The 71873-nt window shown below is 41.5% G+C and overlaps 2 protein-coding genes and 1 pseudogene across 3 annotated transcripts; 2 read left to right on the top strand and 1 right to left on the bottom strand.

The window, feature by feature from the left end:
* Positions 1 to 19789: 19789 nt before the first annotated feature.
* On the bottom strand, positions 19790 to 40624 carry LOC108532507 (translation initiation factor IF-2-like). The gene is made up of 2 exons (XM_017876602.1): positions 40251 to 40624; positions 19790 to 19862 (listed from the first exon to the last, which is right to left on the bottom strand). The coding sequence occupies exons 1-2, from the start codon at positions 40622 to 40624 to the stop codon at positions 19805 to 19807; spliced, it is 432 nt and encodes a 143-aa protein (XP_017732091.1). The 3' UTR covers positions 19790 to 19804.
* LOC108532470 (chromobox protein homolog 3 pseudogene) lies at positions 23467 to 24030 on the top strand (annotated as a pseudogene). The gene has a single exon (XR_001886461.1). The product of XR_001886461.1 is annotated as a chromobox protein homolog 3 pseudogene (transcript).
* CCNG2 (cyclin G2) lies at positions 40553 to 53180 on the top strand. Its single transcript, XM_017876537.1, has 8 exons — positions 40553 to 41010; positions 41595 to 41732; positions 42464 to 42601; positions 43829 to 44091; positions 44611 to 44689; positions 44774 to 44872; positions 47462 to 47667; positions 48996 to 53180. Exons 1-8 carry the CDS (start codon positions 40891 to 40893, stop codon positions 49117 to 49119), a joined length of 1167 nt encoding a protein of 388 aa, XP_017732026.1. The 5' UTR covers positions 40553 to 40890; the 3' UTR covers positions 49120 to 53180.
* Positions 53181 to 71873: the final 18693 nt, after the last annotated feature.

Genomic DNA, 71873 nt, shown 5'->3' with positions numbered 1-71873 from the left:
TTACAATTTAGGGGTCATGCAGCCTCTGGCTCCAAGAGTCTGAACCTCCCCAAATTGCTCCTGGGGATAATACCACTATTTTAAAACCTAAGATCAATGCTTGAGATATTTTGCAGACCCTGCACTTCATGGATCAGCTGACACCACCCAGACTGGTAAACTGGCCCAACGAGTTCTGCCATCACACCCAGGAATAAAAGACATTAAGAAAACCTAACTTAGACCCACTATGATTCCATCTCCGACCTGATCAATCAGCACTCCCTGCTTCCCAAGCCCCTACCTGCCAAACTATCTTTAAAAACTCTGATCCCCAAATGCTCAGGGAGACTGATTTGAGGAATAATAAAAAACAGCTGGCTCTGTGTGAATTACTATTTTACCATTGCAATTCTCCTGTCTTGATAAATTGGCTCTGTCTAGGCAGCGGGCAGGGTAAGCCATTGGGCATTTACAGTGGGGCAGTGGAACTCCCCATCTGACCCTGCCAGTGTGTAATGAGGAGGTCCTGGGGACATGAGCCCAAGGTGGTTTGGGTACAATTTACTTTTATACATTTTAGGGAGACATGAAACATCAATCAATATGTGTAAGATGTATATTGGCTCAGTCAGAAAAGGTAATGAGGATGGTGGAGCAGTTCTCGCCCATGAGCATCAATTTCCTTTCCCCCCCCCACAAGCTTTACTGAGGTAAAAACGGACAAATAAAATTGTATAGATATTTAAGTCATGTAATGATTTGATATGCATACATGTTGTGAAATAATTACCACAAAGTAATTGACATATCCATAAGCTTACATAATTACCTTTTTATTTTAGGGGTGAGGACACAAGATTGATTCTCAGCAAATTTCAAGTATATAATGTATTACTACTAACTATAGTCATCATGCTGTACATTAGGTCTCCAGAACTTATTCATCCTGCAGAACTGAAACGTTGTACCCTTTAACCAACACTCCCCTGTTTCCCCAACCCCTCAACCCTTGGTGACCACTCATCTACTCTCTATTTCATAAAATGCAACTTTTAGCTTCCACATGTAAGTGATGTGAAAGGAAAATAAATCTCGGACTTATCACTAAGCCAGAGGGAAAAGTCAAGCTGGGAACTGCATCAGGCAAACCTGCCTCCCATATTATTACTATGTAAGATGAGCTACAAAGATAAAAAGCTAAATACTTCCCTCACAAGTTCCTTACAAGGAAATCACCTGTGGGCCACCAGGTCTTTACCCTAAAACAGTTCTGTTGGATTTCACCTTGGCAATGTAAATTGATGGCTTATCTTCACAGGTGCAAGGAAAAGGACAGACCTCAAAGGCATCCCTCTGCTCATCTGAGATAAATGCCTGTCTGATTTGCCTCCTCTGCCCCATTGTTTACATAAAAATCCAGATTCACTGAGCCAGACTAAGGCTTAAGTGACAATTCCTCTACGCCCTCTCACATCTAAGTTGTGTATTCACTGAAAGGCTGATCAAAATCCCAAAAGAATGCAACTGTTTGTTTCCTATCTACCTATAACTCAGAACCCCTCCCCACTTCAAGTTGTCCTACCTTTCTGGACTGAACCAATATACATCTTACACATATTGATTGACGTTTCACGTCTCCCTAAAATGTATAAAAGTAAACTGTACCCAAACCACCTTGGACTCATGTCCCCAGGAGCTCCCGAGGCTGTGTCACAGGTGTGTCCTTAACCTTGGCAAAATAAACTTCCTAAATTGATTGAGACAGGTCTCAGATACTTTTGGGTTAACAGTGATATCATATGACATTTATCTTTTTGTGACAGGCTTGCTTCACTCAGCAGAATGTCCTCTAGGTTCATTCATGTTGCTGTAAATGGCAGGATTCCCTTCTCTTCTAAGGCTGGAAAATATTCCACTTGTGTGTATTCCAACATGTATTAATTTGCATTCATATATAAGTGTATCCATTCATCTGTCGATGGACACTTAGGTTAACTCTGTGTCTTGGCTATTATGAATAATGCTTCAGTGAACATAGGATTGCTTTAATCTCTTCAAGATAGTGATTTAATTGCTTTTGCATATATACCCAGAAGTAGAACTGCTCAATCATATGGCAGTCACATTTTCAGTTTCTTGAGGAAACTCCATAGTCTAGAATAACTGTACTAATTTACATTCCTATCAACAGTGTTCAGGAGTTCCCTTTTCTACACATCCTTGCCAATAAATGTTATCTTTTGAGCCTCAATATCTGAAGAAGGGAATCTGATTTCTAGCTAGTCCCTGAGAGAATAAACAACAATGTAGAGAATTTTTGGAAATAGGGAAGATTTATCTTTTGATTGTTTGTTTGTTTGTTTTTGAGATGGAGTCTCGCACTGTTGCCCAGGCTGTAGTGCAATGGTGCCATCTCCACTCACTGCAACCTCCGCCTCCCGGGTTCAAGCAATTCTCCTGCCTCAGCCTCCCTAGTAGCTGCGATTACAGGCACCCGCCATCACGCCCGGCTCAGTTTTTGTATTTTTGGTAGAGATGGGGTTTCACTATGTTGGCCAGGCTGGTCTTGAACTCCTGACCTTGTAATCTGCCCTCCTCGGCCTCCCAAAGTGCTGGGATTACAGACGTGAGTCACCGTGCCAGGCTGGGAAGATTTATCTGTAGAGGTCTATGAATATTCTGTTTACTTGCTTCCAGAGTACCTCATACCTATTTATCTCCACCTCCCTGCTGCCAGCTTTTCCTCCCACATCACATATGTAGTTATTTACACTCAGAGTGCAAACACAAACACACATGCAGAGTCAACTTCAGAAACTCTCTTTCTAAATTGTTTTACTTTTTCCATCAAGTCCAAACTTCCTCAGATCTGATGGAGCTGGATGATTATTCGTGAGGTAAATACCTGGTATAATTCATGTTTATGAAAACATTTATTAATTCCTAGCTTAATTTATATGTAATTGATGAGCAAATGTTTTTTGTTAGGCTATTAATTTCATTACGAGAGTTTGGGTTTGTATATCCTATGCAAAAAGACCTTTGTGCTTTTCTCGTTGGTCTCTATTTCCCAATTTTCAGATTTCATACCTTCAGTATACCATAATATTTTGAGCAACCTATCCCTCTCCCTCCAAAATATAGGGCTCCTTGGACACAATGCAGCTCCCCACTCTGTGAACATGTATGGTTCCTTGAAGATTATAGACAGAGAGAAGGTGGTTGCCACACAGTTTCTCTAGGTCTAGGAGAAAGTTTGATGAAACCCACAGTGTTTAAAGAGGCATTCAGAGGGCTCTGTGCTCTCTCACTGAAGCAATACGGTAACTTTGGTAGTAACCTTATGAGACTCCAACCTCACTTCCTTTCTGCCTTTCCTCTATGTATATCTATACTGAATGAGGCCAATTTTTTCATGTGCATTAAGGCAGATATGAGCTCATTTTAGGCTCCTCTTCCCTATCCACAGCAGGGTGTGCCAAGCCCAATATCTCAGTATTCTAAGATTCCAGAAATGTGTTCTGTAAACATCAGAACTTCCAGACTTCTATCTTCAGCAGGAAGGTGCTCTGCCTCCTGAGTTCAAGTGATTCTCCTGCCTCAGCCTCCCAAGCCTGGGATTACAGGCATGTGCCACCACGCTCTGCTAATTTTGGTATTTTTAGTAGAGACGGGGTTTCATCATGTTTGTCAGGCTGGTCCTGAACTCCTGACCTCAGGCGATCCACTGGCCTCGGCCTCCCAAAGTGCTGGGATTACAGTTGTGAGCCACAGTGCCTGGCCAAATTTTTTTTTTTTTTGAGATGGAGTCTCGCTCTGTCGCCCAGGCTGGAGGTTGCAGTGGCAGGATCTCAGTTCACTGCAAGCTCCGCCTCCCGGGTTCACGCCATTCTCCTGCCTCAGTCTCCCGAGTAGCTGGGACTACAGGTGCCCGCCACCTCGCCCGGCTAGTTTTTTTTGTATTTTTTAGTAGAGACGGGGTTTCACCGTGTTAGCCAGGATGGTCTTGATCTCCTGACCTCGTGATCCGCCCGTCTCGGCCTCCCAAAATGCTGGGATTACAGGCTTGAGCCACCGTGCCCGGCCGATTTTTTTTTTTTTTAATTAGCTAGGTGTTGTGGTGCATGCCTGTATTACCAGCTACTCAGGAAGCTGAGGCAGGAGGATCCCTTCAGCCCAGGAGAGTAAGGCTGCAATGAAGTTTTTTCTTTTCTCTCTCTCTCTCTTTTCTTTTTTCTTTTTCTTTCTTTCTTTCTTTCTTTTTTTTTTTTTGAGACAGAGTCTTGCGCTGTCGCCCAGGCTGGAGTGCAGTGGCGTAATCTCAGCTCACTGCAACCTCCACTTCCTGGGTTCAAGCAATTCTGCCTCAGCCTCCTAAGTAGCCGGGATTACAGGCACTCTATGGGTGGCTAATTTTGTATTTTTAGTAGATGGGGTTTCACCATGTTGGCCAGGCTGGTCTTGAACTCATGACCTCAGGTGATCAGCCCACCTCAGCCTCCCAAAGTGCTGGGATTACAGGCATGAGCCACCGCGCCCGGCCAAAAACATTTAACATAAAAAGTATGAAAGATGTAGTTACTCTGAAGTAAAACAGACCGCTTAAGGATTTATTATTCCCCTTTCCCAACACTGTTGGACCTTTGAGAGGTCCTGTGACTTCACTTGGGCCCCCAATAAGAGAGGTGTAAGGCTAGGATCTCTGGGTTCTCAAGCTACTCTTTTGACCACAAGATCACACTTCCTTCCTCTTTTACAACTGGCATGCAGAAAAGAATATATTATAGAAGCAGCTGGGGTGGTAACACAGAGTATGATGGAAAACATCACAATGTTATTTAGCAAGAGTACAAAATAAAATCTGAATTTACATGGCTCTTTTTTTTTTGAGACGGAGTCTCGCTCTGTTGCCCAGGCTGGAGTGCAGTGGCCGGATCTCAGCTCACTGCAAGCTCCGCCTCCCGGGTTTCCGCCGTTCTCCTGCCTCAGCCTCCGGAGTAGCTGGGACTACAGGCGCCCGCCACCTTGCCTGGCTAGTTTTTTTTGTATTTTTTAGTAGAGACGGGGTTTCACCACGTTAGCCAGGATGGTCTCGATCTCCTGACCTCGTGATCCGCCCGTCTCGGCCTCCCAGAGTGCTGGGATTACAGGCTTGAGCCACCGCCCCTGGCCACATGGCTCTTTTAAGAAATTGTTTTGTAGATTTGGTAAGTAGCTCTCAATATGTAATTTAAATAAGTGAAACAATTTATTACAAACCTACGATATGTTAGGCATGGTGATAAGTACTGGAGATACGAAGAATATGCAAAATGAAGTTCCCACTCTCATGTATTAAAAAGAAGAACAATGAACCACAGTGTGGTAGACAATATTGTTGCCTAGCCTAGATCCCCCTTATAGCCTGGGCCATTCATCCTTCAGCTGCTCAAGTGCCTGGAATAACAGCTTATAGCTGTGACTTTCTCCAGAGGCTTGACTTTGGCTAAACGGACCCACCTCACTGGAGACTCCTGAGACATTATATCCCCTCCTCTCCAAGGGTGACCAAGGACCAACTTGTTTCTACTCTCCAACACTCTTCCCTCCCACTCCAGACTTTTCCCTGAACCATATCCTTGCTCAGCTCTTTTCTGTCTTGCTCTTCCCTTTCCTTACAGATTTTTTCTAAAGAACATTCGCTTAAAGTACAAACACTAGAACCCCTTCCTGAGGCTCTGCTTCTACAAAACCCAACCTAAGACAAGAAGTGTTGCTGTAAGTCACAGATAAGTCTCCTAGACACATTGTCTAGGGAAGGATCTGTAACAGGTCTGTAAAAGTTTTAATATACCCCAATATTCCTGTTGCAACAGGATGTTTCCTTGATCTCCTTGACCCCCTTTGTGGGCAGGAACTAGAGTGGCTTATTTCACTCAGCCTGCAGTCCATGAATGTCTAAGTGTTAACAGCTCAATGAAAGGTCAGGGTGACAGCCTCCTGCACTTGCCCCTTTTGACACCCGAGTTCTTGTTCGGTGTCCAGGAAGAATCAGGTCACACGAACAGTGTGAAGGATGATGAATGTGGAAGACTTTATTGAGCAGTGGAAGTGGCTCTGGATGGAAGGGGAGCTGGAATGGAGATGGTGTGGGAAGAAGGTGATCTTTCCCTGAAGCCCAGCTGTCTCTGGCTGGGCTCCCCTCTGAAATCACACCATCTGAAGCTAGCCACATTTATCCATAGTCTCTGAAGCTCAGTTGCTGCTTTTCTGCTCGCCTCTCAGCAGCTTGTATTCCTGCCAGTCAACTGCTTGTGTTGGTCTTTTCTTCTTTTTTTCCTGCCAGCTGGTCTGGTTTTATAGGCAAAGGGTAGGGGATGGGGTGGGCTGAAAAGGCAGTCAATTGGGTGGAGAAATGGGGTCAGCTGCTTTCACTTAGGAGTTTAGCTGAGAGCCCAGCCCTTCTGTATCAGGGTCAGCTGTTTTCACCTAGGGCTGAGGTTCCAGGCTTGAGGGTAGGGTATAGCCAGGAGCCCAGTCGTTCTGTATCACTATTATCTAAAGGACATTTAACATGAATGAGCTATCTCACACCTTCTCTATCTTTTCTTCTAAAGACTGAGAAATCCACTTTTAAAAACTTTTTTCTTTTTAATTCTTGTGGGTATACAGTAGGTTTATATATTTATGGGGTACATGGGATACTTTGATACAGGCATGCAATGCAGCATAATCACATCATGGTAAATGGTGTATCCATACCCTCACGTGCTTATCTTTTGTGTTACAAACAATCCAATTACACTTTTAGTTATTTTAAAATGTGCAATTAAATTATTATTGACTGTAGTCACTGTATTGTGCTATCAAATACTAGGTCTTATTCTTTTTTTTTTTTTTTTTTTTTTGAGATGGAGACTCACCCTGTCACCCAGGCTGGAGTGCAATGGCACCATTTTGGCTCACTGCAAGCTCCGCCTCCCAGGTTCACGCTATTCTCCTGCCTCAGCCTCCCAAGTAGGTGGGACTACGGGCGCCCACCACCATGCCTGGTTAATTTTTTGTATTTTTAGTAGAGACGGGTTTCACCATGTTAGCTAGGATGGTCTCGATCTCTTGACCTCATGATCCACCCGCCTTGGCCTCCCAAAGTGCTGGGATTACAGGCGTGACCCACTGCGACTGGCCTAGGTCTTATTCTTTCGAACTATTTTTTTGTATTCATTAACCATTCCCACTCCCCACCCACCGCCACTAACCCTTCCCAGCCTCTGGAAACTGTCCTTCTACTGTCTAGCTCCATGAGTTCAATCGTTATAATTTTTAGCTCCCACAAATAAGTGAGAACATGTAAAATTTGTCTTTCTGTGCCTGGCTTATTTCACTTAATATAATGATCCCCAGTTCCATCCATGTTGCTGCAAATGACAGGATCTCATTAATTTTTATGGCTGAATAGTACCCCATTATGTATATATACCATATTTTTCTTTATTCATTTGTCTGTTGATGGACACTTAGGTTGCTTCCAAATCTCGACTATGGGGAATAGTACTGCACTAAACATGAGAGTACAGATATCTCTTCAATATCCTGATTTCCTTTCTTTTGCGTATATACCTAGCAGAGAAATTGCTGGATTATAGTGTAGCTCTATTTTTAGTTTTTTGAAAAACCTCCACACTGTTCTCTATAGTGACTGTACTAATTAATATTCCCACCAACAGTGTACAAGGGTTCGTTTCCTTTTCTCCACATCCTCACTAGCATTTGTTATTGCCTGTCTTTTGTACATAAGCCATTTTATCTGACGATCAATGATGTTGAGCACCTTTTCACATACATGTTTGCCATTTGTATGTCTTCTTTTAAGAGATGTCTATTCAGATCTTTTGCCTTTTTTTTTTTTTTTTTTTTTTGAGATGGAGTCTCGCTCTGTCGCCAGGCTGGAGTGCAGTGGCAGGATCTCGGCTCACTGCAAATTCTGCCTCCCGGGTTCAAGCAATTCTCCTGCCTCAGCCTGGCGAGTAGCTGGGACTACAGGCGCAGGCCACCATGCCCGGCTAACTGTTGTATTTTTAGTAGAGACAGGGTTTCACCATGTTGGCCAGGATGGTCTCCATCTCTTGACTGCGTGATCCACCTGCTTAGGCCTCCCAAAGTGCTGGGATTACAGGTGTGAGCCACCATGCCCAGCCCTTTTGTTCATTTTACNATTCTCCTGCCTCAGCCTGGCGAGTAGCTGGGACTACAGGCGCAGGCCACCATGCCCGGCTAACTGTTGTATTTTTAGTAGAGACAGGGTTTCACCATGTTGGCCAGGATGGTCTCCATCTCTTGACTGCGTGATCCACCTGCTTAGGCCTCCCAAAGTGCTGGGATTACAGGTGTGAGCCACCATGCCCAGCCCTTTTGTTCATTTTACTTTATTTTATTTTATTTTATTTATTTATTTATTTATTTATTTATTTTGAGACGGAGTCTCGCTCTGTCGCCCAGGCTGGAGTGCAGTGGCCGGATCTCAGCTCACTGCAAGCTCCGCCTCCCGGGTTCACGCCATTCTCCTGCCTCAGCCTCCCGAGTAGCTGGGACTACAGGCGCCCGCCAGGTCGCCCGGCTCGTTTTTTTTGTATTTTAGTAGAGACGGGGTTTCACCATGTTAGCCAGGATGGTCTTGATCTCCTGACCTCGTGATCCGCCCGTCTCGGCCTCCCAAAGTGCTGGGATTACAGGCTTGAGCCACCGCGCCCGGCCGTTCATTTTAAAATAACATTATTAGGTTTTTTTTCCTATAGAGTTGTTTGAGCTCCTTATATATTCTGGTTATTAATTTCTTGTCAGATGAGTACTTCGCAGCTATTTTCTTCCATTCTGTTGGTTGTCTCTTCACTTTGTTGATTGTTTCCACTTCTGTGCAGAAGCTTTTTAACTTGATGTGATACTATTTGTCCATTTTTGCTTTTGTTGCTTATGCTTATGGGGTATTACTCAAGAACTATATGCCCAGACCAATGTATTGGAGAGTTTCCCCCAATGTTTTCTCTTAGTAGTTTCATAGTTTGAGGTCCTAGATTTGTCTTTAATCTATTTTGGTTTGATTTTTGTATATGGCAAGAGATAGGGGTCCAGTTTTATTCTTCTGCATATAGGTATCCAGTTTTCCCAGCACCATTTATTGAAGAGACTGTCCTTTCCCTAATCTATGTTCTTGGCACCTTCATGGAAAATGAGTTTACTATAGGTGTATGAATTTGTTTCTGGGTTATCTGTTCTGTTCCACTGGTCTGTGTCTGTTTTTATGCCAGTACCATGCTGTTTTGGTTACTATAGCTCTGTAATATAATTTGAAGTCAAGTAATGTGATTCTTCCAGTTTCATTCTTTTTGCTCAGGATATTTTTGGCTTTTTTTTTTTTTTTTTGATTCCTTATAAACTTTAGGATTATTTTTCCTATTTCTGTGAAGAATGTCATTGGTATTTTGATAGAGACTGCATTGACTCTATATATTGCTTTGGGTAGTATGGATATTGATTCTCTTAATCCATGAAAATGGAATATCTTTCCATTTTTTTGGTGTTCTCTTCAATTTATTTCATCAGTTTTTTATAGTTTTCATTATAGAGATCTTTCACTTATTTGGTTTAACTCCTAGGTATTTAATTTTATGTGTGGCTATTGTACATTGGATTACTTTTTTCATTTCTTTTCAGATTGTTCATTGTTGGCATATAAAATGCTATTGCTTTTATCTATTGATTTTGTATCCTGCAACTTTACTGAATTTATCAATTCTAAGAGTTTTCTGGTGGAGTCTTTAGGTTTTCCAAATATAAGATCATAGCCTTTGTAAACAAGGATAATTTGATTTCTTCCTTTTCAATTTGGATGCCCTTTATTTCTTTTTCTTGACTGGTTGCTTTAGCTAGAACTTCCAGTACTTGAACAATCTAGTTTTGTAATGTGACCTTTTAGTTAATATTTCTTGGAGGAATGGATGTTCTTTGGGGAATGGATTATCAGAATAGAATGGTGTGATCATTGAAAGCCATTTTATTCATAAAACCTCTCCCCACGGTCCCTACAGAATTATAGAATAAAAACTATATACAGGTGGAATCCCAGCGCTTTGGGAGGCTGAGGCAGGTGGATCACCTGAGGTCAGGAGTTTGAGACCAGCCTGGCCAACATGATGAAACCTCATGTCTACGGAAAATACAAAAATCAGCTGGGTGTGGTGGCGGGTGCCTGTAATCCCAGCTACTTGGGAGGCTGAGGCAGGAGAATCACTTGAACCGGGGAGGCGAAGGTTGCAGTGAGATGAGATCACGCCATTGCACTCCCACCTGGGCGACAGAGCGAAACTCCGTCTCAAACAAACAAACAAAAACTCTATAGAAGAAAACTGATAGCCTTATAGTATAGGCAATCATACTTAGTAAATCTCTAAAAAGGTGTTGCTTGATTCAGCTATTGTGTTCCTTATTCATGCATCTCAACAAATGAGTTTGTGACTGCCTGATAAAGAACAATATCAATGCAAATTTTCTTACTGACTCCTCCTCCTGGCCATTCTCTTTAGTCTTGCAGGCTGGTCTCTTTCCAAGTTATCATATTCTCCCCTTTAACTCTTTTTTAGCTAAGGCATAAATATTCAATTACCATCTTAAATGTTAATATAGTAGATTAAATGATTAGAGACAAAATTAAAATATTAGAGCCATCTCCTAAATATGCCTTTCCTCCCAAACTGCAAGAGAGATGATTGCTTATTTAAAGATAAAGATAGGGCAGTAATTAAGAATCAATGGAGGTTACAAGTTAGCAGAATAATAACTAACCCTTAGTATGGCCAGCTGCTATTCTAAGAGCTTTGCCATATTATTTAATGTTCACAGTAACCATATGAGTAACTAATATTATCAACCCCATATTACAGATGAGGAAACTGAGGCATGAAGCGCTTAAGCGTGTTTTCCAAAGTCTTCCAACTACTGACTGAAGGATTTAAACCTAGGAAGTCTGGTTACAGAGTCGTTACAGAGTCCATAGCCTAACCACTAAGAGATACTACCTTTTTGTGTGGGAAATAAAAAAGACTCAAAACTTAAGATCTTCTGAGTACAGATTTTACAGCTGACAGAGTGAGCTAGAGGGACTGACAGAATCATTTATAATCTCATCCTAGTTACTGTACTATAATTACAGACAGAATTTTAGATTAAGTAGGTCAGTTTCTAGGATGATTTACAACCTCTTCAATGAAAAGGGAGTTGAAACTGTGAGTAATACATATTAAAATACATGTAAATACCAATGTTTCCTTTTAAAAAAAACCACTTCTTACTGGATGTTTGTATATTTGCATCTTAAGAAAACACAAACTGCAAATTTTAGAAAACTCTCTTCATTGAAAGTTCCCAGAGAGCTTATTAAAAATGGAATTTGTTCATTGCCTAGAGTATTGGAAGGTGTTGCACAAATGCAGACTCTTTAGGATTTTGCATGTCTTGCATCTGGTTTATAATGTTATTTGTTATGCAAAGAACACAGTATGATGGCTGCAATGTGAAAATACAGAGACAGTAGTTGCCAAGTAGGTCTGAAAAAGAGAAGACTGCCAGTCTGGAAAAAAAACAGAAGGAAAGGCCAAGTGCTTTATTTTACAGGAAAAGGTTTGCGTTGTCAGTAGTGTAGGGATTGACAACCTGTGTTAACGTTATCTTTTTTTTTAAGTTGGCTGCTACCATTAGAACCACTTCTTGAAAATAAAAAATTATGTCTAGTAGACATTTATCTTATTTAGAATGGTGAAAAGTATTAGACTATTAAAGCTGTAACACAAGTTTCTTTTCTAGCTGTTTTAATGGGGAAAAAGACTATGATACATAACACATTTTGCTTGAGTGAAAGGGAAGAAACAGGTCTGGAATACGGGGTATTGTGTGGGGTATGGCAGACCTTGGTGGGGTGACAAAAGTGGGCTCTGAAAAGCATAAAGCACTGGGCAGTGAGAGATCTGAAAAGGCAGAGATTTATCAAAACACATTTTGATATTATTGCCAGGCAACAGCAAGCTAACTTTTTGCCTGCTTGCCTGCCTGCCCGCCTTCCTGCCCACCCGCCCGCCTAAGGGGTAGATCTGGAATTTTTTTTTCCAAGGCCGTAAGAGAGAGCCCCATCTATTTGGGATTACTTAAGAGTTGTTTTGCCTAATGTGGGAAGACAAATTGTTCATGGTTTGCAGTGGACATCCCTTGGCATCAGCCAACTAATAAGGACCCCCCTACTCAACTACCTGCTCCTGGTGATCCACGGTGCTGAGACCAATTCCTCCCCAACCCCACACTACTACATCATCATTTCCATTTTGTATAAGATGGTTCCTTGACTTTTCCTCCCAGCTGCAGCTCATTGTACCAAGAGTGACTACTGACCCACACTGGACCAATCTGAGCACTTACTCTACGAATTTGAAATTGAGGTGGATAAGGAGTAGAGGCAAGGATGAAGAAAGACAAGGAGGGAGATTGATTCAGTTTCCCTATGAGGCAGACCAGTAATCCACAAACTTGGGAGCTGTGTGTGGCCTTATTCTGCCAGGCAGACAGGGAAACAAAGTAAGCTGGGGTGCATGGACAGAAGAATGTGATGGTTACATAGAGAGAAACACAAACGGGAGGCACAGAGGAAATCAGGCATAGCTCTTTCTGAGGCCCACATGTCCCTTATGCTTCCATCAGATACCCCTGCAGTCATATCATAAATTCTCCTTGTTTGCTTCACTTAATTCAACTGGATTTGATTTTTGTAACTAAGAGGATCCCAACTAGATACACCATTTTCTCCTCTTTATTGCCCTAATGCTATGTAATTCCATTCCTTTTCTCTTTTGAAAAGGAGGAAAATCAACAAATTCTTCAGCTACACAGTTCCCTTGGGCTTGTGGCCTCCATACGGATTATGGAACATAAAAACCATGTCAGCTTTGTTATCTCCCATCACACCTGATGTTTGGAGCCATTATCGGTACATACGGTTAAATTGGAAAATAACAGTTTAAAACAGAGATGTTGATGCGAAAGCACCTGGCAGGTTGCCTTTCCCAGTAAATATGATTTAGATGCCGTTGGATACCAAGAGGCTCACTCAAGGTTTTGTTTGTTTTGTTTTTTAACAGTGGGTTTTTAGAAAGATATACATAGACAAAAAGAATATCAGCTATGAGCTAAGGCCTGGCATTGCAATTCTAAGCCCTAATTTTTTTTTTTTTTTTTTTTGAGACAGTGTTTTTCCATGTTTCCCAGGCTGGTCTTGAAGACTTCTGGGCTCAGGCCATTGGCTTGTCTTGGCCTCTCAAATTGCTAGGGATTACAGACATGAGCTACTGTGTCCAGCCATGTCTCCTTCTTATAGTTTCATCTTATAACTTTTGTGTGCTGATGACCCGTCATAGCTGAGACTACCTTCATTTTCTCTAAGTGTTTTTTTCCCCTCTCATCTTGTGTGTCATCTGCATCTGGCTGGTTCTTTTTCATATTTGCTTTTTTAAATTTTGAAGAGAAAGAGTCTGATTTGTCTGGATAATATCGGTTTTGGAAGAGCTCTTGCATTAATGTCCTCATAATATCCTGGTTTCTATGAGCCATGATATTGAATGTCTTCAGTCTAAAGTCACGGCTAGGTGATGATGAGGATGGTGGGTGTTACGGAGGGTCTGCATGGTCTCATGGTAGATCATGGCAGCTGGGTGCTGCCTCCCCAGGAAGGACCATTGATATGAGTGTCTTGTTTAATATAATGTTCAATAAATCCTCCTTTCTTCCTTCCTTTCCTTTCTTATTTTCCTTTCTGTATCCATCATAGTGATCTGGGGAAATCTCTTTCTAGAACAGGAGAGAAAGGTCCAATCTTTCACATTTATGTGGTCCTGACTCACAGGCAAACTTTTCAGAAGACCACTGTGGCCTGGTATTTTTTCATTTGTCATAAGCAGCAGTTTTGAGTAGTCTATGTGAGTTTAATATACTTTCTGGAGTCTGTGAGGTCAAAATTATTTTTACTATAATACTAAGACGGTATGATCTTTTACTGTTTAACTTCACTGACATTTGTACTAATGGTGTAAAGAAATGGTGGTTAAAATTGCTGGCATTGACCAGGCATGGTGGCTCACACCTGTAATCCCAGCACTTTGGGGGGCCGAGGTGGGAGGATCACTTGAGCCCAGTAGTTTGGGACCAGCCTGGGCAAGACAGTGAGACTGACCCTGTCTCTTAAAAAAAAAAAAAAAAATTCTGGCATCTGAGTACTACTCAAGGCAGTGGCACCAGGCCATACTAGAAGTCATTGTATTTTGTTACTAGTGCGGTGGCAGTAAAAACAAAGTTTTAAGAATGTGCTTGGCAAGGCGTGGTGACTAATGTCTGTAATCCCAGCACTTTGGGAGGCCGAGGTAGGCAGATCACCTGAGGTAAAGAGTTCAAGATCAGCCTGACTGTCTCCACTAAAAATACAAAAATCAGCTGAGTGTGGTGGCATGCGCCGGTAATACAGTTACTTGGGAGGCTGAAGCATGAGAATTGCTTGAACTCTAGAGGCAGAGGTCGCAGTGAGCTGAGATCACGTCACTGCACTCCAGCCTGGGCAACAGAGGGAGAGTCTGTCTCACACACAAAAATAGAATGTCCTTGATTTCTAAGCAGAAGAAAGGTCCTATAAGAAGAGCAAACAAACAAACAAATAAATAATTGTAAGCCAAAGCAAAAACTTTTTTTTTTTTTTTTGAGACAGAGTCTTGCTCTGTCACACAGGCTGGAGTGCAGTGTGATTTCAATTCGCTACAACCTGCAACTCCCAGGTTCAAGTGATTGTCGCACCTCAGCCTCCCGAGTAGCTGGGATTATAGGCACCTGCCACCATGCCTGGCTAATGTTTGTATTTTTAGTAGAAACAGGATTTCACCATGTTGGCCATAAATCTGCTCGCCTAAGGCAAAAATATTGTTTTAAGTAGAAAGAAAGAAAGAAAAAATATCCATGATGGAGCCATAAAATTATTGATTTTATAAATCTCGACCTTGGTTACACATTTAAAAGTATTCTATGTAAAAAAAATGGAAAGTCTGGGGAGGCCAAGGACGGGGGGGCGTGGATTACCTGAGGTCGGGAATTCAAGACCAGCCTGGCCAACATGATAAAACCCTGTCTGTACTAAAAATACAAAAAATTAGCTGGGCGTGGTAGCGAACGCCTGTAATCCCAGCTACTCAGGAGGCTGAGGCAGAAGGACTGCTTGAACCTGGGAGGCAGAGGTTGCAGTGAGCTAAGATCCCGCCACTACACTCCAGCCTGGGCAACAAAAGCAAAACTCCATCTCAAAAAAAAAGGAAGTCTTTATAACGCGCGTCTGCTACATACAGTCATATAATAGCTGTTGCCAGGAAAAGCGCTTTTGCAATTGTTTGAGACACAAGCTGAACTAGCTGCTGCTTTCATGAAATATTATTTTCATTTGTGAGAATGGCTGGCACAAAAATTGACTGTTGAGACGAGTATTTGGCAGACATCATCTCAAAAGTACATGAAGTGAGCCTATCACTTCAAGGAAAAAAACTTGAAATAATACAGTATTTATTGCCAATGTTTTTTTTTCGGGCTGGAGTGCAGTGGCCGGATCTCAGCTCACTGCACGCTCCGCCTTCCGGGTTTACGCCATTCTCCTGCCTTAGCCTCCCGAGTAGCTGGGACTACAGGCGCCCGCCACCTCGCCCGGCTAGCTTTTGTATTTTTTTTAGTAGAGACGGGGTTTCACCGTGTTAGCCAGGATGGTCTCGATCTCCTGACCTCGTGATCCGCCTGTCTCGGCCTCCCAAAGTGCTGGGATTACAGGCTTGAGCCACCGCGCCCGGCCGCCAATGTTAAAATTTGAGTGAAAATTAGAGTTTTGGAAAACTTGTGCCCACCACTAAGAGCCTGATAGTTTGTCAATACTTTTAACACTTTGCTGTTGAGATCAGTGGTGATATTAGTGGATATGATGTTTTATATTATCTAATGAAGTATGTCAATGTTTGGAAGATCTGTACAGCTCAGTGAACCAATATATTGCAGATGACTTTGTAAAGTCTTATTTTGTAAAACAATTCATGAGTAAAAAGAACCACTCAAAATGCAATGCAAGATAGACCAGTGGATCTCATTGTAACAGGGTTATTAAAGTTCACTGTATGGTTTCAGATTCCACATTATAATTAACCTTTAAGTAACTACTACTTTTGAGTTTTAATTTGTCAAAGAAAATTTCCACAATTATCTGAAAAGGCCACTAAAATTACACATTCTTCCCTCTTCTTTCTTTTTTGTTTTTCTGGCGTAAAGATATGTATATTTAGGCCGGGCGTGGTGGCTGGTGTCTGTAATCCCAGCACTTTGGGAGGCTGAGGCGGGTGGATCACCTGGGGTCAGGAGTTCAAGACCAGCCTGGCCAACATGGTGAAACCCTGTCTCTACTAAAAAATACAAAAATTAGCCAGGCATGGTGGTAGGCACCTGTAATCTCAGCTACTTGGGAGGATGAGGCAGGAGAATCGCTTGAACCCAGGAGGCAGAGGTTGCAGTGAGCTGAGATCACACTATTGCACTCTAGCCTGGGGGACAAGAGCAAGACTTTGTCTCAAAGAAAAAAAAAAGAAGAAGATCTATATATTTAGAATTAACCAGCCATAATCAGTTTAGATGATCCCAATCATGTTGGCAACATCCAAAGCACTGCAATCAGGAGCCAGTTGAATATATGCCTTCTTCCCGCCATCAGGCATGATCGGGGTGTTAACTTTGGCCACACCAGTGTCACAGAGCTTCTTCATAGACTGTTTGAGGTGGTGCTTGTGGGCTTTCATTGTGGTTCATCCAGAGTGAACACAAGTGTGTTGTTGTCCTCTAGCTTCTTCATGGCGGACTCAGTGGTCAGTGGGAACTTGATGATGGCAGAGTGGTCAAGCTTGTTTCTCTTCGGGGTGCTCTTCCAAAGATATTTGGGCTGCCTCCAGAGTCGCAGTGATTTGGGCTGTCCGAAGGAGGTTGATGTGCGGATCTTCTTTTTTTGTGGCTGTGGATGCCTCTCAGCACCGCCTTCTTGGCCTTCAGAGCCTTCACTTTGGCTTTGGCTTTAGGAGGGGCAGGAGCTTCCTTCTTCACCTTCAGTGACATCTTGTGAAAAGGGCCACTCCTCCGTTTTCTAACAATATCTGCATGGGGCCAGATTTTCTTCATATATTGAAATTAAAACACATATCACAACAGCATAAATGCAGAAGTAGATATGATAACCCAGTTATCTTTTTTCATTTTTTGAGACGAGGCCTCACTCTGTCACCCAGGCTGGAGGGCAGGGGTGTGAACATGGCTCACTGCAGCCTTGACCTCCTGGGCTCAAGCGATCCTCCCACACCAGCCTCCTGAGTAGCTGGGACTACAGGTACACACCACCATGCCTGGCTAATTAAAAATAATTTCTTCATAGACATAGAGATCTCACTATGTTGCCCAGGCTGGTCTTGAGCTCCTGGCCTCAAGTCCTCCCACCTTGGCCTCCCAAAGCGCTGAACGAGCCACCTTACCCAGCCCAGTTGTCTTGTATTATTCCAGATATTAAAAAGATGTACCAAAATGTAAAACAATGTTTCCCTTCTAATTTTTTCTTGGAAAATATAGTTATGCTTTATAAAAATATGTTATTTATGTTAACAAGTAGTGGGGTTATTATTTTAATAAAACTAATTTTTAAAATTTTAAGAATTTCTCAGTTCTGATTTTAAATGCTGTAAATATATACTATTTACATAATCTAATGTTTTTTGAGGTCCTCAGTGGCATTTAAGAAGTGAGGCAGTGGTGTGCTGGAGCTGGCTGGTCCTGCTCACAAAAGCCAATCATATGCATCTCTTTCCAATTCTGCATTCAATGACATATTCGTGCCTTGAAATTGGCCACAGGGATGTATTTATGAAACAGAAAACAGCAAATGCTATGAATCAGAGCTTTTTTAAAAAGTTGCTTATTAAACATAGACCAGTATGTCACTCTGTAAAAGAATCCTGAAATCAAAATGTTGGTGAAACACTGGTCTATTGGCTACCTCTATTTCTCTCCTCTGTCCCCTACCCACAGGGAATCTTCCTGAATCATTCTTTCATTTGTTCAATAAATATTCATTGAATGTCTCTATTTTCTAGGCATTATACTGGGAAATGGAGATGAGAAGATGAATAATTTAGGAATGTATTTGTGATTATAGAGTTCTTTGTTTAGCAGGGACGTGTGATAATGGTTGTGCTAGCAGTTGTTAATCGTAGTATAATAGGAGAGAAATTTCCAACCTAGACCAGGGCATGGGGGCAGAGGAGGGACTCCTAGGAGGGTGTCTGTATCAATTAGCATCCAATCAGGAGATAGAAACCACACTAAGATAATTTAAAGGAAGAAATTGTTCACCAGGTACAAAGTTGTTAACTAGGTAACCAAAAAGACAAAAGGAAAACACTAAGTTATTACTGGAAGTAGCAATTGCAGGAAGCAGCTGCCACATTGAGGCTGGTGGAATAAAGACACTGGAATTACTAAAATTTAGAAGCTTGAGTACAGTCCCATGGAGCTGAAATTCGGATACCAGAAGATGAGGCACTGCTCACCTGGTACTGTTGTCTCTGAGGTGGGACAAAATGAGGATGGTTCCGCAACTACAGGAAAAACTGCAAACTGAGTTAAGCTGCCACTATGAGAGCAAATAATGTGTCTACTAGTGTGAAGAAATAATGCTATGGTAAGGCTCACAGGCATAAAAAGCAGGGATAGAGAAAACATGTAAGAAGTCCCTTCACCCTCCTCCCCGCCTTCAGTATCCTTCTAGAACACTCTTAATAGCAGTACCTAACAGGAAGCCAGCTGGCAAAGCAGAAATGTGGTTTGAAGAGTTCCTGAACCAGCATTATCAAGCAGAGTTCAGAAGGGTGCATTTTCAGCTGAAAGATAATGGCTTGGTAACTGACACAGTCTATCTCTTGGCTACTCAGCATCCATATTTACCCAACTATATGTATTCAATCTTCTAACCACCAACAAAGAGAACTTTACATTTCCACCCAAGATTCAACTATCCTATATATGAATGAAGACATTTTTACCTTCTCCCAAAATGAAAAGATACAAAGTGCTAATACTCATTGAATCAATTTCTGGGATACAGTCATGCCACCCATCTCTGTAGCATGTCAGTTACTCCTCAAATTCAGTCACAGTCTCACCTGAATGTAAAGACTAATTTGTACCGTTAACCTCTAGACAAATTCGTTTAAAATAATAAGGGAAAGAAGGAGAGAGGGAAATAGTTTCTCTCTCTCTTCTAGACACACACACACACGCACACACAAATACATACATAGTAAGCAAGGATGAAAATATCCAAAGCTTTTTTATAACTGACCACAAGACCATAGTTGATATTTATCATTTCTCTCTTCCTTTCTATGTTTCATTTGTCCTCAGGTAGCACCTCAGCTTATTGGAGTTCTTTGCTTAGTAGTGTGATACAAACTTTCAATACTGGAGTATACGAATATTCAGTTGTCCCTAACAGTTTTTAAATTGCTATAGTTTTATATTAAATTTCATTATTGTACATGGAAATACTAAGAGGTTCCTCAGAGAATCCCAGACATAGTTTCTCCCTGGTCCCAGACACAGTCCACAGAACCTTCATTGTGTAGCAGCAACTCAATTCTTCCTCAGTAATTTGGAGGCAATCATCCCAGCCCAAAAGGACCGGGTGTCAGTCTCAACTTTCAATTCAGTGCAGACATTGTTGTGTTTCCTGGCAAAAATATTCTGCCATTGGGAACCAAGACCTACAAAAAACCAACAGAAATGAAAAATTGTAAGTATGAAAGGCAAAACTTCTGTGAGTGGTCATGAGGTGGAATATTTGAAGATATCTATTCCCACTACTCCGTTGATTCTTGGACCATTGTATTTTGGTAATAGAAGAGACAGCATCACCTATTGGTTGCTGATTCAAAGTATATTTCAATCTAACAGAACTTCATTCCTCAACTGGCATTGCAAGAGAGTTCAAGAGGCAATTCCTCCATTCAATTAAGCCAATTGCTTCTGGATGGTGGGGGTCTATGGTAAGATCAGCAAATTCCATGGGAATGAGCCCATTGCTGCACTTCTTTGGCTGTGAAATGAATTCTTTGATTAGGAGCAATGTTGGAATGCCATAACGGTAAATAAAGCATTCTGAAAGTCCGCAAATGGTTATATTTGCAAAAGCACCACAAACAAGGTAAGCAAATTCATATCCAAAACATGTCTATTCTAGTGGGGACAAATCTCTGCCTCCTCTATAATACAGGGATCCACTGTCATCAGTCTGTGCTTGGTAGCTGGCTGGTCTTCTAGGGAATAGTGCTATACTGGGGGCTCAGTGCTGTTATTCTCTGCTGTCGGTCCTTTAAGCACTCCTCAGTAACAGTAGCCAGGTCAGCCTGTGATGTTAAGCCTGTGAATGACCTCCATTCTTGATCCTGTGACCACTTTATACATATGTTCATTCAGTGAGCTGTATGATGGCTGGTGAAAGAAGCTGAGTGATATATAAGAATATGACACTTTTTCTACACTATTATTGAGCGCTTCCTCTATAGCAGATACTCTTTGGAGGGCATTCACATGAAATATAAGTGTCTTCATGCTGTACCCATTATGAGAGACATATCCACACACTTCTTTCCCAGGCCTCTTCTTACCAATATTCAAATCCTATTCTTATCAAGTCCCTGAACATCCAGCCAAGCTCTAAGAAACTGCCCGTGAATCAGAGTAAGTCCATACTTATAGCTATTTCTGAGTTCAGACAAAGTAGATAACCAAGTGTATTTTTTTTAAGTTCTGGGCTTGGGTGTATTTTACATTACCACCATCCAGAGACACTCCTGAGTGGAAGTGTGCTACTGCACTGTCCACTCCAGTTTGCTCCAGAATACTGTCTTACCATCTGTAAATACAGCCTGAACTTCCTCCTCATTCATCTGGTAATAAGAAACTTCCTAGTGAGGCCACAGGTATGGATTGAAGGAGAAAGGCCAGGAGTTGATGTTGAAGGAGTAAAGCCATCTACTTAGGTAACTTAGTTGGGTCTTCTGGATGTGTGCGAGGTCAATCTCTTTTATACTATTTCTACTTGGTGGTAGATTGCTTCTGTGCGCACTCAACTTTATGCAGCCAACTTTTATGGCTAGGAAAGGCATACAATTCATAATGGAAAACTCAGGCTACATGTAAGGCATTCAGTACGAGTATCGAGCTGGAGCTGTTTCTGGAAAGGAGAATGGTTATCTTGAGAAGAGTCATAGATTGGCTTCAAAACCCTGAGTTTTACATTATGATTCTCCAATTGTTGTTTGGCAGAGACTTCCTGCAACATCCTACTTGCCACAGACATGCCAAGTATCATTGCATCTACTGGGTTATAAAGAAGAGCAATTTACACTTCAGTCTATACTTGCTCTGGTCCCCCTCAGAACTAGCGGCTTTATTGATTTAATAAGATTACTTGTAAATGGGAATTGAAGTAGCTCATTTGAATGTAGGAGATATTACCTCTAAAATCCAAATGGGTCTACCTAGTGTTTTTTCTCTACTGGGGGACTTTGCAAGGTGCAGGAACTTATCTTTCACTTTGGTGGCAATATTTTGAGATGTTCCATACCATGTGACCCCCAGGAATTTCACCGAGGTAATGGGCTTCTGAATTTTCATGGGGGTTTATTTCCTATTCTCTAGTTCACATGGGTTTTATTAAATCATCTAAAATACTTGCCATCTCCTGTTCAGGTCTTGATCAGATCCAATCAACATAATGGTATCAATGCAGTGGACTAGTGTGATTTTATGTGAACTGTCAAGATTATCATAATCTCTGCAGATTATCTGATGGCAGAACACAGGACTGTTGACATAGTTCTTAGACTACTTCAGGTAAAAACAAACTGTTTCTGGTAGTCCTTGCAAACTAGTATGGAAACAGAAATATTTGCAAGTCAATAATGGCATACTAAGTGCCAGGGACTCTTGATTTGTTCCAGAAATGAGATGACATCTAAATATCAACCGCAGTTGGAGTCACCTAATTAAGTTTTTGATAACATGTGGTTATTCTCTAGGATCCCTCCAACCTTTGTATAGGCTGAACAGGCAAATTGAATGGGGATGTGAGAGTTATGACTACCCTTGCTTTTTGTCACATCTTTAATGATGAAGCTAATCTCTGAAGTTCCATCAGGGATAAGGTACTACTTGTGGTTTCCAATACTGGTAAGGGCAGGAATTTCCAGGGGCTTCCACTTGACTCATTTTTACCATAATGGCCCTCAATGGGTAAAGATTCAATGAGACCACTGCAGAACATGCAACAGAATTCTCCTACCTCTGAGTTATCCCACCTGAGTAAGCAGAGAGCTGCCTTATGTATCCACCCCTCAGTTACTGGCTGAGGGCTGTTCTCACGTATAGGAGGAATAGAATCTGGAGGCCAGAGAGAAACTGAACAGGGCACCTGCAGCATCTGCTACAGTTATTTGGATGGGGAGGTTTCTGAGTTCTACTTTTAACGCACTGAGAAGTTAATGACATCTAGCAGGCTGTTGGATTAGTGAGTCTGAAATTGAGGAAAGAGAGTTCTAGCTCTTCCCCTATATTCCCATGGCTCTGTGCTTAGCTCTGTCATAGCATTTACTATGCTTTACTTGAATGACCTACTTATGTGCTTGCCTTTTGACCAGAATGGAAAGGGGCAGTATCTTTTTTTGTTGTTGCTTTTCTGAAGTGCCCATTCTGGGGCCTGCCACACAATAGTTGCTCATTAAGTGAAGTGCATGTTTTTCTCCTCACCAATATTCCTGTGCTGTTTTAGAAAACTCTTCCAGAAATGGTACAGTAACAGCTATATATAACTGAGAGAGCATCAGCTGCATTTGGACACTGGCCTTGTGCCTAGTTACCTTTGGGCAGTGGGGAAAATACTCTTCCCAGGGAAAGCTGGAGTGGTTGGAGTCTATAATTAACATATAGTGTGTATGCTAATATTGTATGTCCTATACTAGGATACAATGCAATGTACATGCATTTAATTGATTGTCTTGCACTCTAAAAGAATGCTAAGTCATTTATTGACACCACATGCAATTCCTAAAACTCAAAAATTGACTGATAGTAGTCATACAGAGTTTACAGAAATTACATTATTTCCTGAGAATAAAAACAATGAATTATTAACAGTAAGGCAAAGTAGGCCAGGCACGGTAGCTCACACCTGTAATCCCAGCACTTTGGGAAGCTGAGGTGGGCAGATCAACTGAGGTTGGGAGTTTGAGACCAGCCTGGCCAACAAGGGGAAACCCCATCTCTACTAAAAATACAAAACACTGATGCTGCAGACCCGCTACCCAGAGCAGCTCGGAGGCGGTGAATAATAGCTCTTCAAGTCTGCAATTAAAAAATGGCCTCCAATAAAACTACATTGCAAAAAATGGGGGAAAAAAAAAAACAGAATGGAAAGAGTAAAAAAGTTGAAGAGGCAGAGCCGGAAGAATTTGTGGTGGAAAAAGAACTAGATCGACGTGTAGTGAATGGGGAAAGTGGAATATTTCCTGAAGTGGAAGGGATTTACAGATGCTGACAATACTTGGGAACCTGAAGAAAATTTAGATTGTCCAGAGTTGATTGAAGCATTTCTTAACTCTCAGAAAGCTGGCAAAGAAAAAGATGGTACAAAAAGAAAATCTTTATCTGACAGTGAATCTGATGACAGCAAATCAAAGAAGAAAAGAGATGCTGTTGACAAACCAATAGGATTTGCCAGAGGTCTTGATCCTGAAAGAATAATTGGTGCCACAGACAGCAGTGGAGAATTGATGTTTCTTATGAAATGGAAAGATTCAGATGAGGCAGACTTGGTGCTGGCGAAAGAGGCAAAATGAAGTGTCCCGTCAAATTTGGTAAAATTGCTTTTTATGAAGAGAGACTAAACTTGGCATTCTTGTCCAGAAGATGAGCCAATATTGTTCACATTGTTTTTTTATATATATTTTACATATTATATAAATTTGGGGTCTTCGGATTTTGTTTACTAGTGTGACGAAATAACTACATCCTAATGAAAATCAAGTTTGATAATGTTTTGTTTTGAGTAAGCATTGGAGAGTTGTTGGGGTTTTTTTTTTGCATCATAGCCAGTGGGTTTCTTTTGAACATAAATAAAAGCTTTCTGTAGGTTGCTTCCTTTATCAGAAAAGGAAAAATACAAAAAATTAGCTGGACATGGTTGCAGGCACCTGTAATCCCAGTTACTAGGGAGGCTGAGGTAGGAGAATTGCTTTAACCCAGGAGGTGGAGGTTCCAGTGAGCTGAGACCATGCCACCACACTCTAGCCTGGGTGACAGAGTGAAACTCCACCTCAAAAGAAAAGAAAACCCAGTAAGACAAAGCATATGAATCATACTGTTTCTTATAAATAGGAAATTGATTATCACAACAAACCCGTATATGAAAGGAAATGCAGTTTGGTCTGAAATAGAATTTCAGTGTATATTTTAGAGTCATTAAAACCTAATGATCAAGTTTCTTCAGTAGCATTAACAAATAAACAGGTGTTTGATTCCCAGTACTTGTGCAACTGGTTGGGATAAGATCAGAAGTTACCACAATTCAGTGGCTTCTGAGAACATACAGCACTCTACACTTACAAAGAAATAAAACAATAACTGCTTGGTTTATATTATTATTGCTCAATATGCTACATACTATAATTCACCAAAAAATTTATACTTTTCAATTGAATATCCTGAGGTTTTGTTTTGTTTCTTTTGTTTTAAATGGAATCACCGGAAGGTTAGCATAATTTGGAGCCAGAATTGCCCACACAGCTGTCAGGTTTCCTGGGCACATTGCAGATCTGAATTTGGGTCATAAACAGCTTGGAGATTTCTGACCTCAAGGGCTGTAGGGGAAATCGAATTAAGCCTGTGAGAGGTAGCACATAGCTTTCCTCCATGGTGACCCACTTTGTTCACCTCTCAGGACAAAAAAGGAAAAGACAGCTGGGTGGCAACAGCCAAAGCCATCTGTTGTAGAAATGGGCACAGAGTTTAGATTTGCAAGGACAGGGCAATATACAAACAAAAGCAAAGAGAAAGAAATAGGTAATTACTGAAATGTCCTTGTAAGAAATAAACAGGCAAAGTTAATTCTTATCCAAACATTTTATGAATGTAATATTCATCAAATGTTATTGATGCTGATCCTTGGGCTTGGCAACAACATTCTTGGTATGCAAAATTTGTTTATATAGTTTGTGTGCAGGTTGGTTCATCCAATTACCTAATAAGGACAAGGTTCAGTTTTTATATTGACCAGTTAGCTCTGTACAGAGAAAAGCTCTGCTCCTTTGCTCTAGCTTGTATGGTATCCAGTTGAGGTCTCTTCTAAGCAGGGGTTTTGATCATGTGAATAGTTTGGAATACACTGTTACAATTATTGGAAGAACAACTTAAAACAATGTTTTCTTTTATATGGGTAAGAAGATAAGTGACAATAAGAAATACTAGTTACTCTTACCAAGCCCTTATCACAAACTATGTTGCACTTAAGCTGTCTCTCTCTCTCTATTGTCTCATTTAATCCTTATAAAACTGCCATTTTTCAGGTAAGGAAACGGGCTTTGAAAAGTTAAGTAGCTTGCCATATAAGTCATATAGAGATAAAATAGTAAAGCTGAAATTTGAACCCAAGATAATAATTTACATTTGCTTAGCATTTTATGGTTTACTAATTGTGTTTACATACATTCTTTCACTTAATCTTCCCAGACAGTCTTGTGAGATAGTCATAGTTATAACCTTACTTTTACAAATGTGGGAGACGGGGCTTTCAGAGGTCACTCAGCTAGCAGATGTCAGAGCCAGTACAAAAAGCTGAGTGTACTGATTCCAGGTTTCAAGATCTTTTAACCATTAGACAGCCAAGGTCTGGGATATGTGTATTTATTGTGAAGTTCAAGTCTGTATAGTACAAAATGAAATGTAGATTTCATAATTATCCAGATTATTCAGGCTTTAGAGGGTCCAGATGCTTCATTTTTGTTTAATGAAATTAACAACATAACCAGAGAGGGGAGTGGGTGGGAGGGGTGAATAATGAGAAATTACTTTTAATGGGTACAATATATAATACTCAGGTGATGGATACCCAAAAAGTCCTGATATCACCATTAAACAATCTATGCATGTAACAAAATTACACTTGTATCTCATACATTTATACAAATTTAAACACACACACACACACACACACACACACAAAAGACCTTCATATTTACCCACTCTAGAAGTTGTGTAGTTAACTGATTAAAATTACATGGAATGTATTTTCTTTTTTCTATTTTAATGTTTATATATTAGCTATACAATAAGCTCTTATTTAATGTCATTGATAGAGTCTTGGAAACTTCAACTTTAAGGGAAATGATGTATAATAAAACGAATTTTACCATAGGCTAATTGATACAAAAAACAGTGAAGTTTCTACAGCATATTTCTTGCCACAAAAAAAAAAAAATCACCAAACTTCTAAATAAAGATCTCAGACACTTCTAATATTAAACATTAAAATAAATGTGAGCTATTTAAAAGAAAGAAATTAAGAATATAAATAAAATGTTACCAGTGAAGCATATGGAATATTATAAACAAATTTTTCTAGAGATGGGGGGGGTCTCACTATTTTGCCTGGGCTGGTCTTGAACTCCTGGTCCCAAGCGATCCTCCTGCCTCAGACTTCCAAAGGGCTGGGATTATGGGCACGAGTCATCACAACTGGCCAGACTATATATTTTTATACAATGGAATTATATGGCAATAAAATTTACTATGGCTATAGGCAAACATGGATGAAGCTCAAAGACGAAGTTAGAAAAAAAAGTCACAAAAAATATACTCAGTGTGATTTTACTTATATAAACTTTAAAAACTAAACAACATATTATTTAGGGATACAGATAAACTATTTTTAAAAGGAAGGGAATGATTAACTGAATATTTGGTACTAGGGTTACTTTCGGAGAGAGAGAGTAGGGGATGTGATCCAGGAAGAGCATCCAGAGGTTTCAGATTATATTCTATTGATTAACTTGGGTAGTGGATACATGATTACTTGTTTTATCGATGGTATTTACTTATTTATATTTTTAGAGAGAGGGTCCTGCTTTGTTGCCCAGGCCAGAGTGCAGTGGCTCGAACATAGCTTACTGCAGCCTTCAACTCCTGCCTCAGCCTCCTGAGTAGCTAGGACTACAGGTATGCACCGCCATGCCTGGCAAATTAAAAAAAAGTTTTGTAGAGATGAGGTCTCTCTGTGTTGCTCAGGCTGGTCTTGAACTCCTGGCCTCAAGTGAACCTCCCTCCTTGGCTTCCCAGAGTACTGGGATTACAGGTGTGAACTACCATGTCCAGCCTTTATTGATGGTCTTTACATTGAACATACGTATACTCTCTTGTTTGTGTATTTTACAATACAACTATATATATATATATATTTCAGAAAAGAGACCAGAAGAATGTACATTACCACAATAACATTAGTTGTATTAGATTGTTTGGTTACAGGTGATTTTATTTTTCTTTTTCCACATTTTCTGTAGTGTGCTATTATTACTTTCATGATTAAAATAAGTAACCCTGGCCAGGAGTAGTGGCTCACGCCTGGTAATCCCAGCACTTTGGGAGGCTGAGGTGGGCAGATCATGAGGTCAGGAGATCAAGACCATCCTGGCTAACATGATGAAACCCAGTCTCTACTAAAAATACAAAAAAATTAGCTGGGTGTGGTGGTGGGTGCCTGTACTCCCAGCTACTCGGGAGGCTGAGGCAGGAGAATGGCGTGAACCTGGGAGGCGGAGGTTGCAGTGAGCCGAGATCACGCCACTGCACTCCAGCCTGGGCGACAGAACCAGACTCCAACTCAAAAAAAAAAAAAATATATATATATATATGTGTGTGTGTGTGTGTGTGTGTGTGTGTGTGTGTATGAAAGATGTAGTTACTCTGAAGTAAAATAGACCACTTAAGGATTTATTATTCTATGTGGAATAATATGTGGAAAATAAATGTGGAAAAAGAAAAACAAAATCACCTGTAACCAAACAATCTAATACAACTAATGTTGTTGTGGTAATGTACATTTTTCTGGTCTCTACTCAGGAGGCTGAGGCTAGAGAATCACTTGAACCTGGGAGGTGGAGGTTGCAGTGAGCTGAGATTGTGCCATTGTACTCCAGCCTGGGCAACAAGAGTGAAGATCTGTCTCAAAAAAAAAAAAAAAAAAAAAAAAAAAAAAAAAAAAAAAAAAAAAAAAAAAAAAGTAACCCTTACAGGGAAATGGCAATAATCTCACTTAGCCTAAATAAGGGAAAAGTATAACCCGAAGTAGTTTTAGTTAGGATAATGGGTTTCACAAATATACCGGAAGCACCAATGTCAAAAGGACATCTGGAAGGTGGAAGTTCTACCCACGTGTACTCTTGAGTCGCTTAGATGTTGTTAATCTGTTCTTGTGCAGAACTGCTCATTCTTAAAAATATACGAAATATTCTGAGTTGAAAGGAGAAGACAGTCACACAGTGAAATCTCTCTCTCCCTCCTGAGATAACTATCCTCTCCGTTTTGCTGCTATCCTTTCTACACACTGCTATCGTCGGGAAACTTGCATAACATATTGTGATTTGTAATTCTGTTCTCTCCCATTAGGCTCTGAGCTCTCTGAGAGTAGGGTCTAAACCATAGTCATTTTGTATCTACTGTTTCCTCCACTATGTCTGGAATAATTAGCTGCCCAGACAACTTTTATTAAACTGAACAGAAGAAGCAATGAAGATTTTTAAATGCTACATTTATAAGACACATGGCTATGGAAACCTGAATATTCTTGGAAGCTAATCTTCATGCAGAATGAGTCAATATGTTTCTGTCCTGTTTAAATACAAAATCTTCAGATAGTATATTATTTATGTCCATCATAAAAACTTAACAAACATTGCACAACACAATAAGCACAATAAATTCGTAACTTCTGGCACATTTCGAAAGAAGTTTCTTTTCTATGAACTCTTTTTGTCCACCTCTTACTATCTCTACCTCCTAGAATCCAGCACAGGCTGTAAACCTCAAACCTGTTATTTTTAGCAGTGAGTTAGCAGAGGGCCTTGACTTCCTCTTAGAATGATGGTATGCAGCTTCTGAGAATATAATAGCAGAGCTAATAATGGTAGAGTCATCAGAGTATTTGCTGATTACCATCTTCTGTTATAAAGACTTTAAAAACTCTTCCTTATCATAAGGTGGAAAAGAAGCCACGTGTCTGCAAAATAGTCCTTATCAGGAGGAATAGGAACACAGCACAATTTCTTTCTGGCCCCTAAACATTTGCAAACTACTGATACAACACACTCACATGATGTCTCAGATCTTTAGACACCTCACCCAGGCAGAAAAGAAGGAGCCTCATTTTTCTTCCCTTGCTGCTTTCCTGAGATTTGAGTGGTGGGACTGTGTTGAAACAATTGGCTGGCTTTTTTTAAGAAACATGTTAATTCAAAACTCTAGGGTAAGGGTAGTTGATCCTGGTAGGCCTGGTCTGTCTAGACAGTTTCTTTTCAGATTAGTTTGACAGAGATAAGATAAGATTTCTCAAAAGCATATTTGCTTTCTATTGAAGAAAAACAAAAAACAAAGGAAACACACACCCCCACCCCACCCCCACACATGTATGCAGGTGACCAGTGATTACATTTCCTAATAAAACTCCCAATCCCAATTGCCTGTGCTTAAACTAACCTAAACTACCGATGCAGCCATTTTGAGTGAACTTAATAGGAAACATAGCCAAGGCCGGGCGCGGTGGCTCAAGCCTGTAATCCCAGCACTTTGGGAGGGCCGAGAACGGGCGGATCCACTAGGTCAGGAGATCTGTGATGTATCTCTATCCGGCTAACATGTGTTTGATTATCTCTTCTGTCTCTAATATATTTTTAACTTATATATTACTAGTGGTGTGATATGGGGCGGTAGCCTGTGTCCAGGCTACTTCGGGAGGCTTGAGGAGGATGTAATGGCGTAAACCCTATGATGTGCCTGTGTATGTCTGTGGATGTCTGTATGTTCTGGTCCCCATGTCCGTGGCGACCAGAGCGAGACTCGCCTAAAAAAAAAAAAAAAAAAATAAAAAATATAAAAAATAAAAAAAAAAAAATGGAAACATAGCCAAATAGATCTTCTTCCTGGTATTCGAGAAGAAGGAAAATAAAACAATTCAGATATAAGCTTGATCTATGTAACATAGTCACTAGGCTTGATTTATGTAACATAGTAACTATATGTCACTGTAAAATAGTGGTTAAGAGTGTGGATACTAGAGTCAGATTGTCTAGGTTTGAACACCGATTCCACCACTGTCTAGCTGTGGGATTAAGTTACATAAACTCCCTGGGCCTCTATTTCTGGGTCTGTGTGATGGTACTTACCACTTGTGTGTGTTACAGGCATTAAAGTTATGTCAGGACACATAAATCACTGAATATGGTGCTTGACAACTTCATTATTGATTACTACATATAGATTATTATAAAGCTAATGAAATTTAGCTTCAGGGGCCCTCATTTGCACAGACTCTTTCCAAGTTCTCAGGAGTGGCCCCAGCAGAGTGTTCATGTGATGGTTAATTTTATGTCAACTTGACTGAACTAAGGGATGCCCAGGTAGCTGGTAAAACACATTATTTTGGGGTGTATCTGTGAAAGCATTTCCAGAAGAGAAGGGCATTCGGATCAGTAGGCTAGTAAAGAAGACCACCCTCACCAATGTGGGTGGGCATTATCCACTACGCTGAAGGCCTGAATAGAACAAAACGGCGGAGGAGAAGGGTGAATTTTCCCTTGCTGCTTGAGCTGGGACATTCATCTTCTCCTGCCTTGGATATCAGTGCTCCTTACTCTCAGGCCTTTGGACTTGCACTGGGACTTAACACTATTGGTTTCCCTGGTTCTCAGGCCTTTGGGCCTTGTACTGGAACTACACCACCCGGTTTCATGGGCCTCCAGCTTGCAGACAGCAGATTGTGGGATTTCTCAGCTTCCATAATTGCACAAGCCAATCCCTCATTATAAATCTCCTTCTATATACAGTCATGCATTGCTTAATGATGAAGATAAGTTTTGAGAAATGCATCATTAGGCACTTTTATTATTGTGTAAACATCATAGAGTGTACTTACACAAATTGTGGTAGTATAGCTTACTACACACCTAAGCTATATGGTATAACCTACTGTCCTAGGCTACAAATCTTTGCAGTATGTTAGTGTACAGAATACTGTAGATAACTCTAACAAAATGGTAAATATTTGTGTATTTAAACATATCTAAACAGATTAAAGCTACAATAAAAATACAATGTTATAATATTATGGAACCACTGTTATATATATGGTATGTTACTGATCGAAACATCATTTTGCTGTGCACGACTATATATCTATATATATCCTATTGGTTTTGTTTCTCTTGAGAACCCTGACTGATATAGTTCACATATATATTTTTTTGAGTTTTGTGAAAGTAAGTGATTTTAATTACAATCAGTTAGGGCTGCTATCTTTCTCCATGTCAAATTTCACTGTATCATTTTCCCTTGAATTTAGAGGTGCTTGAGTGTCTACCAGCATTTTGGAGATCTAAGGGGAAGTTGAGTTGAGAACATATCATTTAACTAAAATTTAAAAACACATTTTGGATTGTTCCAATAAAACAATGAGAAATTATAAAATCCTAATTTGGATATAAAAGAAAGGTGCTCTGTTTTGTTATCTAAAAGTGCTTTTAATGAAGAACTAAGCGAAAATTTACATAAAAAGTTAATGGGATATGAAATAAAAGTGATAAAAATGCATGACGATATTTGCTTCTTGTTCAGATACCAAGAAGCAAACTATGTATAATACTTTTTTCCAGATCATTCGAAAACCAGTGCTTCCTTAGAAGGAAAAGAGAAATTTTTAAAAGTAATGGGTAAACTCTTGGATTGTTTGATACTCTATTAAGAGGAAGGAATCATAAAATCATATAAAAATATAGAAATTTCTTGCTGATTTGATACAAAATACTGACACTGACAAAGATGACATAAACCTCAAAATATGCTTCTGCAATAAAGAAACAGATGAGAAGCTAAATAATGAGTCTGTCCGTTTTCACTGGTATCCTGGATTTTTTATAGCTCGTACGCAGAAAAAGCTTGGTAAAGATTTTCCCAAATCTGATATCAACCATAAAATATACTATGGTATTAATAATGAATTATAAAACTGAAATAAACATTTTAAAACAGCAACAATTTTTTAAAAACAAAAGTTGATTAGCCATGTTAGAGGAAAAACTAAATTTTAAAATATGTTCTCTACAGAAAATTATATTAATATGTTATTATCATATGAAAAGGTGATCAGAGAGCATACAGCCAAAAATATTGGTAAAAAGTTATATAGCCATATGTCAGGCAGTTTATTAATAAAAAAAATGGGATTTTCCAGATTTTGTGTGTTTGTGCATGTAAAAGATGATTTTCCAGATATGGTCATCACAGTATCTCCTATCCCACATGCTCTTGTAATAAGGTGATTGACACAGCTCTCATTGAGAGGTGGAATCTATGTTCCTTCTCTTTGAACCTGAGCAGATGTGACTGTAGCTGAAAGGACGTTGTAGTTGACAGAATAAAGGTCCCTCAGAAATGTCCACATCCTATTCCTCACCACCTGTGAATATGTTATGTAATATAGCAAGATGGAATTAAGGTTACAAATCTGACCTTTTTTCTTTTCTTTTTTCTGTTTTTTTTTTTTTTTTTTTGAGACAGGGTCTTTCTCTGTCACCCAGCCTAGAGTGCAGTGGCGTGAACATGGCTCACTGCAACCTTGACCTGGACTCAAGTGATTCTCCCACCTCAGCCTCCCAAGCTGAGACTACAGGCGCATGCCACCATGCCTGGCTAATTTTTAAAATTTTTGTAGAGATAACATCTTGCCATGTTGCCCAGGCTGGTCTAGAACCCCTGGGCTCAGGCAATCCTCCCACCTCGGCCTCCCAAAGTGCAGGAATTACAGACATGAGCCACCATGCCCAAACTTTTATTTTTCTCAAAAATACAGAACACTTCACAAATTTGCCTGCCATCCTTGCATGGGGGCCATGCTAATCTTCTCTGTAACATTCCAATTTTAATATATGTGGTGGCTCGCGCCTGTAATCCCAGCACTTTGGGAGGCTGAAGTGGGCATTTGAGGTCAGGAATTCAAAACCAACCTGGCCAAGAGGGCAAAACCCCATCTCTACCGAAAATACAAAAATTAGCAGGGCGTGGTGGTGCACACCTATAATTCCAGCTACTTGGGAGGCTGAGACAGAATCACTTGAACCCAGGAGGCAGACATTGCAGTGAGCCGAGATCGTGCCACTGCACTCCAGCCTGGGTGACAGAGTAAGACTCCACCTCAAAACAAACAAACAAAAAAAACCCCACACAAAAACAAACAAAACAAAAACAAAAACAAAACAATTTTAATATATGTGATGCTGAAGCAAGCACCAGCTGCCCTTGAGATGGTGAAACTATACTGGACTATTCAGGTGAGCCCAATATAATCACTAAGGTCCTTGTAGTTGGAAGTGGGAGGCAGAAGAGTCAGAGTCAAGAGAGATCTGGAGTTGCCATGATGCTGGCTTTAAAGATGGAGGAAGGGTCACAAGCCAAGGAACGCAGGTGGCCTGTAGGTGCTGGAAAAGGCAAGAAAATGAATACTCTCTAGAGCCTTCAGAAGGACTGCAGCCCTGCCGCCACCTTGATTTTAACCCAGGGAGACCCATTTCGAACTTCTGACCTCCAGAACTATATGATAAACATTTGTTGTTTTAAATCACTAAATTTATGGTAATTTCCTAGACCATCAGTGTGAAACTAATAAAGATGCTATCTGACTGCCAAGGCTGGTTCGTAAAAGGAGACACAGTGTTCACCTGATTTTCTTCAGGCCCTGACACCATGCCATGAGGAAATGGAAAGACCACGTGGAGTGGTTACATTTAAGTGTTCCAGCCACCAGCCTCAGCTGAGGTCGCAGCCCACAGTCAGCATCACTCCAGACATGTGAGTGGCAGCAAGATGGCAGCCGCAGTTACCATCTGATTACAACTTCATAAGAAACCCTGAGCAAGGGCTGCCCAGCTGAGCTCAACCAACGCCCAGACCTGTGAGTGATGATAATAAAATTATTGTTGTTTTGAGTCACTAAGTTTTGGGGTGATTCATTATACAGCAGTAGATAGCTGGAGTAGTGGGTATATAACAACTTTTAAAAATTTACACTTTGTCTTGAATTGTCTCGTTTTAAATAAGTATTCACTTTCATATTTACTTTTGTATTTGTAAATCCTACCTTTTTTCCTAGAGAGAGCCCCTCCAAATAGTAAAGCTTCAAACCTACGGCCTTAAATCTGGTTCTACTTCTACACGTAGCCACAATTTCTTATTCAGAATGTGGTAGAAAACATAAAAATATATGTAATTATACAGACCTAAGGATCTGTGATATAAAGCAGTCTTTCCTTTCTTCTGAGACAGAGTCTTGCTCTGTCGCTGGGCTGAAGTGCAGTGGCGCGATCACGGCTCACGGCAACCTCCACTTCCCGGGTTCAAGTGATTCTCCTGTCTCAGTCTCCCAAGTAGCTGGGACTACAGGCGTGCACCACCACGCCCAGCTAATTTTTGTATTTTTAGTAGAGACAGGGTTTCACCAGCAGTCTTTATTTTTAAAGTTAAAAAAAAAAAAACTTTCACTTTGAAAACACTTTAAAATGTTAACAGAAGCAAATTTTAAGCTTTTTAAAAATACTCTAAGTTCTAGGGTACATGTGCACAATGTAAAGGTTTGTTACATATGTATACATGTGCTATGTTGGTGTGCTGCACCCATTAAATTTTAAGCTTATATCACTTATCCATATCACTTTAAACATTAGTTGCCTTTTCATTTGAGATTAAAAAAGAGATCATGACTCTCACAGACAGTAAAACTTATTTTGGAAATATGATGATATAGTCAACAGATGTATCCTAAGTTACTCTTTGCTGACAGTGTCAACTTCATATAGCATTGTGAAGACAAGAAAAGACAGGAAATCTCTGAGTTAGGTCATGGTTCTTGGAACAAACTATGAAGGAAAAATGTGTTATGTAAAGAAGCATGTACAATGTTCCAGAATGTAGCCTGGGCCACTTAAAATATATTTTAAGATGATTTTGAGATGATTAGTTCTCATTTCTGGCATTGCCAAATTCTCAGTTCACTCTCCTCTGCCAGCCTTTTCACATCATGTCAAAGCTACTTCATTTATTTCAATTGATTCTTCCTGTAAAAGAGGGAGCACTGGATAACAAAGTACTGAGTCGGGCTTCAGAGTCCACCGAGCATTGACTTCTCAAGTTCTCAGGTTGCAGAGATAGTTTATACAAGGCTAACTCTCTTGCAGGCTAGTAGAACTGGGAGGGGCTAAACTGGGTGGCTGGAAAAACTGGTCCTCTTGCTCTAGTCATTCAGATGGTGTCTACAGTGTGGATAATTTCCACAATTTCAAAGCCAACCCTACATAGATAAACACTATGAATGTTTATGAATATGGCCAACCCTTGCACAAACACTCTTCCAAAAAAACAGGGCATGCTTCTAGTATTAACAACAAAAGCAACAAAATATACAGTAAATGAATTATAGAATGTTGATTTCGAATGTATAGTAAATGGATTGTAAAATGTTGATTTCAAATTTGAGATGATCTTGTTCGTGGAAAAATCAGAAAGGAGAATATATGAGATGCCTCACTGACTTATTCTACTGATTGCTTGAAGAAAGAGATTAATCATCTGCTATACAAATCATCTCATTCTTGCAGGTTCTGATTTAAAAATGAGCTCTTGGTTGAAAAATCTGCATCACTTCAAGATAGCACCCTATGCTACTATGCTATACCTTCCCTGTTCCTCTTTCTTGGAGCAGCATTCCTGTCTCCATTGAAGGTTCTGTGAAGCAGGACTTATCTAAGCAGGAAGTTTGGGGCTGCAAACGACTTTTTTTTTTTTTTTTTTTGAGATAGGGTTTTGCTCTGTTGCCCAGGCTGGAGTGCAGTGACATGATCATGGCTCACTGTAGACCTCCCAGGCTCAAGCAATCTTCTTGCCTCAGGCTCCCATGTAGTTGGGACTACAGGTGCATGCCACCATGCCCAGATAATTTTTTAAATTTTTTGTAGAGATGAAGTCTTGCTATGTTGCCAGGCTGGTCCTGAACTCCTGGGCTCAAGTGATCCTCCCACCTCAGCCTCCGAAAGTGCTGGGATTCCAGGTGTGAACCACTGTACTCAGCCTAATGACAGAAAACAGCCCAGCCAGGGACTCAGCAATAGTGAGTAGACAGGGAGGGGGAGTATGGCCTCATGTCAGCTTTACATATCCTTATCCTCAGGTTCTTTCCTTTCAGGGCTGCTTTCCACCAGACTTCTTTGATGAGGTTAGGGATAATCCCTTCCTTTCCCTTCATGAAGTTACAACATGGTGAAAAATTCCAACAGCCTAGAAATATATAGCTAGTTGCTTTCACAAATGTTTGTATTCGGTCATCACGTATGAAGCAGACACAATTACCTCTGGCTTTTTGCTTGCCTCAGGTTAGAAAGCTGAGGCTCAAGACCATCAGAATTATTCAAGGTATTCAAGGCACCATCTCTAATGAGTAGGAAAGCTGGGACACAAGGCCAGTTTGATCCAAGGCCAGTGCTTTTGTCCTATACCTCAGACATACCAGGGTATATTCTAGGGCCTTGTTTTATTTATGTATTTTTGTATCCCTGGTGCCTAGTAGCGTTCCTGGCACTCAATGTCTATTGATTAACTTTCGATTGAATAAAAAGCTAGGATTTATTGTCAAAAACTGTATCTCTGAGGAGAAGAGATTTGGAAAGTTGTAGCAATTTTGATGCCTTATGAAGTTCAGGGAAGTCTAACTCATTTAGAGAAGCACTGCAGCTGTCCCATGGGAGTGCCCTGTTTTCATGGTAGAAGCGTAAGTGTGAGCAGGTTTGCATGACACTTGTCAGGAGTCAGGGATTCACTAAATGCAGTCGTTGTTTCTGTGTGGGCACTCCCTGCTTATTACCCATTCTGTGAGCACCTTTTAGCTTCAGTCTCACATGTCACCGAGGACAATGGGCTGCACATCAGGCCTTCATGGGGTTATTGGTGACAGTATCGCCCAACCCCACAGAACCCCTACCATGTACTGTAGAAGATCAAGTATCTTAAATTGTCTGGAAGTTCTTGGGGGCTGCCAGGTTTCTGATTTCCTTATTTTGTACGTATGCATGATATAGGAAATTTGCCCTCCAGAAAACTCCGGAAAGGCTAATGGGTAAAGCCTGATTAGCCTAAGGGGAATAATACCTTTTTCGTAAATAACACTTTCACCTCCAGCAAGGTAAGCCAAGGTGACAAGGACAAATAGAATGAGGATAATTTTTTTAAAAGATATATTAACAAACAAAAAATTCTGCAAAGTAAACAGAGAAAACCTACATAATCCCCCAGCCCATTTCCCAAGAATATCATCATCCTTTAAATGAGGTGTTTAAAAAAGAGGATGCTGTATTAATAACTACTGGATCTATATTTTTAATGACTGCTTTCCTTTAATCTTAAAGAGATAAGTGGACTAAAGTGGATAAAGGGCTCCATCTTGGACAACCTGATCAGTCTTTTCTTCTGTGCTGAGCAGGGTGTGCCAAGAGCAGGAAATTCAACACCATTTACAAAGCTTTCTTGTCTTACTCTCAGAGAAAGCCATCACTGTTCACATCATTCAAGAGGCTGTCTGTAAAAGGACACATAAAATACCAGTTATGAAATATATAGTACACATTTAGTATAGCTTCATAACATTTAGTGATCTAAGCAGCAAGATGATTATGTCAAGTAAAAGTTATCACTTATTTATGTTTAAAAGATCAAATAAGCATTGGATAAAATTATGTAGCCTAAGTAAAGGACAATTTCTCAATCTTTTCCTTTTTGTTTTATATAGTCTGTTATTTTTAAAGTCTTCTACCACATAAATTTGCATTTCCTCTTTCACATCACTTATAAAATAACGTATGTTCCTTTTTTACCTTTGTCTTCTTGAAAAAAACATCCCCAGTCTCCTTCATGCTTTGATCACGAACTCTCATTTCTCTGGTGGTGGACAGTTGGTCGAGCTGCTGCCTGTGGGCCCTATCCACTCGGCCTTTTTATGCTCTGTACAATGAGCTGTCATCTCTGTAATTTTAAACTTAGCTCTAGTCTCCAAGTTAGTTTCATGTTCCTATTATGTTTATCAGCATAGATTTCCAGCAAGATGATTATGTCAAGTAAAAGTTATCACTTAATGTTTAAAAGATAAAATAAGCATTGGATAAAATTATGTAGCCTGCAAATCATTTAAAACTAGTGTGCTAATTTTATCTTAGTTTCCAAAACGCTCACCAAGCTCACACCTCTTTGAAATAGGTGTTAGCTTTTTGGGCTCCCTTCCCCCAGTTGCTCTGTGCTCCAAACAGATGCTTGTGTTTAGTCCGGGCTAATATGCAAAGGGACCTACTTCAAAAATTCCTTAGTTGCTCTGCAAAGAAGAACGCTGCCAAAGCTATGTCGTGTGCCTTCCCATATTTCACAAGTAACAAAATAATTCACAGAAAACATACAGAAGAACAGAAAAGAGAAATCTGTTCCCAGGGGCTGATTATGTAGATTAGAACTCAAGAATATGGTATTTACTAATTTAAGAGTGAGAGAGTAAACAAATAAATGTTCCACATCCCCCATTGATATTCCATGTGAAAGTGTCTCTGGCCTAAGGCACTTGGTTGGTCTGCTTTTTGTCCCGTCCTGGGAGAAGGGTCGCCTATAACAACAAAGCTAATTATATGAATAATAAATGATAATTTATGGGTTACCAAGGACCAAGAAGCTCTGGGAGTCTTCATTAAAACAACAGCACAACTACAACCTCTGGACGTACGCCGTAATTATTAGATGTTTACGTACCCTCATCAGCGTGCTACGTTTTTATTTAAAAACCCCTCCTTCAGTTCCTCCTGAATTTTTTTAAATTATGGAAAAATTCCAAGACACAGAAGTAGAACGAACAGTGTAACGAAGCCTCGAGTACCCATCACCCAGCTTCGACTCTCAACTTTTTGCCTATCTTGTTTCACCTGTCCTCTCCACTTTTTTTTCCTCTTGGATTGGAAAATTTTAAAACAAACATCCAAACTTGCAGCATTTATTGAATATTTTAGTAGACGCCCCGACAATGTTATAATAATTTGGTGGGTTATTGCAAAATGGAACAGCAAGACAAAATAAAGAAGGAATGTAGAAAACTCTCCCGTGGCTGAAAGGGCTGTCACAAAAGTTAGCTCTTTGGAGAAACGCCGCGAGCGTGACATTCCCTCGAGAAGGGCGGACGCAGCCAGGAGAGAAGGCAGTGCCGCAGGGCTGGTAACTGAAAACCTTCCCCGCTGCCCACCTAGACATGCGCAATTCAGACCCTGGAGTTGCTAAGGCCCCAAGGCAGAGAGAGGCTCAGGATACGGAGAGAGCCAATCAGAGGGCTCCAAGACTGATAAGTTAGCCAATCCAGATTCGAGGGTGAATCAGGTCCTCAGCATTCCCCTCGCCCCACCCGCATCCAATCAGAGAGCCGGCTACTTTGGGCGGACTTTTCAAAACAGCGAAAACAAAACAAATCTGGGACCTTTAAAAGGCGTAATGAGACTAGAAACGATCTCCTTCCGCTCCTCAGTCTTCCCCTGTTCCCAAACCCGAATCAATCCCGGAATAAGCCCGACGCCCAGATTCCGCCCTCCGCCCTGGCGCCGGGCGGGAGGACTGGCCTGGCGAAGCCAAGGAGAGCTAGGGAGGCAGCGAGAGAGGCTGGGGACAGCGGCTTAGGGGCGGGACTCTTTTTAAAGTCCGTGGAGGAAGTGCAGGATCCCTCCGCGGGGAGTCACGTGCCCCGCCCCCTTGGGGGCGTCGAAACTCACAACAAAAACAGGAGGCTCACGGAGGCCTCTATTGAGGCTGCGGAGGTGCGGCGGCGGGCTGGTCTCCGGCGGCCGGCGTTGCGCCCGGGTGGAGGGTGGGCGCGTGGGGAGCGGGATGGAGCCGGGGCTGTGAGGCCGAGGCGGCGGTGCCTGGGAAGAAGGGTCGGATGCCGGGCCGGGGGCACCGCTGAGGCAGTGGGGTCCCCGACCTGTGAGACAGGTTCGGAAGTCCCCGCTGCGCCCAGTCCCTGCGGACCGTGAGACCGCGGGCGGGTGGAGGCGCGTCTCCGGCACGGTGAGTGGGCCCGCCCAGGGGCGCCGTGGGTTTCTTTGTTCGTGGTGGGGGCTGTGGGCTGCGGGGAGGTCGGTACCATCCGAGTGTCTCGGTGCTGCCTGCCCCTCAACTGCTGGAGCGACCAGGGTGCTGCCCTCAGCCCCAGCCCTGGGGGGAGCTGGCGCCCGCGACGGACAGATAGATGCTGGTCGGGTGGACGGAGGGGGCGACTAGGCTAAGGGCAGTCTCCGCCTCGGTGCCCCCCTCCCCCGCTCGTGTTGTCACGGGGGCTCGCTGGGGTGGTGCTTCTCGGATTGACAGCCCCGGGGCTCTGCAGAGTTGCAGGGCCCCAGCATCAGTGGGAGGATGGGTGTTGTCCGGTCGGGCGCTGGGCGGGCTGGACTGGACTGGATTTCTGTCCCCGGACCGCAGCCGGGTGTGCCGCGCCACCCCACGGCTCCTGGGACAGGGGTGTCTGCCTCTCGGGTAAGTCCGGAATCGGTGCTGCAGCAGCGGATGGGAAAACCTGGGGGCTGGACTCTCCGAGAGGGGCTTCTGCAGCTGGGCGCCCCGGGCGGGTGGGGCTCGGGAGTCTCCTCCGGAGCTCGGGAGTCTCCTCCCTCCGCTTCTTTGTTCAGTCGCGAGACTTTTCCTCCCCTCCCCCCTATTGTGCAACGCCCCATCCCCGGGACCCACTGCAGTCGCTGGCCTCACTGCAGTGCCCTGGGCAGAAGGCCCTCCCCGGCGCGACTTCAGGTGGGGAAAACCGAGGGGACGCCGGCGCCCGCGGACAGTTTCCTGTTTGTGAAACACCGAGAGGCCAGGGCTGGCCGGTCTTACCCAGGTCTGGCCGGCGGACCTGACCACGGCTCCTCCCCCTGCCACACCTCCCTGGCCCTGGTGGGGATTGCCCTGGGGCTCTGGAGGACGTGACTGGTCCCTTCACCCTCTCCTTGTCCGGGTGTGTTGAGGCGATCCTTGCTGGAGGTACTGGCCTCGGCCCTTTCTATCCCGCTTCCCCTCCCCTCTTACCTCCAGATTACATTCTCTGTGTGGTGTCTTTGCTGCAGATGAAGGATTTGGGGGCAGAGCACTTGGCAGGTCGTGAAGGGGTCCAACTCCTCGGATTGTTGAACCTCTACCTAGAACAAGAAGAAAGATTCCAACCTCGAGAAAAAGGGCTGAGTTTGATTGAGGCTACCCCGGAGGTAAGTTGGCAGAAATGATAACTTGCTGAAGCAGCTGATGGGGCTTGGAGGAGGTAACAACCCCTCTCCCCGTTGAATCATGACAAAAGCCTTCAAAATTTCTTAAGATCGAAGTTGTTCCTTCTGGAGTACCAAGATAAACCTTATTACAGGGTCATGCGTTTGCTTTTCTTATCAAGAATAAGAGTGATATTTTAGAGAAGTGGGTTTTTTTTTTGGTTTTTGTTTTGAATGTGGCACCCTCCTCACCGCCTTTCCCCGCTCCCCGCCCCTGCACTCCAGCCTGCAGCTTCAGGGTGGGAGACTCTTGGTGAATTGAGCAGTTCATTTGTGCAAACACCCTCTGCCTGTGAAATACGTATTTATAGTAGGATCTTAAATGACTTTAGAAAAGCAAAAGCAAACAAAAGAACCCTCTTTCTCCATTTCAAGGGAATTGAATTATATTTGCTGTAACTCTCCGAAATCTTGGAACAGTTCACCTTATATTAAATTGCTGAAGCTCTTTTATGATGTGTATTTTTAAGAAGCAGTGATTTACGTCTTATAGATGAGAAAGTGTATAGCTTTACTTAAGTGATACCACTCTTTCCATCTATATGCTTGAAGATTAAGGGGAAAAAATTAATCTTATTCTTGGGAAAAAAATTAACCTTATTCTTTGGATCTATATGTGCTTTTCATCTGGTTCTAACAAAATTGTAAACCTTGGTTCTTGATTATTATTGCAGAATGATAACACTTTGTGTCCAGGATTGAGAAATGCCAAAGTTGAAGATTTAAGGAGTTTAGCCAACTTTTTTGGATCTTGCACTGAAACTTTTGTCCTGGCTGTCAATATTTTGGACAGATTCTTGGCTCTTATGAAGGTATTTCATCATTTTTATAAATGTCTTCCGTTTTCTATGCCCAGTGCCTAGCACACAGGGCTCAAGAAATATTTATCGAATGGGTATAATAATGTCCACTGTACATAAAAATTTATAATCAGAATTGTGATCATTAGTGCCAGAATAAGACTACAAGATTAATTGTATTGTTGTATGTTAGGTTTTTATGTTGTGTCTTAGGTTTTACCTCTTAAGTACTGTCTCTTGAAGATGTGACAAAAGAGAGACTACTATTTTTTAGATATTTGTCATATGTTTATAGTCCTCAAAATAAGATTTTTTATCTGCCATCATGCTTCTCTTGAAGCCTAGATTTTTAAAATACTGAAGCATGACAAATGAAGCATAACAGTCTATTAAATATGACCGGCCGCCTTCCCCAGAAGTCTCTTGAAAGCAGGGAGCCATGGTTTTATTAACAGTCACCAGCAATGGCTAGAAAAATGGTGGGGAATCTTCTGCCAGTAGGATTGCTGTCAGCTGCTGGGCCAGTTCTCAGGGCATTGAAAAGAAAAGGGCAGCCATCTGTCCATGGCAGCTTTTATGTATGTCCCACTCTGCACCACTCGTGATATTTCTCGGGCAAAATTACATTGAAATATGGAATGATTCTTAAAGATTTTATGGAAAAGATAAGTATAAAATATTTTAATATCCCCAGTACATTTTTTTTTGGTGTTAAAAGCTTAATTTATTTTTGGGGAGATGTATTATGAATTTCATAAGTCTGGAAATACAAATTATACTTTAGTCTAGAATCTTGCTTTTGACCTGCATTGGAACGTTTTTGTACCTGCATTTGAATTTACATAAGGTTCAAAAAACTTTTTTTTCCTTCTAAATTAAAAAGTTGTTTTTTTTTTTTTTAAAGTAGAAACGGTGGCTTGCTGGTGTTGACCAGGAATAGTCTTGGCTGTGTTGGCCAAGAGTGTTTCTCAAACTCCTGGCCTCAAGCAGTCCTCCCACTTCAGCTCCCAAAGTCCTAGGATTACAGGCATGAGCCCACTGCTCCCTGCTGCCTTTTTTTTTTTTTTTCTTTTTAAGGGAGGTTGGAGAAATTCTAAAATGGTGGACAATGCTGTATAACTGTGGGTAAAGGCCAGTAATGAATAGAAGCAGCCTGTTGGTGTTCTGTCTTAAGAATAGAAGCATCATTACAGTATTATAAGCATCTGCTTTATTAAGTCGAAGTGACAGTGTTAAAAGATGCCTCTTGTTTTTCCAGTGAAACCCAAAATTTCTTGCATTGGAGTCTGTTCATTTTTGCTGGCTGCTAGAATAGTTGAGAAGACTGCAATATTCCATCCACTCATTGATGTGATCGATTGTCAATGTAAATGTACTGCTTCTGACATAAAACGGATGGAAAAAATAATTTCAGAAAAATTGCACTATGAATTGGAAGCTACTACTGCCTTAAACTTTTTGCACTTATACCATACTATTATACTTTGTCATACTTCAGAAAGGTCAGTGGGAATTAAATGATAAATTTTATACTTTGGAGCATTGCTGTAGTAACATAAATAATTGGAACAATGAAATTTATATTTTTTATCTTCTTCAAACTTCGACTTGGACTTTTGGCAAATCTCTCCTTCTTTTTTTTTTTTTTTTTTTTTTTTTTTGAGATGGAGTTGCGGCTCTTGTTGCCCAGGCTGGAGTGCAATGGTGTGATCTCGGCTAACTGCAGCCTCCACCTCCTGGGTTCAAGTGATTCTCCTGTGTCAGCCTCCCGAGTAGCTGGGATTACAGGCATGTGCCACCACACCCGGCTAATTTTGTATTTTTAGTAGAGACGGGGTTTCTCCATGTTGGTCAGGCTGGTCTTGAACTCCTGACCTTAAGTGATCCACCCGCTTCGGCCTTCCAAAGTGCTGGGATTATAGGCTTGAGCCACCGCATCTGGCCCTGGCAAATCTTTAAAATCGTTTAAAATCATTTAAATCTTTGAAAGTTTAATTAATCTTTGTTCTTTGCATTTATAGGAAAGAAATACTGAGCCTTGATAAACTAGAAGCTCAGCTGAAAGCTTGCAACTGCCGACTCGTCTTTTCAAAAGCAAAAGTAAGTCGATTCCTTGCTTACATATATATCTCACAGTTTCTATTTTGAATTTTAAAACAATATTTTCCTTTTTTTTTCTTACAGCCATCTGTATTAGCCTTGTGCCTTCTCAATTTGGAAGTAGAAACTTTGAAATCTGTTGAATTACTGGAAATTCTCTTGCTAGTTAAAAAACATTCCAAGGTAATTATAGTCATTATTCTTTAAAGCAAATTTCTTTCCTGATGTTTCATTTTTTTCTGTAGTGACTTAAACTTGAATACTTCATGGGACTCTTAACTTTTACACTCATTTTTTTCTTATATCTGTAGTGTTAAAGTTCTCAAAATGCAGCTTTGACCCAGACAATACTAATCCGGAAGGTAACTTGGTCACTTAGCCCAGCTTCTTTCTGCATATAGGTGCCCCTTCTGTAGTAATCATGCCATATGATAGTACAACTGTTACATTGCCACATACACATTGTTCTAAAATGCATACTAGGAAGTAGACTCAGAACAAACACTAATGGGATAGGATGGGATCATATCACACCTCTAGGGCTGAACTGTCATCCCATTAGCAGCAGCATCAAATAACACCAGCAATGTTGATGTTTTAAACCCCAATGTCTTTTCAAATCCTTTACGCCAGCTAAGTAAAAATAAGTCTTACAGTCACAAAGAGGTGTAAAACAAAAGCACAGTCCTTTTTCTTAAACTCTCAGTCTGGTTGGGGAAATAAGGAAGTTAACATGAAGTGTTGTGTTCTGTCATCTGTTATTGTGTCTTGGTGCCAGGTAATAGTGAATATAGAGAGTACCTGGCGATTTTTTGAGACAGAGTCTTGCTCTGTTGCCCAAGCTCGAGTGCAGTGGCACGATCTTGGCTCACCACAACCTCAGCCTCTCCAGTTCAAGTGATTCTTCTGCGTCAGCCTCCCGAGTACCTGGGACTACAGGTGCTCACCACCTGCCTGGCTAGTTTTTATATTTTTGGTAGAGATGGGGTTTCGCCATGTTGGCCAGGCTGGTCTTAAACTCCTGACCTCAAGTGATCCCACCTTCCTTGGCCTCCCAAAGTGCTGGGATTACAGGCATGAGCCTCCGTGCCCAGCTTACTTTGGGGTTTTATTAAGCAAAGAAATAGGGCAGACTAGGAGAAGCACTATGACTGGGAGCCTGTTTGGAGCAAAAGAATCTTGGACAGTGAAAGTTTGGACAGCAAAGGCTTATGGCCAAGGAATTGGTAGACTAGACAGATTTAAAAGTCATTTTAGGATAGACTTGCAGGTACAATGTCTAGGTGTTAGTCACAAGCTGTCCAACTCATAAACGGTGTCCAACTCATAAAACGGTGGTTTTGGAAGCCAAGCATGGAAATGAGGCAAGGAATCATGAATGACCAAGATTTGTACCTAATGGTGGATGTAATATTAGCATAATTGGCAGGAGATTTGGAAGAAGTTAATTTGTGGTGAGAGAAGTATGATTTTAGATGCGTGTATACACAGGTAGGTGTCTAGTAGGTGTTTGGCATTTTGGAATAAGAAGATAAACTAGCTGGAGATTGAGATTTGGAATTTCTCATGAAGAAGCAATAGTTGAAACCATTAAAAGCTTGTGGAGTCATTTTTGTAGGGGTCAATTGAAGCTCTGGGGTTTTTAGTGTTGGCCTTTACCCCCAACATTAGTAGCCAAGTGAAGAAAGGTACATCCCTACAAGTAGGAGCACTGTTGGACTGGAAGGAGGTTTTTAAGAAGGAGGTGGTCAAGAGTATTGAATTTTTATAAGAGATCCAATATAATGAAAATTGAAGGTCATTGAATGTGTCAGAGGTAATGTCAGTAGAGCAATGAGAAGGAAGTGGTAGAAACCAGATTATAAGTGGTTAAGATGTAGCTAGATTAGGTGAAAATGGGAGGCCAAGAAAATAGATAGATCTTCTGTTTTCTGGTGAAAATATGTGCAATGTGAAGCATTTTGTTTGTAACATAATTTTTCGCTTTTGTTTTAATCATGATTTTATTAGTTTTATCTGAACTTTTATTGAAAGTGATAGCTGGAACCATCTTCAGTGAAAATTGATACGTTGAAATAAACTGAAGACCTTCTAAGGAGGAAGGAAAACATAAAAAGAAAAAAAAGAAATAAACTGGAGCACTCCCCAGTGGTGGCGGAACTATGTCCTTTTTGGGAAATTTCTCTTCTCTCATATTGCTAACTTCTTTAGTTTTGTATCTGGTGTTATAAGATAAGTGTGTGTTGCCAGCAATCCAAACAATGCCTTGTTACAGGAACCCAAATTGGTTTCTGTAACAAAAGGAATGTTGAATTTCTTTGCATTGAGACTAAGGACTATACTTGATAGTTGATTTATTAACAGACCCAGAGCGTTTTTAGGTCAGCGTTTTCTTAGACTAGGCAAAGCTTTCTGTGTATTGAATCCTAGGTAATTTTATACTTACAGTGCTCCTCTCCTAAACCAGTGGTTCCCAAATTTTGACAGTTTGGCTGCACATTACAGTCACCTAGGGAACTTAACAAAACTCTTGATGCCCATGTTGCACTCCTTGTCAATTAAATCAGAATACCAGAGGTGGAAGAGGGTAGTGGGAGCCAGGCATCCATCCATCCATCCATCCATCCATCCATCCATCCATCTATCTATCTATCTATCTATCTATATATCTATATATCTATCTATCTATTTTCATGGCTCACCTAGTGATTCCAAGGTGCTGCAAGATTTGGGAGACATTGCCATAACCTCTTAAAATATTTTTTTTTTCAGATTAATGACACCGAGTTCTTTTACTGGAGAGAGTTAGTTTCTAAATGCCTAGCTGAGTATTCTTCTCCTGAATGTTGCAAACCAGATCTTAAGAAGTTGGTTTGGATCGTTTCAAGGCGCACAGCCCAGAACCTCCACAACAGCTACTATAGTGTTCCTGAGCTGCCAACGATACCTGAGGGGGGTTGTTTTGATGAAAGTGAAAGGTAGGCGGGTTCCTTGACTAATTAAACTTCCCTAGACGAAATATTACTGAGTTTATTATACTCAGAACTGTGGAATAGTGTAAGACATTAGAGAAAGCAAGCCCCTACACTAAGAGCTAAGAATTAAAACCCCAACTCTTCAGGTAAGCAAATTAACCAGAAGTAGTTTTGTTAAAATATGTAATGATTTATAAGGTCTTCTCCATTTTTTTTAGTTTTTTCTTTTTTATATTTTTTTGAGTAGAGATGGGGTCTCGCAATGTTGCCCAGGGCTGGTCTTACACACTACTAGTCTCAAGTGATCCTCCTGCCTCAGCCTCCCAAAGTGCTGAGATTACAGGTGTGAGCCATTGCACTCAGCCTCTTTTCCCTTTTTTAAACTGGTTGTTTTCCATCTTTCTCCTATTTCCCTTGCTTTTGAAATACAGCTAAAAAAACCCCCCCAAAAAAACTGAAAAAGAATTCTGGGCTTTGTAATGTTAGTATGAATTCCTAATATTGTGCTGTGGAGAAGAGATTGATGGGTAGGTGCCTGGAAAATAAAGGGAATCACCACCACTAATGGGGAAGACTTCTATAGATGTCCTCAGAGGTTTGTCAGTTGGTGTCGTCTTATTCAGAATTTGATTATTGTGTTTGTAAAGTGAATAATTTTGCTAAATTTGTTTGTTTTATGCTGTAGAGATAAAGGGCCAGAAGTTTCATTTTCATAGCTTGTTAGTTTACTTTGATATTTGAGAGTGTAAGTGGTATAAGAAATCACGGATGCAAGAAATACATCTAAATAGACCATGTGCTAGGAGATATGTTGTCTTTAGTCTTCATTATTGGATTTAAAATACTTAGAATTCTACAATTAGTTGCTGATAGAGTTATTAATTGGTACAAGAATAATAGTTTGGCAAATAGTAACTTGTTTAAACTTCAGAAAACCTATATTTTCTTTTTCTTTTCCTTTTTTTTTTTGCATGTGCCACCATGCCTGGCTAATTTTTGTATTAATATTTTTTGTAGAGATGGGATTTTGCCATGTTGCCCAGGCTGGTCTTGAACTCCTGGGATTAAACGATCTTCACACTTTGGCCTCCCAAAGTGCTGGGATGACAGGGATGAGCCACTGCACCCAGTCAAAAAAAATCTGTATTTTCCAGTGAGATACTATAGACTTCATTTAGGAAGTCCTTATAAATTTTGTCTCTGTAAAGCATACATTTTGAATATAAAAATCCTCACTAGAGATGCTCATATAGCAGCTTTATTTTGGCTATAAAGCATTTAAGTGTGTTTTAAGTAATGGTATCCTCTTTTTTGTCTCTTTTTCTCTTTAGTGAGGACTCTTGTGAAGATATGAGTTGTGGAGAGGAGAGTCTCAGCAGCTCTCCTCCCAGTGATCAAGAGTGCACCTTCTTTTTCAACTTCAAAGTGGCACAAACACTGTGCTTTCCATCTTAGAAATCTGATTATTCTGTCAGAATTTATATGTACAGGTTTCAGAGCAATAAATGGGGGAATAGGTAGTTTTCTGGTTTAGCCCCCATCTAGTCAGGAATTACATATACTGGAATACCTACCTTCTATTTGTTATTCAGATCAGATCTGGCCTATTTTCATATTTATCCTAAGCCATCAAATGAGGTAGTGCCTCTTAAACCATTAACAGTATACTTTAGACATTGGCACTTTATTTTTCTTGTTGATCTTTAGCTACTTTGGGGAGGAGGGAAGGTGCTGATACCTTCAATTTGTTACTTTTCAAGATTTTTAAAAATAACTAGTGTAGCTTATCTTAAACATTTTATAAAACCTTCAGATGTCTTTATTTAAGCAGATTGGAAGTATGCAAGTGCTTCCTTAGCAGGGACAGTGGATAATCCTTTAATGGTTTATCATAGATTCCCCCCTCCCCCCTTCTCAGAAGAGTGAATATGCTCTTAAATGTCAAACACATTTTTGTTTTGTTTTTTAAATGATCAGTGTCTATTTGATGTGATGCAGATCTGCAGAAATAATTAGGCTAGGGCTCTTAGTTTCATTCCTATTGCCCAAGTATTGTCAAACTATGGTATTATTTTAATGTTACTTTAAAAATCCATAATCTGCTAGTTTTGCATGTACTTGTATGAAAACAGTGCAGTAAGTTGAAAACCCAGTATCTATGGAATTGATAAATGTTGATCTGGTGGTACATTTTATCTCATTTTCTTATATTAAAAATGTCTGCATGATTACGTTTTATTTCCTTTGTAATTTACATTTCAAAATGATGTATTGCTATATGGGTGCCAAGATTGAGTATGAAGAACCCGAGTGTTTGTAGTATTATAGGTTTAAGCAAATCTGTGTGGTGATACAGCCATAAGAATGGGGCTTATATAAACTCTGTACATGTATGATTTTGTACAGAGAATTTTTAACTTTATAAATTGTATATGAACATGTAAATCTTTTAAAATGTACATAAAATACTGTATTTTTTTACTTTGTGTGATAGTCTAGTCATTGCATGTAAATATAATTTATTATGTATTCTGTAGTATAAATCATACGTTGATGACTTACATTTTTACTGGTAAGTCAACATCCATTGGATGTTTTCTGAAGTGGCTCTTTTTGAAGTGATAATAGATTGTAATTCAAAATAAAATTATTAATGAATTCTCCTTGTTTGGGATCACATCTTAATTTTTAATCTGTTAAAAGTGTTTGATGTATTTTAATGAGAAGACTTTAGGTGAGGCTACAGTGATTCCAGAGTGAGCCTTCTAACTGGCTAGCAGAAGTTCTCTAGGTTTGGCACTATGCCTTGGAGATACTGAAAGAGAATCTGTCATTTGAGAATTGACCTGTTTCTGGGATGGACTCATTAAGTATGCTCTCAGAGACTGGTGTATTACCAGAATGCCTATTAATTTATAGTGAGAGGCAACAGGTATTAAGTAGACCAGAATGCTCAGGTTGGCAGATTAGAACGATCTTTCAGGAGACAAATCAAGTTTTAATCAGTTTGGTTAGTAAGTATGGGGTGTTGGCTGTGATGGCTTCTAGCTCTTGTGGACCTCAAAAGTATCAGGTTGTTTTGCAAGTGGTGTTCCTTCCCCGCCCCCTCCCCTCAACAGGTTCCCCATCCATCTAGTTTGATTTTTGTAGACCTTTGTTTTTTCTAGTTAGTTAGAAAGTCAGGTATACTGAATATGGTTTTCATGTAACACCTCTTCTCTGGAGATAGGGGTATGTTTTCCTACTCTCCTAGGGGAGAATCTCTACTTGAGGATGACCTTTCCTGTCTTACTAAATAATATTAGTAAATAGTAGGTAATATATTCTGCTTTCAGATTTTGATTTGTTGAGATGTAAAAGTTCTTTGTGGCTTACCAAATCTCAAGACTCTCTTTAGCTCCTGTGGGATTGTATTGCTTTTCTTACTGGATATTCTTCTTGGGTAAGTATCTCTGTGGCTTTACCTCTTCCCCCTCCGGTTTTTAGTATATTTAGTTTAGACCTCTCTGCTGAGCTTGCAACCTGTTTATTCACATGGGCTGCCATGCCAGTTGGAGGTTTCTCATTACTCCCAAACCTGCTGTTTCTTTATGTCTTTCTCAGTGAATAATTCTGTCTATTCATGCCGGAAACTTAGGTGATATGCTCATCTCCTTTTGCCTGTTTATGGAGGTCACCAGCCTCTATCATTTGTATGATTTCGTTTATACTGTTTATATCTCTTTACTCTGTCCCCTCTTTTTCTACCATTGGCATGGTTTTGACCTGTACTCTTTATCACCAGAGGTACTGTAATATAGTTGTGATCTCTCAGCTTCCAGGCTTACTTCTGGTCTCTGCCTTGCTGCCTACATACCCTTTTAAAATAAAATTTTAACTGTCTCCTGAAAAATTGTTCAGTAGGTCACCCACAATCAGGAGAAAAAGTTGTATCGTGACATACAAGTCTCTGTCTAATCTGAACACTGCACCTGTCTGTGGCCTTTTTTTCTTGCCATTTCCTAGACCTTAAAAAATGTGTATTGAGAAAGAGAACTCTGCTAGCTATACAGAGGATGAACTGGAGCAATATAGAGGAGTAGCATGAAGACTGGTCTGACTGAACTAAGGCAGTGGAAGTGTGGATGAGGAAGACAGGTGAAAATTGAGAAGCGCTATCCTTTGTCTTTGGGCATTATTAGGAGGCTCACAGACAAGTCCAGGAGCCTGGTTATGCCCTCCTGTGCCATTCAGCCAGGTGGCTTTCCCATGACTGTGATGAATAAAATCGAGAAGCCTCTGCCCTTTTCAGAGCAGAGGATGAGGAGAAAGCTATCATTTTGGCCTCATCCTTACTCTCCTTGACTTGGCAAGAGATTTGCCCTTTCAGGTTTTGATCCTGTGATTTTCTAGGATGTGGTGCACACACTTTGCTGTTGTGCGTGGTGAAGTATTGTGCCTAGGTCCTGGGTCTTCATCTGTTTGACTCTGCTGCTGTTTCCTCTTCCCAGGAAGTGTGATTAGACAAATAATGTGTCTTAACTACCTGTCACACTCAGAATTAATACATACTCAGGTTAACTGTAGAGAGGCATTGGCTGCAGAACACTCCTCGTGACAATTTTAACCATTTTCTTTGTCTAGAGTCTGCCTTTTTCTTTTTTACAATTTCTCTCGTTTCAACACTAGGTTTCAATATGGTGTTCCTGCTAACTCCCACCTCCCTCCTCCCTCATCACACATGCAAATTGTCAGCTTATTTAGACAACCCACTTAGATTCCTATATGGACAAGAACAAGGTATTTTGCATTTGTTACTGGAATTCAGTTTTCCTAACTATTTACTACCAGAAATGGTCAACAACTTACTTTGTGTTTAGCAAATCAAATTGCGTGGTAGATAGTTTTCCAGTATGATGGCCAGTCAGTCTTCCAATCCCTGTGCCTATATGCTACTCTTCCCATCCACAAGTGGAGTCTATTTCTCTTGAGTTTTGGCTGGCCTTGTGAATGGCTTTGCTTACTGAAATGCAGCAGAAGAAATTCAGTATATGTCCAAGCCTAGGCTTTAAGAGACTGGCAGCTTTCCTTTTATGCTTTTTGAAAGCCAGCCACCATGCTGCAAAGAAGCTCAGCTGGATTACTGAAAGATGAGAGGCCATGTGGAGAGAGACTCTTGAGGATGAGAGATTATCTTGGATGTTCCAGCCTCAGTTAAGCTCTCAGCTGAATGTGGGTGTATCCTCAGCTACACCACAGAAAATAGAGGAACTACTCAGTCGATCCCAATCAACCCACAGACTCACTAGAAACAACAAATTATTGTTTTAAGCCACGAGGTTTTGGGGGAGGGTTGTTAAACAGTAATAGATAAGTGAGACAGATTGCTTGTTACTTATGGTCAAATGGTGATTATCTCTGGTGAGATTACAGGTAATTTTTTAAAAAGTTATACCTATCTGTAGTTTCCTTTTTTTTCTAAAATTTAGTTGAATTATTAGTGTATTAACAGAATAAAGAATGAACTTTAAAACACACACGCTGGTTATATGCTTCCTCTAATTAAAATCCTCTGTGGCTCTCACCGCACCTTAGCATCAAGTTTGAACTTTGTACTGTGGCTTACAAGACCCAACTTGATTTGTTCCCGGCTCCCTTTTCAGCCTTGTCTCATGGCATCCCCATCCACGTATTTCGCAGGCCCACTGCATCCTGAGATGAGTCGGAGACCCTTCTTAGGGGCCTGTTCCCTACTCCCAAACAAGGAAATTTAAAAAAACAAAATCTTGAGTTCTTTCAAGAGAAATTCCAGGCATCTAGCTAGCCCTGAGGAGTAAAAGAGAAATGTGATAAGCAAGACATAGCGGCTCAAAACAATAGCCAGTAAGTTAGAATCATGGGATGTTTGGTTCCCCTATAGAAACTATAGATAACATCTTAATATATATCCCTGAGTTGTTTTCCAGAAACCTGAACCTCTACCAAATGGATGCACTGGTACATAGACCTCAGATAAGGGGGAGCTGAGGACTGAACTCTGACCACCGTTGTTTGTTCTAAATTTCCTCCTGAGAGGCCTGGAGGAGGTCATGCCCATGAGCCAGATATTACATATTTTTTTCTGTAGATTTTAAATGTTTAGACAAAACGTCGTCTGCTTAACCAATCGTACACTAGAAAATCTTTGACTCCGCCCCCACTTTGAGATGCCTTGCCTTTTTAAGTCAAACCAATGTATAGTCTCCGTATATTGATTTCTGACTTCGCCTGTAACCTCTGCCTTTCTGCCTTTAAAAAACCTTACCTGTAAGCCATCTGGGAAATTGGGATTTAAGTCTTAGCTGCCTGATCCTCCTTCTTTGGTGCCCTGCAAATAAATGTTTTCCTTTCTCCTGCTGCAAACCTCGGTGTGGCTATCTGGTCTTACTGGGCCGGGTGGGTGGACCGCAGTTCTGTTTGATAACACTCTACTCACCATGCTTTTGCTCACCTCAGTGCCTTGATGCACACCATTTCCTCTGGCTAGAATACCTTGTCATCCTCATCTGGCAAACCTACTTATTACCTTAGGACTCCTTTCATTGACTTACTCATTCACCCATCAGATATTTGAATGCTTTGTGTGTCAGGCACCACACTTCTGTTGCTGTGAAATGCCAAACACAACAAACCCTATCCCTTCCCTCAAGGAACTTACAGTGTAGTAGCAGAACCCAAAACTTCATGGCAAATAATAAAATGTTGAGGCTGGATGCGATGGCTCACGCCTGTAATCCTAGCACTCTGGGAGGCCAAAGCGGGTGGATCATCTGAGGTCAGGAATTTGAGACCAGACTGGCCAACATGGCGAAACCCTGTCTCTGCTGAAAATACACAAATTAGCTGGGCATGATGGCGGATGCCTGAGGCTGAGACAGGAGAATCGCTTGAACCCAGGAGGCGGAGGTTGTAGTGAGCCGAGATTGCACCACTGCACTCCAGCCTGGGTGACAGAGTGAGACTCCATCTCAACAACACCACTGCCAAATAAATACATAAATAAAATGTTAAAAGGTTGTGACAATTTTTTCTTCTAGGAAATCTTTCTGGAACTCCCTGACTTGCCTCTCCTTGTCAGTGTTACATGTTTCCATAAAACCCTACATTTTTTCTTACCCTAGAAATTAATATCTTGCTTGTGTGTCCCACTTATCCACTAACCTTACCTGTTTGCTCTGGAACAGCAGGGCCTTTTGTGTCTTTCATTCTTTGTTGACTGCCAAGCACCCAGCACATTATCTGGCCCATACTCCTCATGCTGCTGTTGCTATTACTGGCAACAAGTAACTTTGCTGGCCACTTAATATGTTTCAGGCACCTTACATGAATGATTTTCTTTTTTTTTTTATTTTTTTATTTTTATTTTTGAGACGGACCAGTTCTCGCTATCTGTCACCCATGTCTGGATGTTGCTACTGTGCCAGATCTCAGTGCCTCCACTGCAAGCTCCGCCTTCCCCCGGGTTCACGCCATTCTCCTGCCTTCAGCCTCCCCGAGTAGCTGGGTACGACAGGCGCCCGCGCCACTGCGCTTTCCCGGCTAGTTTTTTTGTATTTTTTGAGTAGGAGACGGGGAGTTTCACCGTGTTAAGCCAGGATGGTCTCGATCTCCTGATCCTTGTGATTCCGCCCGCCATCGGCCTCCCCAAAGTGGCGTGGGATTACGAGGCTTGAGCCACCCGCGCAAGCCGGCCTATGAATTGATTTTCTCCTCTCCTATCTCCACACTCCTATTAGACAGATTTTTTACATACTGCATAGAAACTTAGTTTGAAACAAGGAGTACAAGAAGACAAGTACCGTTGAACACAGGTCTAGCAAGGAGCAGGGCCATAATTCAAACCAATATCTCTGCCAACACTATCCTGTTAACCAAAACCAAAATGCTAAGCTATTACCCAAAAAGTTGATGAGTTGTTGATTGAATTAAAATCACCACAAATTCTATAAAGAAAATTCTAACGTTTCCCATAAATGACCAGTAATATATTAATTTTCCACAGTATTCCCTTTGTCCAATGTCTTAAGTGCTCTCCCCCATAGAAAGCGAAAACCATAGAAAGGAAAAGTGACTAAGATTTAGAGTTAAAATATTTTTTCTCAGAAGCCAAAATAGGACACAAATGTAAAAATCCAAGGCAATATAGCAGCAGAGAAGATAGGTATTCCTCAAGGGCTGGAGATTTTTTTTTTTTTTTTTTTTTTTTTTTTTTTTTTTTTTTGAGACGGAGTCTCGCACTGTCGCCCAGGCCGGAGTGCAGTGGCCGGATCTCGGCTCACTGCAAGCTCCGCCTCCCAGGTTTACGCCATTCTCCTGCCTCAGCCTCCCGAATAGCTGGGACGACAGGCGCCCGCCACCTCGCCCGGCTAGTTTTTTTTGTATTTTTTAGTAGAGACGGGGTTTCACCGTGTTCGCCAGGATGGTCTCGATCTCCTGACCTCGTGATCCGCCCGTCTCGGCCTCCCAAAGTGCTGGGATTACAGGCTTGAGCCACCGCGCCCGGCCAAGGGCTGGAGATTTTAATTTGCCCTGGACCTCTTGGTACTTAAGCCTGTGGGTCTTCCCAGCCCCTGTAGGTCTAGTTCTTTTTACGTTTTGGTGACAGTTTGTGCTTGATCATTCTGGGTTCCAGTACTCACAGTGTTGGAATTCAGTGTTAGTGGGGGTGGAACTTGGAACCCCAGACAACCGTTTTGCTAAAGGCTTTCTTGCCCTTTGCTGTTTTACTATTATTCAACGTAGCAATCATCTCACACTTAATCATTTACTGCTCTGAGGTTTGTCCAATAAATATTTCACGTGTCTGTGGTTATCCCCTTGCCTAAACTCTCAGTTTCTCATGAGAAGAGACCATACATTCTCCTTCCTTTATATCCTTTGGGTGCCTAGCACAATGCTGGGTAAAAATGTGTGTCAACATTTTTCTACGTGGATCACACCTGACCATGTTTTTCCATTCTTGGTTGCAGTGAGTCACAGTTTGTAAAGGTAAACACACACGTGAGGACAAATTCATGCTCTCCAAAGTTAGGATTTCAGATCATTAACAGGGCTTGTGGCAGGCCATTGCCCATTGCTACAATTACCTATACCTATTCGAGAGTAAGATGTAGTGATGGGCATAGGCTCTGCACCAGAAGGCCAGTGCCTGAGTCCTGGTTTGGCCACTCACTGACCTGTTAACCAAAGTGTTTGTGCCTCTGTTTCTTCATTTGCATAAAGGAGCTAATAACAGCTACTTGTGAGGGACACAGAAGTGTGCTGCGGATGTCCCAGCTGCTGGGAGTGCCCTTGGCAGGCAGCCTTCTGTGGACAGCCCCTCTGGGGACTGCATCAGTGGCAGAGTACCACCTCATCCAAGGAGGGCTCACATCTAATGACTGAGCTGGAGGAGGTATAAAGTCCTGGTCACTTTGGTGCCCACACAGGACAACCCAGATGAATCTGTCCAATCTCACTTCTTTCTTTTCATTCTTTTTTTTTTTTTTTTGAGACAGGGTCTAGCTCTGTCACCTGGTGACAGAAAGCAGTGCTGTGATCACCACTCACTGTATCCTCGAACTCCCAGGCTCAAATGATCCTCCCACCTCAGCCTCCTGAGTAGCTGTGACCATGGGCATGTGCCACTATGCCTGCTAATTTAAATTTTGTTTTTTTTTTTTTTTTTGGTAGGGATGAGGTTTCTCTATGTTGCCTAGGCTGGTCTTGAACTCCCATGCTCAAGTGATCCTCTGGCCTCAACTGCCCAATGTGCTGGGATTACAGGCATGAGCCACTGCACCTAGCCCAACCTCACTTCTTTCCCCTCTTTTTTTGGGTGTTGATCCCAAGGGTATTCCTTAATAAACACAGTGTACCCTAAACTTTGTTTCAGAGTCTGCTTCCTGGGCAACACCACCTGCTCCACTGCCTCGTGGGGTTACTGTGTATCTAAATACGATGATATACAATAAAGCATTTGGAACAGTGGCTGATATGTGCTCAGTAAATACTGGCTATAACAATTATCATCCCATTTTTGTCTCTCTTCCTGCTAAGACTCAATTATTTATTCAACTATTACTGAACAGTATGATGCACAGAGTCATGTCCTAGGCACTGAGAATGCCAAAAGGAATTAAAGCACAGGTCTTACCTTCAAGAAGCTCATAATCTAATGAGAGAGGCAGACATATCAATTACCATGTAATGTAAGAAACGCAGGAATAGGAATTTGTCTCCAGTGCTGTGTTAGTGTTCTGGCCTTGCCTCTGCTTGTATTCCTAATCTTCTGGATGAAGCTAAAAGGCTGTGTAGTGTGATTCCAGTCATTGAAGGGAGGCCCTGAGGGCCCAACCTCTCCCCAGTTCCCCTCACATCCTTGTTACCCTTCACGTCATTCTGCCATTCCCGCTTTTAGAATGCCTTTTCTTTAGCTAAACACCTTGAATCTGGTTAAAATGCAAATATCTCTAACAGGGCTTACATTTTAATGGGATTCGGAAACTGGTTTGAGCGTGTGTTAGCTGTGAATGTAGTTTTTGGCAAGCCACGTGCTCAGGTACCCCATGAAACAGATACTGAGACGAAGTTTCTTGGGGGGATGTTTGTAAAAGGGAAAGAGGGAGGCAAGAGGGTTGGACAAGGAGAGCCTGCAACTGTATTGCAGATTTGACAAAGATGCAGCTAGCCTAGTACTTTGGAGCAAAAGTTGCCCATTAGAAGAGTCCCAGGCTGGGCAGAAATGGGCTCACCTTGTACTTCCTAGCGCTTGGTGCTAGAGGCTGTAGGCTGAAAACTACCCCGAAAGAGCTTGGCTTCTGATCAGATGCTGAGTTGGGGTTTGATGATGCTGTAGCTGTTGGCTGGGAGCTGCTGCCCTCCTGGTGGTGGAATGGCAAGATCTTCCTGGAAGGGAGATCTGTGTGTCACACCTCCCAGCTGCCACATCATGTAAATTCTCTGAGAACTAGTTTTCTTCTTTTGTTTTGGTTTTGGTTTTGGTTTTTTTTGAGATGGAGTCTTGCTCTGTTGCCCAGTCTGGAGTGCAATGGCACAATCTCGGCTCACTGTAGCCTCTGCCTCCTGGGTTCAAGCGATTCTCCTGCCTCAGCCTTCTGAATAGCTGGGACTACAGGCGCCCACCATCACACCCGGCTAATTTTTGTAGTTTTGGTAGAGACGGCCGGGGGGGGGGTCTCACCATGTTGGCCAGGCTGGTCTGGAACTCCTGACCTCAGGTGATCCAACCGCCTCGGCCTCCCAAAATGCTGGCGTTACAGGCATGAGCCACCACGCCCAGGCAATAACTAGTTTTTTAAGCTGAAAAAAGGGTACTCAGAATGCCAAAAACCTTCAGCACAAACGCTTCTTTCAAACCTCTGCACGAACAGACTTGAACAAACTTTAACGCGGCTTCTAGCAGACTAAGTTTGTGTCCCTGGGACAACCCAGCCTTCCTTTAAGTTCCTGTCTGGAAAAGCTCAGGGCTGTGAAAAGAATTTGCTGTTTGTTCCAACCAACACCTGAAGATAGACCCCTGGTCTCCTTACTTAGAGCATTTACCAAACAGGGCTTACAATTGTGAATTCTTTCTCTGTCTCTTTGAGATGTATGTGTATCTCCTGCAAGTCAGGAGTGTCTCTCTCAAGGACCTGAAAGCCATTCCTTTGAAATGTAATTATCAGGAAGGATAGGGCCCTGGCTCCTAACTGGTGTTAATCGCCAGCTAGCACGTGCAGCTGGCCTAATCATGGTGACGCCCACCAGCTCTTTGTAAGGCTTCACCAGAGTCCCACTGGCTCCTCCTCCCTCCTCCCCCATCTTCCACTTTAAAATGCCCAGTCACCTCTGCACAAATCAGAATTGAGCTCTGCTCCTTCTCTTACTCTCAGTAGTTACTGAATAAAATCTGTTCTCACCATGTTAATGGATGGTTGTTTATCTTTGACAATAAATACTAAGATCCATCTTCCCAACCTCACAGGGCTGTGAAGACTGAATAAGTTAATGGGGAAAATAAAGCTGTGAAGCTCTTTGCAAATATAAGTTGTTGTCAATGTGAAGCCTTTGCATATATTGTTCTCAGAGAAGGTTTTAAAAAACTACATCAAAGTATTTTCCTGTTGATATATCTCCTTTGTAAAAATGTAAGCAATATAGAGAAAGTGGATAATGACTCTAATGCTATTCCTCAGAGATGCTACTGTCAACAGAATGACATTTATCATTTCATTCTTTTTATGCAAAAGTATAAACACGTAAACTTTAAAAAAATGTATAAGCGGGATCCTACTCTATGTATGCTTCTATAACCCACTTTCCTCATTTAACAATGTATCAGGGGCATACGTCAGTGTCAATAGATATAAACCTACTTCCTTATTTTTAAAGACTGAAGAGTGTTTCATTGGATGCTTATGTGATAATTTATTTAACTGATCCTTTTCTGATGGATGGCTATGTTATTGACAGTTGTTCACTATTTTAAATCAAAGCAGCAGTAAACATTCTTGCACATACATTTCTGCCTACCTGGGTAATAATTTCTTTAGGATGCATTTCTAGAAGTGAAAATCTTGGGTCCAAGAGAATGTACATTTAAAATGTATACTGTGTGGACCTGCACCCCTGAAAGGGGATATGGATTTATATTCCCATCAATAATGCCTGTCAGTGACAGTTTCCTTACTTCCATGACAAATACTTTTGATGGGGAAGGGGGAGGAGGGTCAGAGAAGCAAATGGGGTCAATTTGATTCCTAAAGAGTTTAGAGGAAGGTGTCACTAAAAGGGATGGGAGGAAAAAGCACAGACCCTGAAAGCTGGGCTTGGAAAGTAGGCAGTGCCTGACTTCCTTTTGGTCCCGGGTTCCAGCTCGCCCACCACTGGGCAGCACACATCCTAAGCCACCAGAACATGGGGACTCCTTTCCATAGGATGTGGGAGGCAAGCAACTGCAACGGCTCCCCTCGGGCCTGGGCAGGCAAAAGCCTTTCTGTACAGCATCGGAGAAAGCCCTGCCTGCAGCTATACCTGCCTGGCCTCGGCTTTTGCCTGGTCTTGCACATTAAAGAGGAGCAAGGTTGATGTGTCCCATGAAGGAATGATCAAAGTCTAGTAAAGCTGCCAACTGTAAGAAGTGGTGCTGTGCCTGAACGTGGGGCCTGGCTTGGGGAGCAGACATTCATCTTTGGTTGCTCCAGGGAAACATTTCATGCTATTTTTGGGTGGAGCATTGGAGCAGGGGAAAAAGGTGAAGGTGGCAGACTCATATTTTACCTGCCTCCATGTCTGTGTTGTACCAGCTGCCGTAGTTCTCTTTCCATTTTTTTCTTATTAATTTTCTTAAATTGAAAAGATTTGAGTGCATTAACTTTCATGGGGAAAAAATCTTAAAATACTGTTGGAATTCTCATATTTTATGTATCCATTCTAATGCTGCAAACGTCTTCATGATATATGTTACCTGCCAGCTGTTGTCGCAGGGGGTTGTATTTTTCACATAGTTTCCAAGGGCTAGTCCTTTTTTTCCTTTGCATCGTACACTAAGCAGCTTTAGAGCACAATGGTGCAGCTGCTTCACAGCTGTTGTCTGGACTTAGGGCAGGAGCCCTGTTTGGGGTTGAATGATTTGACTCCTTTATGCAGTTTCCAGAACCCTGAGTTCTGAGAACACACACAGGGCTGCTCAAGCAAGAATGAAATGAACCTACAAGAGATGCTTCTCCTTTGTCTGAGGCGCACAGAGAGAACTGTGTTTGCTCACCCAGGGCCAGCCCCAGCAGGCTCTCAACACTGCTTTTCTTCCCTTTCTTGATGCTGTTGGAAAACATGAAAAGATGGCACAGAAAGAAGTAGACCTAGTTATCCAATTCTTTTTTTTTTTTTTATTGAGACGGAGTCTCGCTCTGTCGCCCAGGCTGGAGTGCAGTGGCCCGATCTCAGCTCACTGCAAGCTCCGCCTCCTGGGTTTACGCCATTCTCCTGCCTCAGCCTCCCGAGTAGCTGGGACTACAGGCGCCCGCCACCTCGCCCGGCTAGTTTTTTGTATTTTAGTAGAGACGGGGTTTCACCATATTAGCCGGGATGGTCTCGATCTCCTGACCTCGTGATCCGCCCGTCTCGGCCTCCCAAAGTGCTGGGATTACAGGCTTGAGCCACCGCTCCCGGCCTAGTTATCCAATTCTTAAAATCTTTAAAACCCATACTCCTGGTTGTTGAAGCCAATGAGATTGTCTGCTCTTAGAGGGCGAGTAACTTACTATATTCAAGACCTGCAATTATGCTCAATAGATATGCATCATTTTATCAACTTGAAGAAACTAGAGAGGGACCTAAAATGCTGAAGAGGGAGGCTGGCTAGACATGAATGGCACCTTTGTGGGGTCACCAGAATTCAAGATCAGAACCTCAGCTCTGCCAGCCCAGAGCTAGAATCTACCACATGGAGTGGAACAGCCTCTTAGTGAAAGAGAATGAGGATACCAAGTAATTAATTTATACTGAGGATTTTCCTTCCTTGGATCTAGAATATTAATGCCTGCCATCAAAAACACGCTCTTTCTGTTGGCAGAATACATGGGAAATTGAACGGTAATCAGAAGATCCAAGCTTGGGCAGCGTGGCCACAGAACAGTAGGTCTGATTCAGAGCATTGTCCCTTCCAGACCTAATAAAATACAGTGCGTTACTTGTCCCCACACAGCTTTCCCAGTTGAGGTCATGAGGTGTTGTTTTTGTTGCTTGTTTTTTACTCTCTCAGTCATTCATTTCCATTGCTTCTATAGAGAGTTAATATCATCCTTTACATTGTGATTTGATTATATTACATGAGACTAGAATTCCTGTATAAAAACTTTATATGTTTTCTTGATCCTGAGAGCCCTGATGCAATCATTCCAAAAACGACTCTGCCATCCTAGAAGTGCTTTAGTATTATTTAGTATTGGGAATTGGGTAGTAGTATTTTTCCAGTAGACTTTATAGTATATTTGTAGAATTATAATTTTAAATATAGTTCAGAATTTCCATAGACATCAAGCATTTTTTTTTAAAAAGCACTGAATGTAGAAGATATAAAGATAGACATGCATACTAGTTTTCTTCTTTTAGTTTTGCTACTAGTAACTAGTAGCAAAGAGAAAAAACGTAGGCTCTGCATACAGGGAGCAACACAGGACTGACAGGAATGTAAAAAATCCTGTGGAGGGAGAAGGAAGAGGGAAAGAAAGGAAGCTGCAGGTGACATGAGATGAAAGAAAGAGAACACGGTGGGGATTAAAACATGGAAGGAGAATTAGCTGCGGGAGCCAGTGAGTCCAGGCGAGTTCTGTATAGGACAGCTGTTGGAAAGAGCCTTGGGAGGAGGAGGCGTCTTGGGTTTTAGTCCCAGATTTGTCCACAGCTGTCTGACCTAGGCAAGTCACTTAACTGATCTGAAGTTAATTTTGTCCTTCCTTCCTTTCCTTCCTTCCTTCCTTCTTTCCTTCTCTTTCTTTCTTTTCTCTTTCTTTCTTTCTCTCTCTTTCTTTTCTTTCTTTTCTTTCTTTCTTTCCTTCTTTCTTTCTTTCTTCCTTCTTTCTTTCTTTCTTTCTTTCTTTCTTTCTTTCTTTCTTTCTTTCTTTCTTTCTTTCTCTCTCTCTCTTTCTTTTTCTTTCTCTTTCTCTCTTTCTTTCTCTCTTTCTCTCTTTCTTTCCTTTCTTTTCTTTCTTTTCTTTCGTAGTGGAGTCTGGCTCTGTTGCCCAGACTGGAGTACAGTGGCCCAATCTCAGTTCACTGCAACCTTCCTCCACCTACCAGGTTCAAGCAATTCTCATGCCTCACCCTCCGGAGTAGCTGGGATTACAGGTGTGCACCACCAAGCCTGGCTAATGTTTGTAATTTTAGTAGAGATGGGGTTTTGCCATGTTGGTTAGGCTGGTCTTGAATTCAGGTGATTTGCCCTCCTCGGCCTTCCAAAGTGCTGGGATTACAGGCTGAGCCATTACGCCCAGCCCCCATTCTGTTCTTTATGAAATGAGGAGTTTGGGCTAGGTGACTTTCTCAGGTCCTTCTATAGCTTTGCTGAAGCACCCAAGACTTTTCTTTTGGGAAATGCCAGACTAGACTGAATTCCCAGACTAGAGGGCTGTCATTATTTCTGGGTATAATGTTTTAGATTACATCCAGACTGTGATCCAGTCAAGTCTGTCTTGAGCTGTGTTAATTTTTACTTTGGGGAGAGAACTGACAATGATTATATAAGTAATTATGGTGGCAAAAAGGAATGATGGGCATTAATTAATGGGAATGAGCACATTCAGCACAAATACATTCAGAAACGAAGGTGAGGATAAAGACCATAAGGCAAATGTACCTAGGAATGTGCTGCAAGTATAGCAGGTGTAGAAAGAGCCACCATTTGGGCAGCTCCATCATTTTTCAAGCTCTGGTGAGAGAGAGGTCATCTTAGGCGGGCAGCTATCTGCAGTGGAGATCTGTGAGTGGCACCAGACAGTGACAAGCAGCGTAAATTGGCAGACAATAAGCCACACCCATATATAATATCCAGTGCATGCCTGTAGAGAGTCTATGCTGTTCTGACAATCTCTGCAGTTTCATCTCTTGGAGGATGGAAAGTTTAATATTTACATTAGAGAAAGGGTCTGGTGAGTGATGAACTCCTCTTTTGGCTTGAATCTCACCTCTTCTGCCTTTTTTTTTTAGATGGAGTTTCACTCTTGTTGCCCAGGCTGTTGTGCAATGGTGTGATCTTGGCTCACTGCAACCTCCACCTCCCAGGTTCAAGCAATTCTCTGCCTCAGCCTCCAGAGTAGCTGGGATTTAGCAGAGATAGGGTTTTACCATGTTGGTCAGGCTGGTCTCGAACTCCTGACCTCAGGTGATCCACTCACCTCGGCCTCCCAAAGTGCTGGGATTATAAGCATGAGCCACTGCACCTGGCCTTTTTTTTTTTTTTTTTTTTTTTTGAGATGGAGTCTCGCTTTGTAGTTTAGGCTGCTGTGCAGTGGCATGATCTCGACTCACCGCAACCTCCGCCTCCCACGTCCCGGTTCAAGCAATTCTCCTGCCTCAGCCTCCCAAGTAGCTGGGATTACAGGTGCGCTCCATGATGCCCAGCTAATTTTTTTTGTGTGTTTTTAGTAGAGACTGGGTTTCACCATGTTGGCCAGGCTGATCTTGAACTCCTGACCTCCTGATCTGCCCACCTCAGCCTCCCAAAGTGCTGGGATTACAGGGGTGAGTCACCGCACCCAGCCCTCTTCTGCCTTTTAATAATAGTTTTATTTAACTTAAAAACAGCTGTGAGCTTCTTGTTCATTGTTGGTATGATCATCTCTTAGTAAAGAGCTCATCACAGAGTAGATGCTCAATACATGAAGCTGAATTAACAAATACATGAAGCTATTCAAGGGTTCCCTGGAGGAAATTATGCTCTAGAATGGATGCTATTTTAAAGGACAGTATAGAATGGAAAGGGTGGCAGTGTTGCTTCTTTAGAACTCTGAGAATTGGAATTATAAAGTCAATACACAATGGAACAAAGCAGATATTTGGAGAATTCTCCCTAAAGCAAAACAAAACAAGCAAACAACTGACCAAAAAAAGGACACAGAATGTCTTCTGGGCCCCAAGGTGGGAAAAACAGGGATTGGTTGTAGCGTACTCTATGGAATCAACATGGCCTAAGAAAGCACAGGCCAACAGAATGGGAATGATTTGACCAGAAACAGAAAAACGAGTCAGAGAATCCAAGACCAACTTTGCCAGTGTGCACAAGTGTGAGGCTGGGGCATGGATGTCCTTTCTGAAATAAGAGAGAAGAGAAACCAAATTAGGAACACCCTTGTGGTGAGACCGGATTACTTAAGAGTACCCTAGCTTGTTCTGATCCTATATTCCTGTTTTGTTTTGTTTTTAGTTTTTGAGACAGGGTCTTGCTCTGTTGCCCAGACTGGAGTGCAGTGGCACAATCACAGTTCACAGCAGCCCCGACCTCCTGGGCTAAAGTGACCCTCCTGCCTCAGCCTCCCAAGTAGCTGGGACTACAGGCATGGGGCGCCACTATGACTGGCTAATTTTTCTTTTTTAGCAATTTTTTGCAGAGATAGGATCTCATTATTGTGTGCAGGATGGCCTCGTACTCCTGACTTCAAGTGATCCTCCCGCCTCTGCCTCCTAAATCCCAGTTTGTGCTGGGATTACAAGCATGAGCTTGTAATCAAACAATACTCGTGCTAAGAGAATACAGAGTCAGAAGGCTTGCACCTGACCTTCTGATCCTATATTCTCTTAGCACGGGTATTATTTGATTTCTGTGTTACAGGTAACTAACATGTTGATGTTGCCCTTTGCTGTCAGTTTAGCTCCTCTAGGAAGCAGATGCTGAGATGGAATTAGGAGTACAATAAATTTGTTGGGGGCTAATGACTATGACAGAAGAAGGGAGAGGAAACAGGACTGGGCAATGAAAGTCTTCACACCTCCATGCAGATTAGACACTTGTGAAAGGAAAGAAAGAGAAGCAGAATTGGGCAAGGGGAGCTTCAGACCATGGTGTGGATCTGCAACAGGGAGCTCTGGAGCAAAGATTACCCATTAGAGGAGTCCCATGCTGGGCAGACAGGGCCACACCCGAGCACTCCCAGCTTGTACGGTATTGGCTGGGGGCTACCCGGGAAGAGATGGGCCTCAGCATCTCTTCAACATGGCATATCTTGAAGATGCTACAGCTAGAGGCTGTCGGCCAACTATACTCCTTGCAGCTCAACAGTGAGTTCTCTCTTAAAGGGAGATCTTCGCAGCACACCTCTGCAGCTGCCATGTGATGTAAATCTCTTATTCCTGCTGGTTTTCACTATAGAATAGTGGCCGGAGAGTTTGATACCTGTTTCCCAGCCTCCCTGACAATTGGAATGACTATATGACACAGTTCTGGCTAGTGGGGCTTCTGAGAAGCTAACTGGATAAAAAGACAAAGCCTTATGCGAAGAAAGCACACACACACATACACACACCAGCTATTTGTTTTCTAATTTTGAATGTAGTCTTGATACCTGGAGGGGCAGCCATCTTGCAACCAAGAGGCCATAAGCAAACGTGCTGAGGGATATAGTTCTTTGATGACATTAATGAGACTGCTCTCTTCTTGGTAAATAAACAATATGTTATTAACAAATGTTCTTACGGTTTAATCTATTGTTTTGGTTTTTGTTACTTGCAGCTAACTGATAATACATTTATTGCCTGGTTGAAGTAACTTAAAGTATATATGTACTTAAAGAATATATATAATTCACCCACAAGCAAGTTCCCATATAATAGGTCTTATTATAAATGAGTAAGTTGGCATTCTGTTTTACATATGAATTTCTTAATACTTTGGTTAGAGTGAACCAGTCCTTGTGAAATCAATATTCACAGAGTATTCTGAGAAAAGAGTTTTGAGACCTGAAAAGCCAGAGAAAGACGAAGCCTGGAAAAGGGTGACAAGGTGCACTCATTCAGCGTCCTTCCCGAGATTGTGCGTTCCAATCTTAGCAAGAGAGTTTGCATTTATTCAAGCCCCAGGACAAACTATGTCTGCACGTCCTAGTTGGCAATAATTTTTAAATATCGAAATCCTGAAACTTGTCACGTTTAAAAAAAAATTCTGCAGTGAAATAATGAAGCAGCACCTGTACTTTTTAGGAGAATCAACCCTGTTTGATTAATTATAAGCCATGGGACAGCAATGGAATGTATAGACTATGAGGACCAGTGGGCATTGTCTAGAAAGATGCAATTTGTTTACAGAAGACCGATAAACACCGACTTTCTTCCATTGATGTACTAGTACCCATAAGGAAATTCACTCGTTGTAATGTTGGAAGACAGAGTCATGAAAAAGGATACAGAATAGGTCAGTTTTAAACATGGTTGAAGAAAGTATGGGGTGAGGACAATAGTGACAGAGTGGGGAATATCGAGTTGCTGGACTGTAGTAGTGGGAATTCTGGGCACTTGTCCCTTTAGCGTGAGGACCCTAGACACTGGGAAATCTGAGGAGCACTATTTAGATGCAAAAATGGACCATTTTGATGTTCTCATCTGTATCAGTCAGCGTTGTCAAGGAAACAGATGACTTGCTCAAATTAGGACAATTCAAAGACTGTTTAATAAAAGGAAAATTTTCAGTAGTAAAAGAGAGGGAAACCACAAGGATAGTGAAGTCAGGTCTTGAAACAGAAGAGCTATAACCAAAGTAGGCTCAAAGTGATAAAAGGAGGCTAGATGGCTGCTGGAACCCAAAAGGAAGAGTTGCATAGAAAAGATGACTTGAGAAGATTTGTGACCTTGGTTGAGAGGACACAGCTTACCTGAGAGCCAGGGGCCTAAATATACTGACCTCATACTCCTCCCTCCCTCAAGTCTCTGCCAGGGCTCCCCATTGGCCCAATTAGAAGCCAGGGAGCACTACTGGTGTAGTTCATGAACTCAGTTTCCTGGGTGGAAAGCACAATAGAGAAGAGCAGAGAGTGGGTCTGAAGGACAAAGAGAAGACACTGTGTCCCTTCCCTTGTTTGTCTTCTTGCAGAGATGGTGCTGGACAACTCTAGGACTAAAACCAGAAAGAGAGAGAAGGAAACTAAGTCTGGAACATCTGCAGATGATGTAATTTGTTCCTAAGAGTTTGAGAGATTCTGAAAACATAAATAAATCATAACTTCAGGCTTTCAAGTAGGACTTGGATACAGCGAGCTCTCCCGGGAGGTGCTGAGGAGGGTGTTTGGAAACGTACCTTTAGCTGGTATTGAAGGAAGAAGAGTTCTCATTTCAACCAGTTAACTAGTTATTTCATCCAAGAAATAATGTAATGGAAATATATAGGGAAACAGGTATTTAAGTGTTGGAGGGAAAAAAAAAAAAAAAGGAAAGCAGACCAAGCAGGAAGAAGCAGAGGAGGTGGAGTGGGTACTTATTGAGGGAAGCAAAGCTTTCCAGAAACCTCAGTTTGTGATTCCCTGCCCAGAACTGGATCACATGGTAGTTGGGCACCCGGAGCTGGGAGTGAGTCTGGAGAAGCAGATGTTTCTACCTGGGCACAGTGATGCCCTGAACCGAATCGGGTGTCTGGTAGAAGACAGAAACTGGAATAGATATTGGGTAGGCAATTAGCAGTGCTTCCTATCTTACAGAAAACTGAGACTCATATATGTGAAGGAATTGACCCAAGAATTCACAGTTAGTAAGTGATAGAGCTAATATTCACACTTGACTTCTTTGGACTCCAAAGCAAATGCTTTTGTGTACTGTGTTATAAAGTTATAATGTAAGACTGGTGCTGGATTTCTTGCCTTAACATGTAGCACTAAAAGACTGGTAGTTTATCCTGTAGGAAAGGATGGCTTTGGACATATGGAGAAGAAAAAATAGAATATTTCTAGGAGATGAATTTATTTTACCTGGAGTGAGAAACACAGGATATTGGTCCCAGTTTTGTCACTGACATACAACCTAGGTAAGTCACTTATTTTCTCTGTGACATTTTGTTACCATCTATAAAATGGAATAATAATACCTTCTCAAAACTCACAGATAATGTGAAATATAATAACAATATTAATAAATGCTTTGATATCCATGGATAAAGTGTTTTAAGGAAAAGTCAAAAATGTCAGACCAGCATTTTGGGCCACAGTGCCCATCAAGAAGAACATTCCAGATAAAGGCAGAACACCACTCCTGTTGAATGTAACAGTGAGATTAAATACTGCCAAAGTCTAAGTGCCTGGAGAAATTCCTGTTAGGAACAGGAACTACAGAGAATAACAACGCTTCCTCTTCTTCTCCTTTATTAAAACAAGATTTCCTCCATTTCCAAGCTCCTGGACCTGAAGCAGACCTGCAGAGAGGATTAAGTGCAGAGACGAGCTGCTGCTGAGATCATCGTAGGGGACCTCTTCTAACATATGAGGTCCTGAGGAAGTGCTGTGGGCTTCCCATGCTGCCACTGGTAGTCTCATTTCAAAGAGTAAAATGTGAAAATCCAATGGCAGCAGCCATTGTGGTATGCAAGACAGCAGGAATTGGGGCTAAAAATCAAGGGACACTTATGATAATAGATCCATAGTACTTTGGAGCTGGAAGCAACCCAGCTTCAAAAAACAGCTTGATTTGCAGGTCTTCATTCAAAAAGGTATAAACCCTCTCTTTTTAAATGCTTAAATGGAATAAGTGTATTCAGGACAGCTGCTGAGATTATCTAGAAATACAGATTGCCTAAATTTGAATTCTGAATTCAAACTTACTAACTATGCAACTTTGGGAATGTTGCTTCCTCATCTGTAAAATGGGATGGTAATAGAAGTTTTCTTGAGTTTCTTTAATTAGACAAGTAACCCGTGTAAAGCCCTTGGCACCCAGTATGTACTCCATAAATTCTAGCCCTTATACTAGTATGTATCTATAAACTATTAGAATTATAGAGCTATAGTTTCTATATTCAGAAAGGCTTAAATATTTGTACATGCCTACCTCTCTGCTTCTGTGTTAGAGATACAATGGAAGGAGGCAGGTTGACAGTGAAAATGCCCAGAAGTTAGAGTCAGAAAGACCTGATTTTGGATCTTGCTGTCTCTCCTGGCATCGTGCCCTTTTGTTGGCTACTTTACTTCTCTAGACCTCAGTTTCTTCTCTGTTTATCTAAGGAATGTGTCTTTCTTCTTGGACCCTTGCCTTCAGCAGCCCTGTACCATTCCAATCTTGATATAAACTCAATTCCTTCATTAACTTCCATAAGAAATCTATTCACACTGAGCATATTATGGATTTTTTTCAACCTTACTGTAAGTTCATATGATCATAGGGAGATAGCACACACAGTGCCCACATTTTCACTTGAAAAATCTCTACTAGATTGATCTTTTCTTCTACGTCTTTTTTCCTGGCCCTCAGCCACTGTCTTCCTCCTACTCTTAAACTTACCCCAAGAATGCATCCAATCCCATTTTCCTTCCCTATTCTTCCTTTATTATTCTGAGAAATGTGCTTCTACCATAAGAAACCTGGGTGCCAGCCTATTGCTCCTAGACCGAGTCTCGCTCTGTCACCAGGCTGGAGTGTAGTGGAGTGATCTCGGCTCACTGTAACCTCCGCCTCCCAGGTTCAAGCAATTCTCCTGCCTCAGCTTCCTGAGTGGCTGAGGCACATGCCACCATGCCCAGCTAATTTTTGTATTTTAGTACAGATGGGGTTTCACCATGTTGGCCAGGATGGTCTCTATCTCTTGACCTCATGATCTGCCCGCATCGGTCTCCCAAAATGTTGGGATTACAAGCGTGAGCCACTGTGCCCAGCCTCTTTTTTTTTTTAGATCACAACTGGGTGATCAAAGTATTTTTCCTGTCTCTGATCAGCTGCTAAGAAGATAATTTTTTTCTCTGATCATATTCTTAAACTCCTTAATGTTTATAATGCAATTCTTCTTTTCTTGGAGAGAAACTGTGTTGGATATTTTCCATTTGCTCATCCAGATCTGACCCCCTCCTCCCACCCCACACTCATCCTCACCCTGCTGTGTACCTAGGGAGGATGACCCATGCTGACTGCATCTTGGCTCCTTGCCTTTTGGCTTCTGGTTGGTTTGGCCAGTGAGTGTCAGTAGCAGGAGACTGGAGGATGGGAAAGTGAGTTCAGGATATTTATCCTCTCAGATTTATCCTCATCTTGCCAGGTCACTGCAGGTTGGACACATCCTCTACCAAAGGCCACATCGTCTGTCAGTGGGTTCTCCCTTGAAATTACCCTTTCTGGTTCTAAGAGCTACTCTGTCTCCTTGTACCTTCAGGCCTAGAGGTGGTCACAACTCCTACTGTAGCTGGCCCCAGGGATGCTACATTACTTCTTATATATTTTCCTTACTTGTCTACACCTTCATAAATAGTCCCTTTATTAAACTCTTCTCAATTACACCATTTAAGTGTACCATCTATTTCTAGTTACAGCAACCTAGCCATTTATTTAACTCTTCATTCCTTCAAAAACCATGATTGAGTTACCATTTCTAGCCAGGAAGTATTGTGGGGACTGGGGATACAAAGGCAAATAATACATTCTATTTTCCATGAGCTCACTGCTGGCAAAGGACACAGACAAATGAACAGATGGTGACAATGGAGCTGTAATAAGAGCAGTGTTAGCATTTTTGCTCTGAAAGGACATGAGGGAGG

This window comes from Rhinopithecus bieti, unplaced genomic scaffold, assembly GCF_001698545.2.
Source record: "Rhinopithecus bieti isolate Rb0 unplaced genomic scaffold, ASM169854v2 scaffold_8675, whole genome shotgun sequence".
NCBI lineage: Eukaryota > Metazoa > Chordata > Mammalia > Primates > Cercopithecidae > Rhinopithecus > Rhinopithecus bieti.
The sequence above is the reverse complement of the archived record's forward strand: the minus strand, read 5'-3'. Positions and strand labels throughout refer to the sequence as shown.

Bases quoted from the DNA above. Each gene is read 5' to 3' on its own strand.
- CCNG2 (XM_017876537.1), top strand. From the start codon at position 40,891: ATGGGTGTTGTCCGGTCGGGCGCTGGGCGGGCTGGACTGGACTGGATT. The intron at 44,092-44,610 runs GTCAGTGGGAAT...TTGCATTTATAG, and splicing joins CTTTGTCATACTTCAGAAAG to GAAAGAAATACTGAGCCTTG. The intron at 44,873-47,461 runs GTAATTATAGTC...TTTTTTTTTCAG, and splicing joins TAGTTAAAAAACATTCCAAG to ATTAATGACACCGAGTTCTT.
- LOC108532507 (XM_017876602.1), bottom strand. From the start codon at position 40,624: ATGGTACCGACCTCCCCGCAGCCCACAGCCCCCACCACGAACAAAGAA. The intron at 19,863-40,250 runs GTGAGTTTCGAC...GGTTTTTTGTAG, and splicing joins GTGAGCCTCCTGTTTTTGTT to GTCTTGGTTCCCAATGGCAG.